Genomic DNA, 72,089 nt, shown 5'->3' on the forward strand with positions numbered 1-72,089 from the left:
CTCAGCCATAAAAAAGAATGAAATCTTGCCATTTGTGACAACATGGATAACCCCAGAAAGTATTATGTTAAGTGAAATAAGTCAGATAGAGAAAGACAAATACTGTATGTTATCACTTATATGTGGAATCTAAAAACCAAAACAAATGAACAAACAAAACAAAACAGAAACAGACTTATAGATACAGAGAACAAACTGGTGGTTGCCAGAGTTGAGGGGTGGGGGTAGTGGGTGAAATAGGTGAGGAGGATTAAGAGATACAAACTTCCAGCTTTAAAATCAAAAAGTCATGGGGATGTAATGTACAGCATATGGAATATAGTCAATAATATTGTAATAACTCTGTAGGGTTTCAGAATGTAACTAGATTTATCATGGTGATCATTTCATAATGTGTAAAAATATTGAATCACTATATTGTACACCTGAAACTAATATTATAGTGTATGTCAATCATAATTCAATAAAACTTTCAAATAAAGGATATAACCCCTTATCTCAGATAAGATTCCTTTCTCAGTAATCCTGAACCAATATGCTAATTATTAACCAAACTATGTTCTCTTTTCCCCTACTTTCAGCATTAATGAGAGTGCTTATTAATTTATGATTTAAAAATTGTATTGCATTATTACAAACCTTTGGATCTCTTTGAAATTTAAAAAAAATTTAAAACTACAGCTTTCCAGTTTTGCCAAAAGCTTATCTGTGTCTATCAGAGACCAGACTACTTCCAAAAAATATCAAAGGTATGAAGTTGTTTTCTAGCAGCCCTAAAATTTTTCTCTACCATGGTAAAAATGAAATGAAGAGAGAAAAGGTTATAAATAAATGTGTTTGCTGTTGTCACATTCTTCCATTCAAATGAGTGGAATTTTCTGTTTCTCAGTACTGATTCATTGCCCTTTGAAACAGTATTTTAAATATATTTATACATTTTAAATCAACCTATTGCTTAACAACATAACACAATATTATGAATACATAAAACTTCAGACTATGCTTTGAAAATTTTTGATATTAAAAACCATGTTTTTCGTAGTTTACTTAAAATATCACATTGACACACAACTAAAAAGTTTGAAACCTTGTTAGAACTAAATAGTTTCAATACAGCCTCTAGACAACAGCATGTACAAGGAACTTCATGTCCCTAATAAGGTGTAGCTACATCTTAAGATCCACGTATCTATCCTATTATTATAAATCAAATAAAGCACATTTATTTATCTGTTCACTGTTTTCCAATATGGTGGGAGATACTTTCAGAGTAGAGATAAGCAATATTTCCAATATTTAGCTGTGTCTATGTTTTCATTTGGGAGCAGAAGATGAGAGGGAATTGACCGTGAAAGCAAATATTGTTTCATTAGATTATACAAGATTGCTGAAAGTCACATAAGTGAATGTACTACATTTTAAAGCACCAAATATCTTTTGAACTTTGACCACTGATATTTCCTTTTTGAACAGCGTGCTCTCACAATGTAAAATATGAGTTAATCTTAATCAAAAAGCACTAGCTGAGTACAGAAAAGTTCTATGACACCACAAAGGGAAGTTCTAATAGGTACAGAGGATCAATTTGCAATGGATCTTGTCTTTGATGAAAATAAGATTAACAAAATACAGCAACACGCAACAGAACTGATATGTTCAGCTATTGTAGGGATCTAAACCATCACTGATGCTTTAGTTCCACTATTTATCCCACAGTCCAAAGGAGATATGTTTCCATTTTGGTGTGAGTGAGGCATGGTGACCATGAGGCTATAGCAACTTTGAAATTTTCCCAGAGGATTCTCTGAGTCCTCCAAATCTAGTGTTTGTTTACACTGATTCTGAAGTGCTACAACCTGTTTTTAGGAGTCTAAAACTACAACATCCAGGAAAAGGCCAAGCATTAACAAGAATCTAAAGATTCTATGGAACTTCTCTACTCCAGGCCAAGGATGGTATACAGAAGCCTTTCCACTAAGCAAATATTTGCTAATCACCTGTGATGTGCCAGGCACTGTTCTAGCACTGTAAACAAAAGAAGGAAACAAATCAGACAAGATCCCAGCTCTTGTGAAATTTATATTCTGATTCTACACTTATGTTCTAAAATTTTAAAAAAGAAATAGGAAGAATCACAGCAAATGTTATTGTTTTGTTGTTTTCTGGGAAGATAGTCTTCCTAAAAAAACAATTTACAGATAGGGAGAGATATGATATGATCAACAAAAATTTTAAAAAGGCAGTTTCAAAGATATGAGACAATTTTAACAAGACTCTTTTTGGAAAAATAAGTAAAGGGAGCAAGTGGAAAGGAGGCTTGTTTCATAGGAGAAAGATGAAATAATGTGGAGTACAGTACAAGAAATAAGAAAAGTCTGTGTCACTTTTCTAAAGCTAATTCTTGTTATGAAATTAAACCTAAACATATACATAGATCTGGCTGATTAAACCCTAAACACATCACTGGATAAGTTCATTTAAATAATTATTGAGCACCTTTTCTCTTCCAGGCACTATGCTAGGGATATGACAATAAATAAAACATATTTATTTTATGAAACAGAATGAACTGTGTTAAGCATAATGATGGAGGGTACAGGGGCCTATGAGAGTACATATTAGAGATTTCATCTAGTCTGAAGGGTAAAGAAAACCTCTTTGAGAAAGTAACATTTTATGTGAAACTTGAAGGATGAGTTAGGAAGGGGAGGAGGCTGAGGAAAGATTGTTTCAAGCTGATGGAATAGCATATGTGAAGACCTAAACTAAGAGAAAGGACATGGCACATTCCAGAACAGAAAGAAGAACAAAGTGGCTGGAGGGTGGAAAGCCAGATTGTTCGGAGACTCTAAAAATAAGGTAATGATTTTGGATGTTATCCACTGAAAAGAATTAGTCATGTGAATGTTATCACATTTACATTTTTTAAAAGATCATTCTGTCTAGTGTGAAGAATGGATTGGAAAAGAAAATGATGTGATAGAGGCTCTGAGAAGATCCATTTTTAACATCCATATTCAAGGCCATCATTATCTGAATTTTCCAATATTGGGGAAGAGGAGAGCAGAGGGGTTTTTAATGGAGTTCAGAATTATGGGAGTTACATCAAGGGTTGCTTTAGAAATCTTCTCCCCTGCTGATTGGAATGTACTCAGAACTCCTTCTCTGATATTAGATTTTAGGGCCCTTGCTCCTGGAGCCCAACTCTTGATCACAACGTACATTAATCTTCTGAAATTAGAAACTGGGGGAGGGAGTATAAGTCAATGTCAAAATTTATTAATTTATTCAATAAATTATGAGTGTCTATTCCAACACAGGCACTGTTCTAGGTATGAGATATTGCTGCGAATAAAACAGCAAGGCCCCACTTTTATTGGGCTTATGTTATACTGAGTGGAGACAGACAATACAAACAAGACAATTCCAGATAGAGATAAATGCTATGAAGAAATATTTAATATGAAGAAATAAGTAATAGAAAGTGACTATCAGTGATGAGTGGGATTGAATAAATATGCCATTAGATTGGGTAATCAGGGAAGTCCTCCCTATAGCAACAACATCTGAGTTGTGACCTGAATGAAAATAAGCACATTATCCAAAATCAGAGGGCATAGTGTTCTAGGCAGGGAGAATGAAAAGTGAAGAGGCCTCTGAGAGAGAATGAATTTGGTGTGTCTGAGGGAGAAATGTCAACTTGGCTGGGCCTTAGCAAGCAAAGAGGAAAATAGTAGGAGATGAGGTTGGAGAGGTGTGCAGGGACGAGATCATCTAAGGCTTTGTAGGTCATTGTAAGTAGTGAGGTCTTGTTTTATGTAAGGTGGGAAGCCAAAACAAGGCAATACTAATCATGAACAATCCTAAGATTACAGTTTACATCCACCTAATAGATCATCATCCACCCTCACCTGAAAGGAAGCATAAAGCTGCATATCCACATCTACTCAACAGGTCTCAATGAAAAACAAAGAGACCAACTATAGCCAGTGGTGAGGTCAATTTGCAATAGTGAAGAGTGCATACTCAGGTCTGGACTGAACTTACACTGACTTCATATAAATCAAAGAGCCATCAGAAGGCAGCTGCACATACCTTCACCTACAAATTTGGATTCATGGCTTGAAGACTTAACAGGCTCTGCTTCAAGGAATCCTTGAGAATAATCATTAGTAGTGTCAGCAGGGGCATTTGATTGTCTATCAAATGGTGTAATTTCAAAATGGTAAGGAATCAGCTTTAAATCATTCCCAGAATTTTGGGCACAGAGTTTTGACTACCCAACATTCTGTGTATAAAAAGAAAAGATAGCCTATGTGTTTCCATAGCAAAGGCAAATATTATCAAAAAATAATCCTTTCTTAAAAGCTTGGTTTGCTTCTGAAGCAATAAGAAAAGAACTCTTCCCTTTTGGAGAAAATTATTTTGTGGCAGTGAGCATATGTATTAAATCATTTTCTTTCTTGAGAGTAATAATAGAGCAAGTAAGCCAGAGCAGGAACAAACAAAAAGCAGAAATTCCTGCCATTGGAATTGCCATGGCTCTATTTTATATTCCTCAGAAAGTTCACTTCTGTTTAGTCATTTAAATTCTCCTTTTCTTACTTGTCTGTGACTGTCAAACCTTTGCATTGTGACAGTCTAAATTAGTGTTTTGATAGTTCTCCCTTAAAAGAAGGCAACAGAGAAGAAGAGAATTGCCAAATATATATCAGAAGCTATATAAATTGGGGATACTGTGCCTCAATAAATCCAGAATAAGTTCCATCTTATTACCTGGTTATATGTTAATAAGTGATTTCTAAACAACTCATTTGGTAGGCTTTGGAACTGCTTAAACAAGAAAGTTTTAATTTTGCTAATAATATATGCACATATTGAGTGTTCAACAAATGTTTGAGGATGTAAGCACAAATATGACTAATCAAGTAATTAAACAATGGGAGATTAAGGCAAATGAGGTTCAACAATGTTAACTAACTTGTCCAAATTTTCCCAATCATGATTGTAATCTTCAGAGCTATAATTTGAGCCCAAGTCTAATTCCAGAACACGTGCTACCTCTACCATATAACTGGCTATTAAATAAGTAAATGACAACATAAACAAAAAAAGTCTAGAAAAGATGTCTACCATTAGAAACAAAGCATTTTCTTAGATAGGTAAAATTCAGGTGCTCTATTTGACAAACTTAGCCATTTGATTTATCACAAGTTAAGCATGAAAACTACAAGTACTATCTTAAGTTATAAAAGTTCTTGTTCATAAATAGAATTCTGTCAAAAATTTATTTATATGCTTTTCATTTTTATATCAAGTTAAGAAGAGCAATATAAAGAGTGCCAAACAAATACACTAAGAGATCAGGAAATACTTTAAAAATCTGCCTTCAGCCACTATCTCAAAACATGGGGAAAATAGTATCTTTAATTTTACATTGCAAATTATGCAGACATTTCTACAAATATATATTCATAAAGCTTTGTCATACTCTTCACTTTTTGCACATACTACTTTTAATTCGTGCACATCTTCATATATAATGTATTTAATTAGATTTGCAGCCGAAGTTTTGCAAGTTTAATTGGCTCTGTGTGTCTTTGAATGCATGTTTTTATGTTCTTTCAGGAATTCGAGGCATTTGGGGCTGATAAGGGAAAAGATATGACCACAAGAGATAGTAACATGAAACAGTCTTACTGGGTGGTGTTTGGACAGTTTCCTGAGAGGAGATGTTCCTCGCAGCAGGAGTTTGTCTAAATGCTAAGGTGAAGGGGTCTCTACTCAGAAGGAGAGGAGGACAAAAGAACTTCCTTGGGAAGAAGGGGATCAGAGAAGGGCTTAGTTGTCTAGGTGATGTCACTCAGCAGCATGGCAGGGAGTCTCTGGTCAGAGAACCCCAAAGGGCCATAGCATCTTGGGGTCTTATAACCACAGGGCTCTATCTTATCAGTGGCCAGCAGATGGGGGGTGAGGTTTCACAGAGTATACAAATCAGGCAGGTCCTAAATGGCTAAAAAATTCTTTGGGGGGCTACTGTAAAAATAATTAGATATATACAAATTTGAATTTGGCACCAGCGGGCTTTTGAGCTAATGGGGTTCAGCCTGCAGTGAAGAAATGAACAACCTTTCAGTCAATGCACAAAGGCCATCTTTGGTTCAACCTTTAAAAAAAATGCAGTAACAATCAGAACCAATAAACAAACATTTGAAAATCTTTGTACATACAACATAATTTATACTTATGAGTTTTTATGATTTCAATATCCCTACATATACACATATACATATGTGAATATGTAGAGAGTAGAGACAAATATAATCATGTTCCCAAGGCCTTCATACTAAATAAAAAGCAAGTGAACAATTTAAACTAAAGGATATCTTTAATGTAGTAGACATTTTTGGTAATTTGAAAAGAAAAATAATCTTTTTGATCAGGAGATAAGCAGCCATGCGAATATGCAGTTTTGAACACAATGGTTTTGACATAAACCAGATATCTTCCTTTATATATATATATGCATATATATTCAAAGATACATGTACATATGTATATGTGTGTATGTGTGTCTGTGTATATGGTAACCATCCCGAAATATAAAACAAAATCTCAAATAGAAATAATATCAAGATTGTAATTGCAAATCATAAATATTTCTCCATCACCTAGTCAGATAATGCAAATTTCATTGGGCATATTTTTCTAAGTAGAGCACAATATTTTTTCTTAAAGAAGATACATTTTGTGGCTTCCCTGGTGGTCCAGTGGTTAAGACTCCATGCTTCCACTGCATGGGGAACTCCACTGTAGGGGGAACGGCTTCAATCCTTGACCGGGGGAACTAAGATCCCCTATGCCCTGAGGCGCAGCCAAAAAAAAAAAAAAAAAAAAAAAAACCAGAAGATACTTTTCCACGGAGCAATTTTGAGAGAAATGGAAGAAACAGAGAAGAAGGGAAAAGGGAAGAAGGATGAAGTACCCATCTGGATTGGTTGAAACCTTTTTTATCAGTGAAAAACGTTTTATCTACATACACATGGTCAGGTACATCTCAGTTTTCAGCACTTGTTCTTCACACTAGTGTTGAGTGAAGACAATTTGTTTGCAACTGCTCTCCCATTCTTTAATGTTCACCCTTAACTTTAGGTATTGCTTCTCACGTTCCAGACAACCAGTATTCTTGTATCCCACCACAAAGCATCCTACCTGGGATGCCCAGTATTTCAAATATTATCTCCTGTTACCCATCTCTATCAAAACGTGTCTTTCATAAGTACCATGCCCTTGGGAACCTAAGTGACTAGAGCTTCCCTGGTGAACACATCCAGCTTAAAGTGCTAATGGCATAATGTTTATCCCTCTTTAATAACATTGTGTATTCTTCAAATACTTAAGTCAAAAAGATAGGCAATTAAAAGACACTTAAGGGAGAGGAAATATTGGAGGTCAGGGGAAATTTCAAAGGTTTTTCAAAATACGCCATTTGATCCACAACCTATTTCAACTATGCCTAAATAGATGGCATTTAATCAGTTAACTAGAGGAGTAAAGTCAAGGAGTCTCTGATGTAATTTCCTCTCAATGAGATATCACCTCACACCTGTCAGAATAGCTATCACCAAAAAGTCTACAAATAACAAATGTTGGCAAGGATGTGGAGAAAAGGAAACCCTTGTACACTGTTTGTGGGAATGTAAATTTGTGAAGCCATTGTGGAAAACAGTATGGAGGTTCCTCAAAAAACTAAAAATGAAACTGTCATATGATACAGCAATTCCACTGCTGGGTATATATCTGGATAAAATGAAAACACTAATTCAAAAAGATACATGCACACCAATGTTCATGGAAACACTACTTACAATAGCCAAGATATGGTAGCAACCCAAGTGTCCATCAACAGATAAAGAAGAAGTGATACATATGTAGTGGAATATTACTCAGTCATAAAAAAGAATGAAATTCTCCCATTTGCAGCAATGTGGATGGACCTAGAGAATATTATGCTTAGTGAAATATCAGACAAAGACAAATGCTATATGTTATCAATTATATGTGGAATCTAAAACAATAATACAAATGAATGTATAGAGCAAAACAGAAACAGACTCACAGATATAGAAAACAAACTAGTGGTTACCAGTAGGGAGAGAGAAGGGGGAGAGATACATTAACAGTATTGGATTAAGAGATACAAACTATGTATAAAATAGACAAGCAAGAAGGATATATTGTATAGTACAGGGAATCATAGCCATTAACTTGTAATAACTTTTAATGAAATATAAACTGTAAAAATACTGAATCACTGTGCTGTACACCTGGATCTAATATAATATTGTAAATCAACTATACTTCAATAAAAATTTTCAATGTATTAAAATATTTTTTAGAAACCATACAATCGAAGATGTTTACAGTATTTATTTATGATGCAATAGTGGAAATAACCTAAATGTCCAAATACAGAGTACTGGGAAAATAAATTACCAGTCTTACAGTGAGATACTATGTAGTATTTAGTACATTTAGCATGTGCTAAAATGGTATACAATTACATTTATTGATACAGAAATATGGTCATAAGAAATTATGTGAAAATGTAATTTATAAACCAATGCATAAATCATATTTCTATAAACAAACACACCTCTAAAAACATTGGAAGTGATTTTAATGACATCTCCAGATAGTGGGCTTATGAGCAATATTTTATTATCTTTATCATGGTTGTCTACATTTTCTAGCTTTTTATATGAAAAGAAGGATATGTGTTTCTTTTTATATTTTTAAATGAAAAGCTGATACATTGCTTCGAATAGGTAAACATGAGTAACTTGCAGACAAGATACTCATCACCATATCCTCAACATCTAGCATAACCCCTAGAACAGATACTTAATTAAGATTTTTAATCAAAGGGAATCATACAAGTTATTGGTTTTCAGATTAATCGATTCTGTAGTATTTTAGTGATTTTTGCAATGTATCCTACTCCTTTTACTCATTCCTTTGGAAAGTTTTAGGTTAGGCATTAAAATTTCATTCAGATACCATCATATGATTATAAAGTAGATTTGATATTATAAGATACAAATTTAATAAAATATAAGTTTGAGAGGCAACTTCATAATGCTCTAATAACTTAATTTCTTAAAAGGTTTCATGTAACAAAATTATTTCCTTATAATGGTATTATAATAATTCTTTCATCTTAAATGATTTCCATCTCTATTCCACCTCAGTCCTCATCTTAGACCTTATCATTGCATGGAATTTCTGTGTTCCTTCTAGTTCCATGATTGTTCCCTATTATCATATTTTAATAACTTGCTCAATGCCTAATTGGCCTTCTTAACTCCCTTGACTTTGCACTATACCTACAGTGCTGAACTCCAACCCTGAATTAATCCAACAAACCATTTTCTTAAATCGCCTTCTTGATTTATGCAAGTTGCTTCAAGAAAGACACAACAACATTCTGATTATGTAAACTAAATATCCATGATATTAAATTTCATCTGGGTCCCCATTTTCTTTCTTTTTATATATAAATATCTCCCTACTGAATCCACTGCAGCAAATATTCCAAAACTTTTCTGTTCTCCTCAATCCATGCAAACCTTTCCAATTATTGTCAAATCTCTTGAATGAGTAGTCTACACTCAAATTTGGCCATGACCTTTGTCAGACTTTATCACACCACTTCCCCATAACCCAACCCTAAGCTCTGAGTCCCAGGCTTACTAAACCTTCACTCATTCATTTAATAACCACTATAATGGACAATTTGGGGAAAAAAGTGATAAAGAGTCCGTATAGACCAATGAACAGGAAGATGAGTAAATCATTGCAATACAATATAGCAAGTGTTACAAGGTAGGTGTGAAAGAATAAAGACACAGTAGAAAGAAAGCCACTTGGATGACCTGAAGATGGCTTCATACATTAGCTAATATTTGAAGAAGGTCACAGAATTGGTCTGTATCTCATCTCTATAAACTTCAAAATCACTTTATTTCTGCGTCTATTATAACACTCATTACAGTCTTCTTTTTACTATTCACTCACCTATTCACTGATTCAACACTCTTTATTCTTTACTGTGTGCCAGATACTTTTCTAAGCACTAACCACGAACAAAACAGACAAAAACCTCCTACCTTCACGGACCTCTAATTCTAGTGTAAAGAGACAAAAATGTAAATTATGTGGGATATAAGAATGCCATAAATGTTACAACAAATAAATGTGGGTAGAGAGCTAAGGAGTACTAGGGTAGGGGAGCACTTTTCAGAGAAGTTACTTATATTTCTAAGATTCTTCTATTGGGTTTTCGCAAGAATTGTGGCTCGTTCAGTTTTGTATTATGGGTGTTTGATAATTGTCAGACTGAATTGGTTGTGAAAACTTTCCTTGAAATTTCTGTATATTTTTTTCTTTTGTACAAATCTGAGAAACAGTCTCCCTAACAAAAACTACACTGTTTACATGGCAATAGGGAAGATGATTGCTGAGATGTTCTAGATCTCTTTCAATTCATGTTCTGGCATAAAGGACCTTCGACTTCCCTTCCCTTACTTAAATTTCCCACCTTAAGTTTCAAATTTCAAGAACGACAACAACAACAATTGTGAGTGTTCATGGAGTGTTTTGTAAAAAGACATGTTCTATGTGTATAGCAACACAAAAGCATAATGAAAAAATAAATATAAGTAGTTTGTGTTTCACAACTAGATCAATTAACTTGAAAATGGTACTTAGAAGGAAAAGTGGCAGAATAACAAAACAGAGTTTCAAAAGTATGAGTTTTAACCTGTGAAAGATGCTGAACTATAATTATGAACTTAAAGTCTACAAAAAGAATTTAACGCTATTGACAATGTTCCTGCATTAGCATTTTTGACATCTACATTCAGTATGGAAAATCATTGATATGATTTTTGTCAAATGAGATTTTTATTAGCTTGTGCCTATCATAACTCAGTAAAGATGATGTTTGAGTCTGGGTAAATCTTTAACCGAGATCTCAGTTTCCACAATGTGTTCAGTTAGCCACCTAACTTTTTTGTTTAAATAGCAGTGAATTCACCTGTTTAATGTCTTCAAACTGAAATCAACTATTTGACTTTGCTTGTGATATGAAAAGTGAAGCCAACCCTAAATAATAACCCCAGTGATTAATTGATGTCAGAGTAATAATCTGCACTGCAATTTTCCCCTGCATTGTTGAAGCATTAAACCACTCAACAGGGAAAAAAAAAAAAAGACACTATGGAGAATTTCAAGGTGAGTTATATAAACTTCACCACTAATAACAGGATCTTGAAGAAGAGCAATATGTGTCATTTCTGGAAACATGAAGGTAAATATCATAGCATTTCCAACCACAATGATACACAAAAAAACCCTCATAATTTTAGAAAGATAGGATATATGCAATACTCCCTATTTCCTGCCCACTATAAATTTGGTTATAATTTGGTAAGTAGAAACTAATAAAGCTTTCAGATTCATCTCCCATATAATTTCCCATTTGTCAAATTTTGTAAAGCAAACTAACTGAAAAATGACGGAGAACTTCCAATATACAAGTTCTTTTTTTTTTTCTTTTCTAGTATTAATCATCTTGATTCCTTCTTTACATTTTCACAGGACATAAAATCATCCCACGATTGACATATACGCACTACTATCTATAAAACAGATAACTAATAAGGACCTATGGTATAGCACAGGGAACTCTTCTCGATACTCTGTAATGACATATATGGGAAAAGAATCTAAAAAAGAGTGGGTATGTGTATATGTATAACTGATTCACTTTGCTGTACATCAGAAACTAACACAACATTTTAAGTAAACTATACTCCAATAAAAATTATATATATATATATATATATATATATATATATATATATATATATATAAAGAACTGCAGAAGAAATCAAATGCTCCCCCTGCAATCCTTCTGGGAAAGGGAAAGTTATTTGTTCCTTTATTTGCTATTTTATCCAGACTACCCACAGGCCCTCATAAACCCACCCAGAAATTTCTCTTTGACAGTTGACAACAAACCAGCCTCTCACCTAGAGGTCAAAGAATAAGATTGAATAAAAAATTTTGTCTGGTAATTAGCATATACTATTAAACATTGATAAAGCTTTCCAGATGGGAGACAGTTTTGAAATTCATTTGAATGACCCAGAATAAGAACAGTCAAAGCACTCGGTCAGTCAGACTGAGCTATGCCTCAGGAGCTATGCATATTAAAATTGCTTTGATGGTCTCAAAGGAAAAGATTTGTGTAGGCAGTTTTCCTTGTTGGAACTCTGTATAGAGCACATGACAGCATTGCTTCCTCCTCTCCTTTTTTTCCCTTCCAGACATGGGATTAAATGTTTCCATCCAGTTCATATGTGCATTAGATAACTGCAAATATAATTAATCCAACTGCAAGCTCTTGAGCACACACTCAACTCTCTTACTTCAGAGGCCCCAGAAACATACCTCCCACTTGGTATTATCCACCTCGGAGGTATGCAAACAGTGTTTGTAACACTGAAAGCAAGCTTAATACAGTCAATGTCTTCCTCCCATTTAGTAGATGTTAGCCAGCAAGGTCATTTATTCTTAGAATGTGTTTACTGGAAAAATGCAGTTGTATTTGAATGATTGTTTGGGGAAAAATAAAGTCTTTGGGTGAGTCATAACTGAAGAAAAAAAGGTCATTTGAGAAGATTTCATCTGAAGAAGGAACTGATGAAGAATATGGAAATGAATTCTAATTAGACAGAAAGGCTCCAAGACTGCACCCTGTAGTGAAAGTAGTGTCTTCAGTAGACATTACTAACAATAGGAATCTAACTTTTATCACACTTTTCTTGGATTTTTCTCTTCATGTTGTAACACTTAAAATATCCATTAATGACCAAATAAATAAATCTATTTGCTGTGGCTATTCTGAGCCCCTTGGATGAGCAAGACATCTAGCCTGAAACTTTGAAAGGAGAACTAGAATAAGCTATGTGGTATATAATCTGGTAACAGATAATGATCTGATGATAAGTGCCACCTTTATAGGAAGCACAAAGAATATTAACAAATGAAGGCCACCACTACTATGCATGTTAAGTCACTTAGCATTTTCCCAACGAAGGCATAATGTTGTTCAGATTGATTTTGTATATCTGAGAGTTAATGTAGTTCAGACTTGATCAGGAATCTCATGACAAGGTCTAGCATGGAAGATCCAAGAGCTGCACTAGAATTATTTATGGAAAGTAAGTATTCCTTTGTTTAATAGCATGCCTTCATCACTCTGGGAAAGCGGGGCTTAAATAATTCCCTTATTTAATCAAAAGGAAAAGAAAGATTTTAATCTAACTCAATGTTGGCTCAACTGGTTGGGGAATTGAAGGTGGGGAGAAAACAAATTGTGGTCTCTGTTGTTTTATTTACTTAAGTCTTAGCAAAATGAACAAGGAGAATTATAAAGGGAAAACATCCAGGTACAATACGAATTATCTCTTGGACCAATGGAATGTTTATCTAATAATGAAGTATCCAATTTCCTAGGTAACAAATGTTTACTGTAATAAGATACCCAAATCCAGGAATAACATTCTGAGGGGAAAAAAATAAAATAAAGATAATCCTGGAAGAAGGAAAAATTAAGCAAGGAAATGTTTTTGCTTTAGTAATTCCTAGTTGTTTTAAACCAATTTATATACTCAATGTAAGGCAACTCATTGAGATATAATGATTTTTAAATTACCTCTTGATAAAATATGAACTAGGCTGCTAGTCCTGCAAAGGCCTCACAGAGAATGAGCCATGTAACTTCTCTTATATGTGGAACTAAATGCCTCCTACCAATCATTCTGGAAGGCTTTGAGGTGAAGGTGGAGAGGGAAGGGCTGTATTTGCTTAATGACATGTTTTGAACTTTAGGGCTGTGCTTGAAGAACTGAGCAAAGACAATTACCATAAAAAAAGTAAGGGGGTAGGCAGGACACAAGCATTCTGTAACTAGAGAAATGAAAAAACTATTTGCTTCTAATGTATTTTTTCTGACAATCAATGAATAAAATGAAACTATTATTAAACTAAATTACTCTTCATCAGGAAATGAATGGAACAATTTTCTCCTAATAAACATTAGGTTGGATAAGAAGCAGGAAGCTATATCAAAGGAAAATATCATCTGTACTTCTTGCTAGGCTTTTCATTGCTGAAACACTATTCCTTATTAATTCTTTACTATTTATTGTATTGCCTGGAAATTTTTCAACCTTACTATTGGAGTCCTAATCTGGGGAGTGGGATATATGTAATATAACAAATAGTACAGGGTTGGAAGCATTAGCAAACTTTGCACCAGTACTAAAAATTAAAATCAACCTTTCTTACTATAGGTCTACCTAAATCATATATTATTAACCATATGCATGTGGACCACAAATTATTTTCTAAGTTACACTGAAGATTTATTATTTTTTTCGTTTTTCTTTAAGATTTATTGATTGATTGATTGATTGCTATGTTGGGTCTTCGTTTCTGTGCTAGGGCTTTCTCTAGTTGCGGCAAGCGGGGGCCACTCTTCATCGCTGTGCGTGGGCCTCTCACTATCGTGGTCTCTCTTGTTGCGGAGCACAGGCTCCAGACGCGCAAGCTCAGTAGTTGTGGCTCACGGGCCTAGTTGCTCCACGGCATGTGGGATCTTCCCAGACCAGGGCTCGAACCCGTGTCCCCTGCATTAGCAGGCAGATTCTCAACCTCTGCGCCACCAGGGAAGCCCCAGATTTATTTATTTTATTCCAATTTTGCAGAATGATCTCGTAACTCAAAAAACAATTGAAATATGACTCTGGCTTTTTCCCAATTGCATGTGTTAGATAACCAAAAGAAATCATCAAAGCAGAAGGAAGAATAGAGAAACAAATCTAGGAATCACAAAAATTATTCCAACAGTACAGAGGTGGTAGTCCATAACAGACCCAGTTGCAGCACTGGATACTTTCAATAGTGTGGTAGTTTGACAATTGCAGGCATCTAAAATTATTAGGGGGAGAGGAAGAGATTTAAGATTTTTGGAGAAAGATCAGGTTAAATATTGTGACCTCCAAACATCTCTAGCTCATTTAACACCTACAACTTGATGACCCCTGATGATCAGTATTTCCAGACTCAAATTTTTCCTTGAGCTGCAGATACACAGATCTAACTAAACAGTGTGAAAATGAAAAAAGCAAAACCTTATTCAAAATGGAGTTGAGAAGTTCCCTGAAGGGGGAACTCTCAAACAGGGATCACTCAACGCATGCATCTTACTTACATACCTCACTCAGCAGGAAGAAGGAAGATTTTCTTCTTGCTCAACAAGAGCCCAGCCAATGAGAAAGCACCACAACCCCAAACTCTCACTCTCCTCCGATGAACTTTGTTCAGAACAACCCCTCTCAACTTCCTCCTTTCCTCTATAAAAGAATGCTCCTCCCCTTTGTTCTCCAACTTGCCTATCTATGGTTTGCCATAGTTTGTATGTTCAGAATTGTAATTCCTCTGCTATTCCTGAATAAACTCAATTTTTGCTGGCTAAATTACTTACCTTTTTTGTTTTAAAGGTTGACAGTAGTAAATATTTATACTTTTGTGTCCCAAAGGGAACAAAACTTCCCAATTTTTATCCTCCTGCTGTGTTCCCTATCATAAGTCAATAGCATCTCCTGCTCAAGCCAGAAGTTTGACATTATTTCCTCTAACTTATCATTTACCAAACCGAGGTAATACAGGTTTCTCCCCTGAAACAAACAGATCAGAAAAACTTCTGCTTCTAAGTCTATATTTTTTTCCATGAAACATTACCACTCTCTACCAGGTGGCAAAAGCAATAAACTTGACAATAATCAAATACTCCTTCTTCTTCCTACCTATGACCCCGTATTCAGAACACACACACACACACACACACACACACACACACACACAGAGTGACTAAAACCTAAGAATTTATCCTCCATAACTTTTCCCAATCTGTCCCCTTCTTATCTCTAGAGCCACTGCTCTAGACCAGACCCTCAATGTCCCTTTCCCTGATCAGTTTCCAAACTTCACCATTAATATCAGAAATATATTTTTGAGACAAAATATGTTATATTTTTCCCTCCAAAATGACATGAAAAGAAGTATTAAGAGGAGAACCATATTAGCTGGAAAGAAACTGTGAAGCACTTTTCAATTGTATTATACCACTTAGAGTGTGACTGGCAACATCAACCCCTTCCTCTCCTCATGCTTTTCTAAATCCTGTTTATTCTAACTCCAGAGTGTCTCTAACATTCACCATTTCCTTCCCATTCCTACTATTACTACCTTAATTCAGGTCCCCATTATTTTTCATAGCCTTTCTTCTTGTCAAAATAAAAATATGTTGTTTCTTTTTCTGCTTATTAAAAGTAACACAAATTCATTACACCAAAAAATTCATAAAAAGCAGAGTTTCCCTGTTAAAAACAATTAATATCATCTGTTTTCTCACTTTTCAGAAATAACCATTGTCAGTATCTTGGTGTAAATCCTTCCAGACTTTCTCTATATGAATTTTCCTCCCTCCCTCTTTCTTCCCTCCCTCTTTCCTTCCTCCATGCCTTCCTCCCTTCAACCTCTTAACTTTTTATGAGACTCATATTACACACCAGGCACTGTGTTAATTGCTAGGGATATACCTGTGCACAGACAAGTTTACTCTCACCAGACTTATCTTCTAGTGGAAGAAATAGGCAACAAAAATAATTACATACTGTGATTAGTGTCATGAGAGATATAAATAGCACATTGTAATGAGGAATGACAGGGATACATAATATAGATGGGATTGTCAGAAAAGGCCTCTCTGAGGAGGTGACATTTAAGCTAAGACATGAAGCGTCTTAAAGAGCCATTTGAAAACAACTCAGTATGAGAGTTGGCCCCCCAACAAAGGTCCATTTTCAAGGTCCATATTCAAGGAGCATGAGGTAAAGGAAAAAAACATGGGGGGGAGGGGCTTATGCATGTTGTTCTGTAAACTGGTTTTCTTCATTTAATAATATATGGTGAATACCAATAAATGTACATCAACATTATTTATATCACCAACTGATAGAGATGTAGATTTCCCCCTATTTTACTTACATCAAACAATCACAGACTTGTACCTGTAACTTTTTACCCCTACCTGAGAATTTTCCTAAGATAATATTCCTAGAAGTGGAATTTCTATTTCAAAATGTACACGCAATGTTAAGGATTCTGATATATACTGCCACTATTCCTTTCAAAATTTTGGTACCAATTACACTCCCAGATATAATTGATGAAAGTTGCCCATGTTCTCGTCAAGACTTTTGTATTATATTTTTTCTTCTGACACTTTGGAGGTAGGGTCTGATATCTTGTCTCAATTTTCATTCCCTTGATAATTATTTAGAGCAAATATTTTTAATATGCCAATTTTCCATATTTCTATTGGGATGTTTTATTTTTCTTATTGATTTAAGAACTCCTTACATATTAATATTATTAACTTGTTGTCATATATGTAAAAGTAGTTTCCTACTTCCTTCTTAAGTTTTTTTACTTTGACGTACTATTAATTTCTATACAGTCAAATCTGTCATTCTTTTTCATTTTGATTTTTGGTGTTTTTTGTTTTTATTTACATACTCAGAAAGGCTTTCCCATAGCAGATATTTTACAAACATTGACCTATATAATATTCCTATAGTATGATTTCATTTTTTGCCTTTAAATATTTTGTCCATTGGCAATATTTGGATAAGGTCTGATATAGAGATCTCTGGCAGATATAATAGTCATCATCAGACACTTCAACTACTCTCCCTCATTTCCCAGACCCTTTATTGTTAGGAAGGATCATATGACTAGTTCTGGTGGGTGGTAGAAAATAATTAAGAGATCAGCTCACTAAACTACAACTAACTCTTCCCCTTTTGCAGTATCTAAGGAAGTAATATACTCCAGAGAGTACAACTACAAGATATTAGTACCTCTGTCAACAGGAGTCCCTGAGTGACTATGTAGAACAGAGATGCCACTACCAATTACCAACTGACATGTAGTTTAAGCAAGAAATAACCCTTACTTTTGTGAAGCCACTGAAATTTAAGGGTTGATTTGTGACTGCAGCATAATATAGCTTAGTGGTTCTCAAACTTTAACTTGCTTCAGAATCGCTTTGATAATTTGTTAAAACACAGATTGCAGGACCCACCCTCAGAAATTCTGTTCTGAGTTTCTAGGGTAGGGCTTGAGAATTCGCATTGCTAACAAATTCCCAGGTAATACTGCTGCTGATGGTCCAGGAACCAAACCTTGGGAAACACTGCTCTACCTCATTAATATGAGTTGATTTTATTTTAGTTTTTCCAAATAGCAGTTAGCTCCAAAAATATTTCTCCATTTTGATACTGCTTTTTTAAATACTACCTTATCTTAAACTAACTTATGTATTTGGGCCAATTTCTATTATTCTATTGATTTTCTCACAATGACTTGCTTGCCTATTCAAACACTATTAGTGTACTTTTAATTATTATAACTGTATATTTTAGTCTGTGGTAGGATAAGTCTAGTATTACTTTTATTCCAAAATGCCCATCTATTATTAAAAGCTATTTTTTTTCCTTTTAGATAAACTTTAGAATTATTTTTTCCTAGATATAAATAAAAAGAAAATTTTATTGAAATTTTACTGAGCTTGTGTTAAATTTAAAGATTAATATTTAGAGAATTATATTTTAAGTCATCCAATACAGAAACATGAGATTTCCCTCTATTCAAATCTGCTTATATGTACCTTAGTAAAATGTGCTTATAATCTCTTGCCCAGACTATTGCAGTAATCTCCTGTAACTCTCCTATCAATTCCAATCTGATATGACAACCCTCCCAGATCAGTCTGCTAGGAGCAGAGCTCCCATCATGAAATTCTACTACTTGAACACTTGATACTATCTCATTGCTAAGCAAATAAGATAAAACTCTTTAGTCCATGCTCTAGTTTTTAGCTAAAATCTCATGGTTAAGGGAAATCTAATGCTATTGGCAATGTATCTAAAAGCAAAGAAGAATTTTTAAACTTTTGGAATTCAGAGCTAGGTGGAAGGGGGTATATATACTAAATTCTGAATTTAATATACCATTTATTAGACAAGATAAATACATTTGTACAGGCAAAAAGGACTACCCTTCTAAATTACTCAGAATATATTTATACTCCAAACACTTGGGGGTTTTTCTCTAGTCTGTTTCACCGTTTCATCCTGTGAGTAAAGAAGTCAACTGTTGAATTCAGCCAGCTTCAAAATAATTTAAAATAATTGAGGAGACTGAAGGGTTATGTAGAAGGTCAGTATTTTCTCCTTTTCTTTTAGACTCATTACTAGGTAAACACGATGGGGGGAACTAATACATTTCCTAATTATGTTGAATAATGGAGGGTACAAATCAGTAAGCGATTAAATCCCAGGTTACTGTGAGATGGCTTGTTTGTGAAAACTCTTTAAAACTTAATGCCTCTGTTATTTAGGGTAATACTAATTGCTTTAACAAAGAAACCCTGAAAGTTTCCAATGGCTTAACAAAATAAAAGTTTGTTTCTCATTAATGTAACATTAAAATGAAGTTGTTCTTGGTCAGCATATAGCTTTTTTGCACATGATGATTCAGAGACCTAGTTTCCTTTCAAGGGTCTTGGAATCCTTTGCATCCAGCTGGCGGGTAGAGGAAATAAGTGCAGCAAAAGCACACCAGCTTCATCAAGAAAAACTATCCCCAAAGTGACCTACATAATTTTTCCCCCTTGGATCAAATTTTTTAAAATTTTTATTGGAATATGGTTGATTTATACCACATGATATCGCTTATATGTGGAATCTCAAAAAAAAAAGTGGTACAAATGAACTTATTAACAAAACAAAAATAGAGTCACAGCTGTAGAAAACAAACTTATGGTTACCAGGAGGGAAAGGAGAGGAGGGATAAATTGGGAGATTGGGACTGACATATACACACTACTATGTATAAAATAGATAACTAATAAGGACCTAATGGATAGCACAGGGAACTCTCCTCAGTACTCTGTAATGACCTATATAGGAAAAGAATCTTAAAAAGAGTGGATATATGTACACGTATAACTGATTCACTTTGCTGTACAGCAGAAACTAACACAACATTTTAAATCAACCTACATCATTTTTTGCCCATATTTCATTAGTGAAAACTAGTCATATGGTCACAACAGAATGCAAAGCTTATGGTAGGGAGATGGACAGCTATATTTAGGTGGCAACTTCACACTATGAAAATATAGGAGCATGGATTCCTGGTGAAAAGTTAGCCATTTCTGTCACAGTGCCATGTTTACAAACCGATGAACTTTATTGGGGGGGGTAGTGTATTATGGTTAAGATCTTATATTGCAATATTCATTATCTGAAATTCATACTTTGACATTTGATCACCTTGTTTTGTGCACTAATTTTTCATGTGCAGATTTCTTGTCTCCCTGAACAGATTATAAATTCACCAAGGACAGATAATATGTAGCACAGAATGGGCACTAAATGTTACTAAGTTCAATTGAATGATGCTGAACTTCTGCGAACTCTGTAAGAGCTTCTCATAATCCTTCACATCACAGTTAAGCTCCGTAGCCTTTGCTGTTATTCTTCCAACCACCCAGTCACCTGCCTCTCCCCTCATACTGCCTAAATCAACTTAATCAACTCTCTGAAAATCATTGAAAATCTAAAGGATTTTCAAAGGCAGCAAGTTAAAATAAGCAAAATTTTTCATATATTGGGTTGGCCAAAAAGTTTGTTTTTCATAACATCTTATGGAAAAACACGAACGAACTTTTTGGCCAACTCAATACTTTGATTTGAGGCCAGATTATAAATTATGTTAAATTTATGTGGAATAAGAACATATAGATATAGATAATTCATGGCTGAAAATGAAGCTGGATGTCTTGGAAAATAAATGAACAAGAGGGAGTAAGAATATGGGATGGTCTTTATTGATTCCTAAGTGCCCATCTTAAAAGTAGATATAGTGACATCACTTGTGTATGCTTTAGCCACTCACATCTTAAGCCACCAAAAACCTGGATAACAGCTATATTGTTATTGATTCAGAGCCTCAATCCAGAAAAGTTATTTGTCATCTAATCTTAGACTATGATATGCCTCAGTTAGCCCAGGAAGTCTTTTAGTTTATGTCTGTTGCCCTGGCATAATTATTAATATCTCTTTCACTCTTAAAAAGTACCTCACTTTAAAGAATAAATTATATGGTCACTCTAACCAAATCTCTCAAGTTCTTTTCCCGTCCTGGGTCATACCGCCCTGGTGGATGCTGAAGTTTTTCTGAAGCTTTTCAACTTGCCTATTATTATTATAACACACTGTGCTCTAGTAGGTGGCTTTTTCTGGAGATACACAGTCTGCCATTGCCAAGGTAGCTAACAAAATGTGAGCAGTACTACTGTTGATGGCATCCTCATCACGTCAGGGCTACAGCTACAGCCATTGACTACACTGTCTCCACTTTCAGTGCAATGAACCCCATTGTTCACCATTAAGGTGAACAACTTTAAGGTGGACCTTAAAGTTGGACAAGGCAGTCTTTCCAAACAGTAAGTACAATTAGGCACCCCAAAGTAGTTTACTCTTATGAATTCTGTGCTCTTGAACAGTTAGGGCAAAGATTATTTGAATGAACTGCTTTTTGTCACATGCAAAAAGAAACTCTCTCTCCCACTCATAGGCCTTTCACAAATAATTCTGTGTTTTTGGATAGTACTCCTAGAAATTGGGGATGGAATTTTTCTTCTCATTTTGTCAAAATTGTAAATCCTAATGATCTGACTAACCTAACTTTTAGTTCTCAAAACTTGCTCCAGTATTTCCCTCAGAAAGCAGGAGGATAAACATTCAGATAAGACCTCTTGATTGGCTCTTTTGATATCTCATTGTCTATAAAATTGGAATGAACATTAGATCCCCATTTGGAAAATTAGATTCCCCAATGTCTTTTTGTAACTACTATATGATGTCATGATATTTTATAGAAATACTTCTTCTTGTTTTTGAATTAGATTACTTTTAGAATTGAGATATCCTCGTGTACTTCTCAAAGTCCTCTTGCCTTTGTTCTGTTGTTGTTTTGTTTAATTTTGTTATTTTTTTGTAATATGGTATTAAAATGGAAATATTTAAGTCTGAATTTGGGCTGAAGTCCTGAAATATCAGATACCATATTCCAACTGTGGAAGTCCACCAAGTAGAAGTTACAAAGGTGGCTGAATACTGGTTTCAAGATCCTGGTTGAATACTCCATTTTCTGCGTATAAAAGAAGTTGGATAGTTTGACAAAAGATTGGAAATTTAGGAGATTTTTGAAAAGAGTTGTTAATGTGTCCTGAGTACTAACTTCTCAAAGTGTAAGTAGAGAGAGATGTTTGCTCCTCATCACAAGTTGAAGCAAAGAGTCTTCAACAGAATCACATTAAGAGTTTGAAATATCTTCCCTGGAGCCTGATGGATAGTGAATTGATGTGTTGCTCATACCACCTAGACAATCTAAAGGGAAAGACTTATTGGTTAGTTGCTCTTAATGCAGGGCAAAGAGAAGTTGCTGTATTTGAAGAATGCCTGTACTCCCAGAGTTTGTTGGGGGAAAGGACATATGAATGTATTCTATAGAGTATGTGTAGTCCACACAGAAGAAAGAGCCAGCATGCAGTTACTTAGAATTTGGCCAAGAGAGGCCATGGGAGAGCAGCCCCCAATAAGGGGATGAATTGTCAGATTCCTATGTTTTGAAGAAGGAACCATAAATAAAAAGCCAGAGGAGATACATTCACAAGCATCAGGAGAACCGTGAGATATTTCCAGTGATGAAGTTGTCTCTGAAGAAGGTAATAAAGCATTCCGTGGAAAAAAGAATTAAGCTTAACCACCTAAAGGGAGTACCTGTTCCCTCTCATGGCAGTATAGTAAATTGACTCCTTTCCTGGCCTTTTCCTCCTCTCTTTCTGTCTTTCTTTTACCACGAAGAAGTCAAAAAGTTAACAAGATAGAGTAGGAGGAAGAAAATGCAAGGTAGAGAAAAGGTGTTCCCTTTCCTATTCAAGTTAGTGAGCCTGGCAGCAGGTCTGAGCTGGGAAAAGAATGACACTTTGAATAAAGTTTATAGTTTTATTATTACACTGCTGAAGATACATACATTAATTACTGAAATGAGACTCTTATTACTTAAAAGTAACCAGAAAAGTTACGAAAATTTCCTTAATTTTTATCCAGGGACAAGAGAATAGCTCACCTCAGAGAATAAATTTGAAGAGGTCATAGGAAATAAAAACAAAGCTGCTTTCTGATTATATCCCACAAGTCGTGTTTGATATGCATCAGTTACATAGTAATCATCTCCAAGTTGACTATTTTTCATCTTACTCATTCTTGAATGAAAATAAATCTACCTAATCTAAAAACTCTAACAGTTAGTGTATGCGGACATCTCTTGACTTTGTTCTCTATCCATTTGTCAGTTGAAAAACATGTTCTCAACTCTTTTACAGGAACTGTTAGATAGTAGCAGTTAAAAGTGACTTTGAAATAAGAAACACTGGTGTTCATACTCTGGCTCCACACCTTGCTGTGTGATTTGGGGAGTTATTTCTATTTCCTAATCTGTAAAACTAGGATTTTATTACATAACTTATAGGATCGTGAGGGTGAAGTGAGGTGACACATGTAGCAGGATGCATGAGATAAATATAGGATTATATACTGAACAAGGGTTGCTATGCTTAATTACTAGCCCAATTCCAAGTGTCTAATGGGCTTTTATTATTTTTTATTTGTTATGTTATATTGGACTGAGAGAAGATCTTCTATTGTTCTCCCAACCTCATACTCTAAGAATCTTATTATATAAATAAGCACACATTGTTAAAAGATGTCACACTCTGTCCATCCATGCTATATCAGTTAAGAAATGCTATCTTCTATAACAAACAAACTCTAAAATTTCAGTGGATTGTGCCCGTTTATTTCTGTTGAAACAATTATTCAATGAATATTCAGTGGATAAATTTCTATTTAAAGATTTAGAAACTCAGTTTCCTCTCATCTGATGGTACTGTCATCCCATAAGGCCTTAGAATCCTTCACCTTCAGCTGGAAGATAGAAAAATCAGAGTGGAGAGGAATGTCTATTTCTTAAACACTTTTGCCTGGAAATGACACACCACTTTTGTTCACCTTCTTTTGGCAAGGAGCAAGGCTATATCTATATATGAGTAAGACAAAGAATATAATTTTTGGATGGACAGATGCTTTCCAAATACAACACTACACTATGGAAAGAGCATGGGTTTTTTGAGATAGCTAGTTATCTGCCATGCTAGCCTATAGTGTTTTACTTCAGGGAACTACAAACCCCAGAACTAATATATCACTGTAAGTCCCTTCCTACATCATGACTGAATCATCATGGGAGTTGTAGTTTCTAACAGGATTTACAAAGTGAGATACTGTTAGAGACTGAACGAATATGGTGGGGTGAAGATTCAAAAAGCAGGACCTGTGCAGTATAAAGATTTGCACCCAGTTTTATGGTTAGTACGGAATTTCAAATTCTGAACCAAAGAATAGATGGAGGAAAGGCCAAAAATGGTCCCTATTTTCTTTCAGACTAGCAAATTTGTTCTATCCCTAGCAACTTAGCATATGTTGGCCACCAATTGTGTTTCTAGGTTCAATTCCAACAGCCTAATAGTGTACATTTTCTCAAACTTTTGGCAACTATTGGTGCCAGGTTTCAGTGTTGTTGTGAGTTTGTGTGTGTGAGTCTCAAAAGATTTTAGAAGGAAGTTGGGAGAAGCTATATCTGGTAAAATTAGATACCATTTAACACTAATAAACTGCCAGTATCTAGTCAGGTGCTTATTCTCACTGTCCTACAGATAAGCCAAACTCATTCCTACCCATGTATTTTACTTCACTTTTTAAATTGAAGTACAGTTGATTTACAGTATTACATTAATTTCAGTGATTCAGTATTATTATAGATTATACTCCATTAAAAGTTATTACAAAAAAAAGTCTATAATTCTCTGTGGTATACAATATATCATTGTTGCTTATCTATTTTACACATAGTAGTTTGTATCTCTTAGTCCCATATCCCTAATTTGCCCCACCTTTCTTCCCTCTCCCCAGTGGGAACCACTAGTTTGTTTTCTATATCTGTGACCATGTTTTTGTATTGCGTGTACATTCACTTGTATAATTTTTTAGATTCCACATATAAGTGATATCAGAGAGTATTTGTCTTTCTGTCTGACTTATTTCACTAAGCATAATATTCTCTAGATCCATCCACTTTCCTGCAAATGGCAGAATTTCATCCTTTTCTTATGGCTGAGCAATATTCCATTGCATATATATACCACATCTTCTTTATACATTCATCTGCTGATGGACACTTGGGTTACTTCCATATCTTGGGTATTATAAATAGTGCTGCTGTGAACATTGGATTGCATGTATCTTTTGGAATTAGTTTTTGTTTTTTTCAATTTTTGTGGATATATACCCTGGAGTGGGATTGCTGGATCATATGGTAGTTCTATTTTTACTTTTTGAGGAACCTCCATACTGCTTTCCATAGTGACTGTACCAATTTACATTCCCACAAACAATGTACAAGGGTTCCTTTTTCTCCACATCATCACCAACATTTGTTATTTGTAGACTTTTTGATGATAGCCATTCTGGTAGGGGTGAGGTGATATCTCACTGTGGCTTTGATTTGCATTTCTCTAATAATTATTGATGCTGAGTATCTTTTCATGTGCCAGTTAGCCATCTGTGTGTCTTTTTTGGAAAAAAGTCTATTCAGGTCTTCTGTCCATTTTTTGATTGGGTTGTTTGTTTGTTTTTTTTTTTTTTGATATTGAGTTGTGTGTGCTGTTTCTATATTTTGGATATTAACCACTTATCAGTTATATCATTTGCAAACTTTTCTCCCATTCTGTAGGTTGTATTTTCATTTTGTCAATGGTATCTTTTGCAAAAGCTTTTAAATTGAATTAGGTCCCATTTGTTTATTTTTCCTTTTATATCTTTTGCCTTAGGAGACAGATCCAAAATAATATGGCTACTCATTGTTGAAGAGTGTTCTGCCTGTGTCCTCTTCTAGGAATTTCATGGTTTCAGGTCTTACATTTAGGTATTTAAACCATTTTGAGTTTATTTTTGCATGTGGTGTGAGGAAATGTTCTACTCTCACTGTTTTACATGTAGCTGTCCAGTTTTCCCAGTACCATTTGTTGAAAAGACTGTCTTTGTTGCATTGTATATTCTTACCTCTTTTGTCATAGATTGACTATAGGTGCATGGGTTTACTTTTGGCTTCTCTATTCTGTTCCATGGATCTATGTGTCTGTTTGTGTGCCAATACCATGCTGTTTTGATTACTGTAGCTTTGTGGTATAGTCGGAAGTCTGGGAGGGTGATACCTCCAGCTTTGTTCTTTTTTCTCAAGATTGCTTTGGCAATTTGGGATCTTTTCTAGCTCCATATGAATTTTAAGATTATTTGTTCTAGTTCTGTGAAAAATGTCATGGGTATTTTGACAGGGATTGCATTAAATCTGTAGATTGCTTGGGTAGAAAACCCATTTTAACAGTATTAATTCTTCCAATCCACGAGCATGATATATCCTTCCATTTCTTTGTATCATCCTCCATTTCCTTCATTAATGTTTTATAGTTTTCAGAGTATATGTCTTTCACTTCCTTGCTTAAGTTTATTCCTAGTTATTTTATTCTTTTTGATACAATTTTAAATGGGATTTTTTTTTACATTTTTTTTCTAATAATCCATTCTTAGTGTATAGAAGTGCAACAGATTTTTGTATATTAATCTTATATCCTGTAACTTTGCTGAATTCGTTTATTAGTTCTAAGAGTTTGGGGTGGAGACTTTAGGGTTTTCTATATAATGTATCATGTCATTTGAAAACAGTGACAGTTTTACTTTTCCTTTCCAATTTGGATGCCTTTTATTTCTTTTTCTTGTCTGACTGCTGGGGTTACAACTTCAAATACTGTGTTAAATAGAAATGGTGAGAGTGGGCATCCTTCTCTTGTTCCTGAATTTAGAGAAAAGGCTTTCATCTTTTCACCATTGAATAAGTTGTTACCTGTCTTTTGGTAACAAATGGCCTTTATTATATTGAGATATGTTCCCACTATATCCACTTTAATTAGAGTTTTTATCATGAATGAGTGTTGAATTTTGTTGAGTTCTTTTTCTACATCTATTGAGATGAACATGTGATTTTTATCCTTCCTTTGTTAATGTGGTGTATCAAATTGATTGATTTCCAAATGTTGAACAATCCTTGTGTCCCTGAAATAAATCCAACTTGATCATGGTATTTGATCCTTTTAAAATATTGTTGGATTCGTTTTGCTAATATTTTATTGAAGATTTTTGCATCTATATTCATCAAAGATACTGGTCTGTAATTTTCTTTTTTTGTAGCGTCCTTGTCTGGTTTTGGTATCAGGGTAATGGTGGCCTCATAGAATGAACTTGGGAGTGTTCCATCCTCTTCAATTTTTCAGAATAGTTTGAAAAGGACAGGTATTATGTCTTCTTCATATATTTGGTAGAATTCCCCTGTGAAGCTATCCAGTCCTGGACTTCTGTTTTCTGGGAGTCTTTTTTTTTTTTATTACAAATTAAAATTCACTACTAGTGATTGTTCTGTTCAAATTGTCTGTTTATTCTTTTTTTTTTTTTTAAATTAATTAATTAATTAATTTTTTATTTTATGGCTGTGTTGGGTCTTCGTTTCTATGCGAGGGCTTTCTCTACTTGTGGCAAGCGGGGGCCACTCTTCATCACGGTGCGCGGGCCTCTCACTATCGCGGCCTCTCTTTGTTGCGGAGCACAGGCTCCAGATACGCAGGCTCAGTAATTGTGGCTCACGGGCCCAGTCGCTCCGTCGATCCTCCCAGACCAGGGCTCGAACCCGTGTCCCCTGCACTGGCAGGCAGACTCTCAACCACTGCGCCACCAGGGAAGCCCCTGTCTGTTTATTCTTGATACAGTCTGTTCAGGTTGTATGTTTGTAGAAATTTGTCCATTTTTTCTAGGTTGCCTTTTGTTGACATATAACTGTTCAAAGTATTGTCTTATTATTTTTTGTATCTCTGTGGTATTGGTTGTTATTTCTCCTGTTTTATTTCTTATTTCGTTTGGGTCATCTCACTTTCCTTCTTGGTGAGCCTGGCTAAAGGTTTATCAAATTTGTTTATCATTTCAAAAACCCAGCTCTTGGTTTCATTGATATTTTCTATTGTTTTTTGTTCTCTATTTTATTTATTTCCTCCCTGATCTTTATTATTTCCTCCTTCTGCTGACTTTGGACTTTGTTATCTCTTCTTTTGTTTATTCCTTTAGGTGGTAAGTTAGGGCCATATATTTGAGCTTTTTCTTTTTTCTTGAGGAAAGCCTGTATTGCTACGAACTTCCCTGTTAGAACTGTTTTTGCTGTAGCCCACAGATTTTGGAAAGTTGTGTTTCCATTTTCATTTGTCTCAAAGTAGTTTCTGATTTCCCCTTTGATTTCATCATTGACCCATTGGTTTTTTAGTAGCATGTTGTTTATTCTTTTCCCATTTTTATTTCTGAAGTAGATTTCTCATTTCATACCATCGTGGTCAGAAAAAAAAAAGCTTGATATAATTTCTAACATTTTAAATTTTTTGAGACTTGTTTTGTGGACTATCATGTGATCTATGCAAGGGAATGATCCATGTGCAATTGAAAAGAATGTGTATTCTGCTGGTTTTGAACGGAATGTTCTGTAGACATCTATTAAGTCCAATTGATCTATTGTGTCATTTAAGACTGCTTTTGCCTTATTGATTTTATGTCTGTATGAACTGTCCACTGATGTAAGTGGATTGTTAAAGTCCCCTACCGTTATTGTATTTTTGTCAATTTCTCCCTTTATTTCTGCTGATATTTGCTTTATATATTTAGGTTCTCCTATATTAGGTACATATATGTTAATGTTATGGAGTATAATATGCTTTTATTGTATTGATTCCTTTATCATTACATAATACCCTTCTGTGTCTTTTGTTATTGCCCTTGTTTTAAAGTCTATTTTGCCTGATATGAGTATTGCTAGCCCTGGCTTTCTTGTCATTTCTATTTGCATGAAATATTTTTTCCATCTATTCACTATCAGTTTGTGTGTGTCTTTAGCCCTGAAATGAGTTTCTTGTAGACAGCATACTGAAGGGTCTTGTTTTTTTTATCCAATCAGCCACCCTATGTCTTTTTTTTTTTTTTTTGTGGGAATATTTATTCACATAATTTTGCTTAATACATTTCTTTCTAAACAAGACTGAATTTAAGTCTCTAACATTTTCAATTACAGTAATAACACATTAATAAATTATAAATTAACAAAATCTTCATGTTTGCTTTAAAAAATCATTTATCAAATGCTAAACCCCAGATTATCTGGAAAATTAAAGATGCAAATTGCTATAAATCTGGCATCCCAATTAAATTCTGATTTTTAAAAGTATATAAAAATGTCCCTCAAATTATTCCAAGTTCCACTCAAGAAAATTTTATTTTACCCTTTTCATAAGTTATTAAGTTTACAACCTGCTAAACATTTTACCCAAATGTAGGGAAACTGCCTGGAGATACAAAGCACAATAAAATAATTACATGAAAAGAACAAACAAAAATACCGGTTAAAACAAAGTTACTGTAGCTGGAAGCACTTAAAATTGGTAATTAGTATTTTTTTAAAGTTGCATAGCTGCAAGATGATTCATTGCTGATTAACTGTTGAGCAGTTTTATTTAAAAAGGAAACAACATATTTAATAAACTGCAATTCTGTAGATAATCCAAATTTAATTAATTAAAATGTAATTATGTAACTTGATTTTTTTTTACTCTTTGGACTGCATTCTGATAATGTTAAACCTTTAAAGTATTAACATACTTCAGCTTTCCTATGTAGAAGTCTATTTTCCACTCTTGGGGAAAAAAAAAGAAAATCAAAGAACTTGAGATCATGGTCTACATTCAGAGAATGTTTTACTGCTTGATTACATTTCTTGGTTTCACATTCAAGACTTTAATTTTTAAGAAGTAAATTACGTGGTCTTCAATTTAAGAATAGATGAATGCAGGAACATCATGTTGGGGAAAATAAAGGGAACCCAAACTAAAACCCAAAACAAATTAAAAACAACTAGTTGCGCAGCTCTAGAGAACTTAATAAAAAATAAATCAACTTTTAAATCAGTTAACTTTGGTGTCTGAATATAAAATGTTCATCAGTATTACCTATGTAGATGACTATTAAGGGATGTGCAGCATTTTCAAAATCCCTGTGCGTCCTTTATATGCATGTTTGGTACACTGAGTTCTGTGACAATTGTCCTCTCCTCAGCAGGATTTTTTTCCCTGTATGATTGTCCATCTCTGCATTACTGAGTCTCACAGAACTTAGATTTCTGGCTGAGTGTGCCTGCATTTTTGTTTTTGCTTTTCCAGAGATAAATCTTCATATCCTCTCAGTTTTTCAAGCATCTTGAAAAGACAAGGAAACCTATAAAACAGGAAGCTGATGCTTAATCTGAAGGGTGCTCAGGGCAAGATCTATTTACTTCAAACCATTCATCTATGCAGCCTTTATGATATATGCATAGACAAGGCAGTCGTGCTATAGTATCTCCCTGCTGCAATTCTTCAAGGCATATTGCACATTCCCCAGCATCTTTACTCAGCACATCCTCATTATAGGTTATTCTTGGCTTTGTTAAACACATCACAAGATGCAAATCCATTTCATCTGAGGGTACAAATTTTGAGCATACAGGACACTTAAATCCTCCAAACATGTGCGGCGAGAGGTGAGCTGGTAAGGAGCCGATCACCAGGCATGGCCCTCCGGGACCCCCACCCGCCGGCCGGTCCCTGCCGCCACCGCCGCCGCTGTCCTCGGGACTGCTGTGAACCGAGTCCTGGGAGCCGTACGGGCCGCTGCTGCTGGTGGGGATGCTGAAGGTAGACTGCGCCGCGCGGGCCCCCGACGCCACGGTCCCCACGGCCCCGCCGAGGGAGCGGCTGCGCGGGGCCGCCGAGGCCGCCGCGGTGCCACCGGAGGCGCTGGGCTGGTGCGTGCCGGGCACCTGAGCCAGAAACCTCCCGGCGGCAGTGGCTCGCGCCCCGCCGCCCACGGTCCCGTTGGCCTCTCCGCTGCTGCTGGAAGGTAAATCCAAGCCCGAGTACGCGCGGGTGCGGCCGTTAACAGCGGCCGGGCCGCTCTGCTTGGCGCCCATGTCCGCCCTGTCCCGGGCCGGGCCCACGCGTAGCGCCCGGAGCGCCGGGAGGGGGGGAGCGAGTGCGTGAGCGAGAGGGCAGGGTCGAGGCGCCGAGGCCAGCGCACACAGAAGCCCGCACGTCCAGGGCCTCAGCCCGGTGCCCCGAGGGGCAGTCTGCGCCCGGCACGCTCTTCTCGGCCCACCCTATGTCTTTTGATCGGAGCATTTAGTCCATTTACATTTAAAGTAATAATTGATTGGTATGTACTTATTGCCATTTTATTACTTGTTTTCCTTTTTTTTTTTTTTTTTTTTTTTTAGTTCTTCTCTGTTTTTCTTTTTGTTTCTTCCCTTGTGGTTTGGTGATTTTCTTTAGTAGTATACTTGTGTTCTTTCATTTTTGGTTTTTGTGTATCTATTATAGGTTTTTGATTTGTGGTTACCATGGGTTCATATATGTTATATATGATAATATATCTACTTATTTTAAACTGGTAGACATTTAAGTTCAAACACATTCTAAGAGATCTACATTTTTTACTCCCCTCCCCCACATTTGTGTTTTTGATGTCATATTTTACATCTTCATGTTTAACCCTTAACTATTTATTATAATTATGGTTGTTTTTACAATTTTTGTCTTTTAATCTATGTACTGGCCTTTTTAATTGTCGATCCTCAATTCTTACTATATATTTGTCTTTCCTAGTGGGATATTCCTTTTCCTATAGATTCTTCTTTATTTTTCCATTTAGAGAAGACCCTTCAATATTTCATTTAGGGTAGATTTAGTATTGATGAGTTCTTTTAGTTTTTGCTTATCTGAGAAGATTTTATCTCTCCTTCTATTCTAAATATTGCTGGGTAGAGAATCCTAGGTTGCAAGTTTTTTGCTTTCAGCACTTTGAATACATCATGCCACTCCCTTCTGGCCTGTAAAGTTTCTGCAGAGAAGTTGGCTGACAACCTTATGGGGATTCCCTTTTATATGACTCTTTTTCTCTTGCTGCCTTTAGAATTCTCTCTTTATCTTTAATATATGCCATTTTAATTATGAAATGTCTTTGTATAGGTCTGTTTGGATTCATCTTATTTGGGACCCTCTGTGCTTCCTCTACCTGGACATCTGTTTCCTTCTACAGGTTTGGGAAGTTTTCAGCCATAATTTCCTCAAATACATTTTCAATGCCCCTCTGTCTCTTCTCCTTCTGGAACCCCTATAATGTAAATGTTTTGAATGCTTAATGTTATATTAGAGATCTCTTAGGTTGTTTTCATTTTTTAAATTTATTCTTCTTTCTGCTGTTCTGATTGGGTGATTTCCACTACTGTATCTTCCAGATAACTTATGTGTTCTTCTGTATCACTTAGTCTGCTCTTCATTCCTTCTAGTGTGTTTTTTTTTATTTCAGATATTGAATTCTTCATTTCTGATTGGGTATTTTTTTCTAGTTCCTTGTTTAAATATTCAGTGATTAGAACAATTATTTTCCCTAATTCACTTAACACTTTTATTACCAATGTTTTGAATTCTTTATCCGGTTAAACCTCTGTTTCATTATTTATTTTTTTCAAGGGTTTTCTCTTGATCTTTCAATTAAGAGTAGTTCCTCTGCCTTTTCATTTTGTTTAATTTTCTCTGCCTCTATGAATTTAGGTGAAACAGTTACCTGTTATGGTCTTGAAGGTGTGTCCTTATGTGGGAGTGTTCCTATACAGATTGTGTGTGCCCAATGTCTTTGGTGGGAAGTCTGGGTTTGACATGGTCCCCAGTCACATCTTTTCTCAGGGTATGCTGGCAGCTATAACCTTGGTATGGGGTGGGCCTGGAGATGGAATTGCTAGAGCTGGTGCCAGGTGTGAGGTGGGATTTCCTTTCTGCTCAATGGCCATCACCAACCTGTCAGGAGCAGAGTCTATCTCAAGTTGCTGAAGCAGAATTCCTGAGGTCAGGCTCTAGCTGTCTCTATGCCCTTTAAGTTTGTGACTTTCCCTCTCCCTGCACCAGGACCTTTGTTCCAGAGAAGGAGAGTGCTGAAGCAAGAGGGGCCCAAGCATAGACAGAGGTCTTATGCACTGCCTGTGTAGGCATCTGTGGTTCTGCTCAATTGCAGCCTCAGGTGGTGAGCCCCTTTTATCTCTCACAGCTGATCACTGCTCACTGCCCCCACCACCCAGTCTTGTGGAACTGCTCCACAGGGCAAGCAGGGACCCATGTGTACTCTCCACTTATGTTGGGGAGGGGGCTAGCTGTGGTATAGCAGCTGCCATCAAAGTTCTGGGGGCTTCTGGAGTGCTGCCTGAGAAAGCTCCAACAAAGACCACTGTTGCCCACCCAGGCTGCACCCTGGGACCGAGTCCCTCTGCATCCCATGGTTGAGTCCTTTCCCTGGTCCTTGCTGCCCCAGATTCAGTGCCGCACCGTGGCATGGAGTGGATCCAGAGTGTTCACTCGGCTCGGGCTGGGGAGGTGGTGAGGTAGTGGCAGGAAACCCAGCAAAAGCTAGGACAGATCTTTCTCCACTCTGCCTTGGGGGGCTAGTCAGCACTCAGGTGCTCCTCATGAGCAGAATAGTGGCTTCTCCAGCTTTTCTATCTGACTCAGTGGTCCTCCAATCAGCCAATGGAGCTTGTCTCCTCTGCTTATGACCCCAAGACTGGGACACCCAGTCTGTGGTTCAACCCACTCACTCTCCAGGGCAAGTGTCAGCTCATGTAATCTCCCTTTTCCTCTGAGTCCCCTCCCAGGGCACAGGTCCCTACCTGATTGCTTTTCTTCCCTTCCTACCCAAGCACGTGTGTATCTTTCTTACAGCCTTGGTTGTACAGGGGTCCTTTGCTAGTTTCCAACTAGTTTTCAGTGAGGATTTTCCACATATAGATGCATGTTTGATGTGTTTGTGGGTGAAGGTGAGCTCCATGTCCTCTTACTTCATCATCTTGATCTCTGTCCCATAATTTTACTTCTATTGTCTTCCCATGACTTAAAATGCCATGCTATAACCTTTCCAGCCATCCAAATATTATTCATTCTTCAAGCCCAACCTAGCCATCATTTCTTCCATAAAATTATTTCCTGTAACTCAACTCTAATTATTAATATAACCTTCTTTTGAACTACACAGTAATTATGGTCCTCAGAGTTTAGCACTGTTAAATGTGATGTTTGATGTATAATATCTTAAGTTTTCTTTGTTCATTCTGTGTTTTACTGTTGTTTACCTAACAAGTTTATAAACTGTTTTAAGGTAAGAACTATATACATTCTGTATACTTCATGGCTTCAAAAAGAGTATTTAATTGTGAAGAAAAAGAATGATAGGCTTTGCCTTCAAGGAACAATTTGTAAACATATAGATTTATGTCTCTATGTAAAATTTATAATTCAGATGTGCCATGGAATTTTCTGCTTACTTAGAGAAGACTTGGGGAAACCTGTTTTTAATTTCTTTTAATTCCTTATTGTGATAAAATACATATAACATTTACCATTTAACCATTTTTAAGTGCACAGCTTTGCTGCATTAAGTACATTCACATTGTTGTGCAACCATCGTCACCACCCATCTCCAGAACTGTTTCATCATCCCAAACTGAAACTCCATACTCTTTAAATAATAACTCCATTTCCCCTTCTCCCTAGCCCCTGGAAACCACCATTATACTTGCTATATCTATGAGTTTGACTACTCTGGGAACCTCATATAAGTGGAATCATACAAAATGTGTCCTCTTGTATCTAGCTTATTTCACTGAGCCTAATGTTAATCCATGTTGTAGCATGTGGCAGAATTTCATTTCTTTTTTAAGGCTGAATAGTAGTCCATTGTATATATACACCACATTTTGTTTATCTACTCATCTGTCAACCAACATTTGAGTTGTTTGTAACTTTTGGCTATTGTGAATAATGTTGCTATGAATATTGATGTATAAATAGCTGTTCAAGTCCCTGATTTCAATTCTTTTTGTATATACTCAGAAGCAAAATTGCTGAATCTTATGGTAATTTTATGTTTAATTTCTTGAGGAACCACCATACTATTTTCCACAGAGCCTGCACCATTTTACATTTCAATGGGAAACATGTTTTTAAGTCCTGTTTATAAGTAAAAGAAGTCTAGAGTTTAGTAAAGGTTCTCAGGCTGTCTCAGGCACATAGAATAGATGGAAAAGGATCAAAGACAAGGCAAGTCATAATGAAAATTTTATTTTCTTACTTTTTTCTCACCAATCTCAGTACATACAGAATATTTTTCACTCCAGTGACCACCCAGCCTTCTATAAAGTCTACTAGGCAGAAGTCATTCAACTTCCTGGAATGGCAGAATCAACAAGCAATATGTGATTATGGATGAGTGCAACAGCACTTACAGCCAGAACAAGTGCTTGGGAGGTTGTGTTGGGGCCTCATTCTCTCTCCCTTAGGATGCAATGCGCGCACACACACACACACACACACACACAATGTTACCCAATACCATCATACCGTCCCTCCTTTGCTGACCCTAGACCTTCTCCAAAGAAGTAGCCCACCCAGTCTTGTCCATGTTATTGTTCAGGTTTGCAGTCAGGTGGCTGGAGTTATCTTAACTCCTCAATTAAATTTCTTGAATACTGAGACTCTTTTCTTTTTTAATTTGTATTTCACCCCACAGCAACAAGCCATGTACTTTATCATATAGTAGATGTTCCAACATTGTATTAATTAATAAAATAAGAAGAAAGTTAATGTCTTATAATACGTTACTCTACCCATATAACATTTGCATTTGAAATACTTCTTCAACACTCAACTCAAAAGAATTGCTAAAGAAAAAAATCATATCAGATATCTTGACAATGAGGACTATTTAGGCAGAGGAGTTTTTAATATCTATAAATCATGTCTGGCATGCAGTTACCTTTACACTGGGTGAGTATTGCTCAGAGTAAGAAATGATAAGGGAGTGAAGACAGGACAGTGAAGCATCATGCTTTTGGCTGAACTAAGAACCAGGTTGAGTTAGACAGTAAGACCCAAGAGTGGATGAAGGAGACCCTCAAAACACAAAATGATTTACTTAGGATTTTTTTCTCATGTTTGGCAAAATGTCTGTAAGAAACAAGAAACAAATTCAGGTTAGTAATATTTCAAATAGCTAGTGGGAAGTAGCCGCATAGCACAGGGAGATCAGCTCAGTGCTTTGTGACCACCTAAAGGGGTGAGATAGGGAGGGTGGAAGGGAGACACAAAAGGGAGGGGATATGGGGATGTAAGTATACGTATAGCTGATTCACTTTGCTATACAGCAGCAACTAACACAACAATGTAAAGAAATTATACTCCAATAAAGATGTTAAAAAAGATATTTAAAAAAAATTAAAATTAAAAAAAAAAAGCAGGTTAGTGATAGAAGAAAACAAACTATGTAGGAAAACATCACCATTTCTTCTGTAATCTCTCACTAGATCAATTTCCATTTTGGCAAGCACAATGCTGTGTTTAACAGTAAATAATGCACCTGAGGTGAATCATTTAACTAAAGACAGCATGGTCATTGACACTTGCTCACTTCTCAGTAGATTACTAAGAGAAAATAAATTTACAAGATTGAAATTTTATCTATTTTACAATAAAATGAACATGCCATGGGTCTGATGCCAAAAGGCATTCTTGGATTAGACTTTCAATTCCCTGTATTTAACCAACTGGAATTTTTCCCCATGGTTATGGATTTTAAACTTTTTTAAAGAATTATTTCCCTGAGAAATACGTACTTCTTCATAAAGATGCAATATAGTTTAGTAATTCTCAAGACAAATAGGAACTTTTTAGTACAATGTGCTTAATAAAGACCCAGGTTTACATTAAATAATTTACATTAAGGATGATAGAATGGAGACATACATAAAAACTGAAGAGACTGAAATACACAATTTTTAATTCAAGTGAAGATAATGACATATGACAAAATTCCTAGAAGTGATACCACAGTTCTTCCCTCCTTTTTTTCCAATTTCACAATCAATAGGCCACAAAAACAGAAGAGGCCCAGAAAAAAAGTTAAGTTTATGAAAAATAAACAGTAGTTTTAACTTTGGTGATAAATGAAAGTTTAGCTTTCAAGGGACAGAGCAGCTAAAAAAATAATAATAACCCAGACTTATAAAGAACATATGTCTTGAATTCTTCAGGACTTTTCTCATTTAAAGTAATCTAAGGAAGAAATTTCACCCAATGAAAGAAAACAGGCTTTGTAAGCAAATATATCTGGGTTTAAATTCTGGCTCTACTGCCTATTAGCCATATGTACTTGGAAAAGTTATAAACCCCTAAAACCTTCAATTTTATTATCTGTAAAATGGGTATAATAATACTTTTCACACAGCCTGCTGTGGGGATTATATGAAGTATTATTAGGAAAGCACCTGTCATATAGTAGGCATCCAATAAATAATCACTATTATAATTTTTCCAAGCTATATCCTTCCTTTTTTGAGTCAGAAATATGGTAACTAACAAAGGAAAAACTCCAATTTATTCTTATTTTACAAAAGTATATTGTATAACTTAGAGTAAACTATAGATGGGAGAAGTGCTCACTGAATTTACAATTATAACTCAATATTGAACTGTTATGGACAGTATTAGTTGATTATTTACAAAGTCTGTTACTGGTATTGTTAAAGACACTGGTACATTTTCAGTTTAGAATGACAGTGAGCAAGACAAGAATCACGAATGTTGGTTCAATAATATTAAGATAATTTATAAAACTTAAGAGAAAGCTTTTTAAAAAACTCAGAAATTTTGATATTGATAAGAAACAATGTCAAGTGTTGGAAAAAATGATTCAGTGTTATAAGTCTTCTTAGATCAAACATGATTTCTCTTGAAAATGTAAAATTTTCAGTTGATTAAGTATCAAACCCTGAGAGAAAGTTTAGTGGGTTTTCTTCCTATTCTGTTTTTAGGAAAAGACAAGAAAACCCTATCTCACCAAATGCGTATGTGATAATCTTCATGAGTTTTTAATTTTTCAGATAGAATGGGAATTATTTTGATATTGGTGTTGTTAAAATTCTGTATTGCCTTTCTAAAACTCCAAAACTTGTAGTTAATTGACATAACTCCTATGGAGACTCCTATACAAACACTCTCAGAAAAATAAGGTGGTGGTCTATTGAGACTACTGCTGATTTTGAACATTTTTACATTTATTCCCTTGCTTTCAAAGAACCTAATGATGTACACTCAAAGAATGGTTTTAAAAATAGGCACAATAATACACATGGAATCAATAAAGCTGTGGGAAGCCCCAAGCATTTATTTTTTCATAAGTAAATTGAAGTATTCATACTAAGGATATTGGTATTCCTCAACGAAGTCTCCTTCCTGTAGCACATATATATCCAGAGAAAAAAGTGATTGTTGAAAATGTGATCACTGAGACATTTGCCTTAAAAAATCAAAATAATTGTCCAAAATATTGTAATGGCAAAGAATTAAAACTCTCATAAGCTGATTTCAAGGGCACTTACATTTTATTGTAGAGAATATCCACCTACATTTGCATGATCCCATTCCACTGCCAGATTAATCCAACTTTGAGAAAACTTTGTGATACAATCAACAAACTGGGAACCAGTGCAGAAATTCAGAATGTCAACGATGAACTGGGAAGTTTCCCCTGAAATGGGACAAACATATAACTTCTGTCATGGACAATTTAAAAATGACTCAAAAGATGGAAAACCCTTCAGTGGTATGTAAGAATCAGAAATTAAAATTGATGGGTATTCCTTTGATCCAACCTCTCATTGTACTACTAGATCTCGTAAGGCTTTAGAGAACTAAAGTAGACAATATGACAATGCTTATCTGATCTACCAACTGAAGCTGTAATGGCAGTACAATACAATAGAAAAGGCATGGGTTTGAATTGAATAGGCATGGATTCAAATACCATATTTGCTGCTTTGTGATCACGGATATATCACTTAACCTCTCTGAGTCTATTTCACATCAGTAAAATAGAATAAGACTGAACTCACAGGAGTGCTGTGAGAATCAAGCAAGAATGCAGTTAAACTGCCTGACTACATACCAGACACATATTATTAAGTAATGGAACAGGGAGGAAACTCTAGGTCTGCCTGACTCCAAAATTCCCCTTTTTCACCACCTTATTATTTACATCAAACTGAATTAAGTTTATATTCTTATGAATGATATTTTTTAGGTTTTATTAACTTTTCATATTTTTTAAAGTGGTTTTTAGATATGTTGTGGAAAAAGGCAAGGAAATCACCACTGAGCATCTACCAGGTAGGATTCTAGAACCTTAATATTAATGCTTATGTTGAATTTCCTCAAAGCTTTAAGATAAGTAGGTGTTAACCCATTTTAATAGCCTAGAAAACTGAGACTCAAACCAACTTGCCTAAATTCTCACAACGGGTAGGTTGTAGGCCTAGGCTCCACCTTCAATCTGCTTCTAAAGCCTTATGCCCCTGTTCAGTACTGCCCATATTTCTTTGTCCATCCATAATAAAATATAGAAAGGTAATGTTTGCCTTAAATAAATAAAAACTTTTGTGTATTTTATAAATAAGACATAAGCATAAAAATTGCAAAATGCATCTCAACAGTATCTGAGGAATTGAGCCAGGTTGAAAGTACAGCAGGTGATAAGACCTGAGTATAGATCTAGTCTTTGGATCACCTTGATATATGACACTTGTTTTCTTTAAGTATAGTTTTCCCATCTTCCTTCTTCTTTTCCTCCTCTGTAAGATTATAATCCATATCATGCCATGACAGTTCTGTGCTCTTTGTAACCTGAACTTTCATATGAGAGAGCAATAACCTATCTCATAAAACCACTGTTACTTGAGTTTTATGCTCCTCATAACTGAACATAACCCTAACTGATAGATATTGTGAATATTTAGTTATGGTAACCACATTAGTTTCTAGGGCTGCCATAAAAACTACCACAGATTGTGTGGCTTAAACAACAAAATTTTACTTTCTCACAGCTCTGGAGTCTGGAAGTATAAGATCAAGTTGTGAGAAAGTTTGGTTTCTTCTGAGGCCTATCTCCTTAGCTTGCAGATGGTGGCCTTCTTGCTTTGTCCTCACATGGTATTTTCTTTGTGCATCCACATCTGCGATGTCTCTCTGTGTTCAAATTTCCTCTTCCTATAAGGACACCAGTCAGATTGGATTAGGGTTCACTCTAATGGCATCATTTTAATGTAGTCACATTTTTGAAGGTCCTACCTCCAAACACAGTCACATTCTGAAGTACTGGGGCCTAGAACTTCACCATATGAAGTGCAAGAAGACATCATTCAATCCATAACACTAACTAATTTGTTGGCAAGATGATGAGCTCTACAAAGACAAGAGCTACATCTTCTTCATTTTTTATTGGCAAGTGGTTAGCCCACTGGCAGGCTGAGGAGAAGCAATCACTGAATGACAATTGCTTTTGAAGACTAAATCCATTTTCCTGAATGTTTAGACTGAAATGACTTGCCAGTTTAGTTAAATGGCCACGATGATAAGTACAAAGACATAGCCTTAAAATTTCATTCCTAAAACAATAGATTTGGATATTTCAGAACATCTAAACCAGGAAAAAATAAGAGAAGGCAACACTGAAAAAAGCCAAACCATAGGAAGATATTAATAATTAAACATTTCCAGAGACTCAACGTTTAGATTGTATTTACTAGAGAGAATATGATGGAAATGTTCAATATAAAGTATTGTTATCATGATGAAATTAGTTGAGTACATCTCAGTTGGGTTTCTTATGAAAGCATCCAACTCTGCCTCAACCATTCCACATAAAATTACATAACCTATACCAGAAATCGTTTGAATTGCAGCCACAGTGAGCACTGTGCCAGGGTTAGCTACCACCAGACCACAAGAGCTTATTGTTATATTTTCAAATGTTTTTCAAGCTGGTAATTAAACCATTGGTAGATTTAAACCAGCTGTGGTGGGTATATTTCTACCATGAAAATCTGGAAGTGCTACAAAGCAGGGCTTTGGGGAGCAACAGTTTTTTTTTGTTTGTTTTGTTTTTGTTTTTTTTAAAAGATTGATTGATTGATTGATTGCTATGTTGGGTCTTCGTTTCTGTGCTAGGGCTTTCCCTAGTTGCGGCAAGCGGGGGCCACTCTTCATCGCGGTGTGCAGACCTCTCACTATCGTGGCCTCTCTTGTTGTGGAGCACAGGCTCCAGACGCGCAGGCTCAGTAGTTGTGGCTCACGGGCCTAGTTGCTCCGCGGCATGTGGGATCTTCCCAGACCAGGCCTCGAACCCGTGTCCCCTGCATTAGCAGGCAGACTCTCAACCACTGCACCACCAGGGAAGCCCGGAGCAGCAGTTTTTAAAGATTTACCAGCACACCATACCGGCCATAATCCAGATGAGCTCATTAAAAGCAAAGCCTCCCCACATAGCTAACAGTTGTAAAGCATAATCATTGAAGGAGAGATATAAATGGCAATGGTAAGAAGAGGGGTGATTCAAAAGAACGTGGTTTCTCTAAACCTTACCCTCTCTCCCCTCCCACAGTGTATAGAGCTAGCTGTCCTAGCTCAGCAGAGGGTGCTTAAGTTGATTTTCATTGAATCTCATTATACTATTTTGAAATTCTTCCCCCTCAAATCTCTATCACCAGATGTTCTATCTGAGAAAATGACCCTGTTACTCTGAAAATTTGCCTGGTCTATTCTCTTTGACTGTAAGTGTGGAAAAGTATACAATTTGTTATGACTACTATTGACCTTTATAGTATTATCTGTCCAACTTTTATTGTTGAACGAGACGAAGTATATTCTTTTTAATTTTCTCATTAAACAGTTCTATAGTATATTTATACTTTCAAAGTGTCCCCAAGCCACTATTTTGATTATATTTTACAACAATTTTGGGAGAGGGGTGGCATTATGGTGCTATTTCAGAGGATCAATCTCCAGAAAGTCCAGAAGTTTTCTCCAACTTATGCACTAATATTGGAGCTTATAGTGGATCATAGAATCTCTAAATTGGCCTTTTTAAAATTTTTTTATTTTATATTGGAGTATAGTTGATTAACAGTTTTGTGTTAGTTTCAGGTGTACAGTAAAGTGATTCAGTTATACATATACATGTATCTATTCTTGTTCAAATTCTTTTCCCATTTAGATTATTACAGAATAAAGAGCAGAGTTCCCTGCTGCTATACAGTAGGTCCTTGTTAGTTATCTATTTTAAATATAGCAGTGTGTACATGTCAATCCGAAACTCCCAATCAGCCCCTCCCCCCACCCATCCCCCCTGGTAACCATTAGTTCCTTCTCTAAGTGTGTGAGTCTGTTTCTGTTTTGTAAATAAGTTCATTTTATCATTTTTTTAAGATTCTGCTTATAAGTGATATCATATGATACTTGTGTTTCTCTGTCTGACTTACTTCACTTAGTATGATAATCTCCAGGTCCATCCATGTTGCTGCAAATGACATTATTTCATTCCTTTTAATGGCTGAATAATATTCCATTATATATATGTACCACATACCCATTCATCTGTCGGTGAACATTTAGGTTGCTTCTATGTCTTGGCTTTTGTAAACAGCACTGTAATGAACATTGGGGTGCATGTATCTTTTCAAACCATGTTTTTCTCTGGATATATGCCCAGGAGTTGGATTGCTGGATCATCTGTTAGCTCTATTTTTAGTTTTTTAAGGAACCTCCATACTGTTCTCCATAGTGGCTGTACCAATTTACATTCCCACCAACAGTGTAAGAGGGTTAAATTGGTCTTTGTAGACTACTAGTGTCCATTTTATACTTTCTGTGTGTCTCTCTGATGCAAGCGCCTATAAAACAAGTTTTTATCCTAATTCCTACAAGCATGCACACATACACACACACTCACACTCACACAGACTTTTAGAGAATTGAGGTTTATCATTAGCCACAACGGCAGCACTTTCAATGTATTAATAACCTACTATGTATTGAGGCACTATTCAAGGTAATGCCACAAGGTAATTTTCCCAGTGATTCAATTAGGTAGATAAAATCATGACCATTTTTCAGAGGAGGAAACTGAGACCCACAAAGTTAAATAATTTACCAAAGTAAGTGGCATTGCCTAATGGGAAAATAATAAAGAAATTAATTTTTCCATTCTCTGAAATTAAATCTTATGGTTAACATAAAATGTAGTTGTCCATGGAGCTGCATATACATGATCTCATTTAATACTCACTATAATACACAAGACTATTACTACACCCTTTTGAAAGTGGTGGAAACAAGATCCAAGAAATTAAGCCATTTGCTTAAGGTTACACAATTAGTATGTAGCAGAGCTAGGATTCAAACGAAGATCATCAGATTTTCAAACCGGGGTCCTTACCACTTTAACTCATAGAGACCAGGTAAATAACCAGCTTTTTATCTGCTTCATTTCTCTCTACTACCCAGACTGCTTAATGACTATATTTCTTTTTGTCCCCTCTCTTTTTTGCTTCACTCTTTCTTGCTCTTCACCAGCATTAGGTATTGCTTTTGCACTATTTCCATTAGCAGTATTGATTTGCTGGTCACATATGGTACTTGGCTCCTCTGAATATTACATGTTGATAAAACATATTGAAAAATGGGCTACATATGTTTTGGGGACTCAGTGGAACAGTGATAGTATATTATTAGAGTTGGCACTCTGGAGAAAGAGATTCAGTCATTGTTTAGACAACAATAAGAAATGAATGTAGGGCTTCCCTGGTGGCGCAGTGGTTGAGAATCTGCCTGCCAATGCAGGGGACACGGGTTCGAGCCCTGGTCTGGGAAGATCCAACATGCCACGGAGCAACTGGGCCCGTGAGCCACAATTACTGAGCCTGCGCGTCTGGAGCCTGTGCTCCACAACAAGAGAGGCCACGACAGTGAGAGGCCCGCGCACCGCGATGAAGAGTGGCCCCCACTTGCCACAACAAGAGAAAGCCCTCGCACAGAAACGAAGACCCAACACAGCCAAAAATAAATAAATAAATAAATAAAAATTAAAAAAAAAAAAAAGAAATGAATGGAGCATCATCTTAACTAGCAAGTTCAGTATTAAAATCACTGCACAGAGGAGATAGCTTTAACTCACTTACGTCATATCCAAAAATCTAATAATCAATAAAAATGTACTGAATACCTACTATGGTACTAAGTACCAGGTTTATTATAAAGAATTATAAGAATCTCCATTCAGTCTGTTGAAATTTATTAGGCTTCAACTATGTGCCAGGCAATGTTTCACGTACTAGGAATACAAAAGTGAACATGTCTGGCACAGGCCCTGCCTCATGAAGCTTACATTCTGGTGAAGGTGAGGGAAAGAACAAATCAAGTAAATAGAAAATAAAGTTATTGAAAATTATAAGTACCATGAAATAAACAAACAAGGATCCCATATAAAGAATGGCAGGAAGGAATGAGACTCACTCTACATTGGATGATTAATGAAGAACTCTCCAAAGCTTATTAAAGCACATATTTTATACTTAAGTGGTTTATATATTAATTGTCGGCAGAGCATACAATAGGAACAAGAATGATATTTCCTTCAGAAGCTTAATGTATTGAAACCTGGAAACTATGTATAACAGACCACAAAAACAACTGAATTTATCAAGAAGTAATACATAATAATAATATTTAATAAGAATGTATATGAAATCCATGTATGTATGTGTATATTTACACACATATATATATATTACTTCTTGAATAAAGAATAGTTAAATTAGAATGATCATTAATTAAGTCATGATATTATATGTTTTGGAAACATCACAATATTATAAATTTGGGGAAAACAATAATGTAATTATAATGCAGTAGGCTTTTTTGTGGTGGTCATCTGGAAACTGTGATATTTCAATTAATTTCAGCAAAGTCCAAGTTAACTCACTTTTCTTCAATATTACCCAGGAGATACTCTTCAAATATAAGAAAATAGAAAGTTGATTCTTATCAATCCAACCAAATTTCAGTTGATTTCTTTTAAATACTAGAAGTTTATTTTGTCTCTACAACCATTTACCAAAAATATTGGAAAAGACCAAAATTATTCCTAGTCTTTTTTTTTTTTTAACATCTTTATTGGAGTATAATTGCTTTACAATGGTGTGTTACTTTCTGCATTATAACAAAGTGAATCAGTTATACATATACATATGTTCCCATATCTCTTCCCTCTTGCATCTCCCTCCCTCCCACCCTCCCTATCCCACCCCTCTAGGTGGTCACAAAGCACCGAGCTGATCTCCCTGTGCTATGCAGCTGCTTCCCACTAGCTGTCCCTTTTACATTTGGTAGTGTATATATGTCCCACTCTCTCACTTTGTTACAGCTTACCCTTCCCTCTCCACATATCCACCCCAAAGTTAGCAGAAGGAAAGAAATCATAAAGATCAGATCAGAAATAAATGAAAAATAAATGAAGGAAAAGATAGCAAAGATCAATAAAACTAAAAGCTGGTTCTTTGAGAAGATAAACAAAATTGATAAGCCATTAGCCAGACTCATCAAGAAAAAAAGGAAGAAGACTCAAATCAATAGAATTAGAAATGAAAAAGGAGAAGTAACAACTGACACTGCAGAAATACAAACGATCATGAGAGATTACTACAAGCAACTCTATGCCAATAAAATGGACAACCTGGAAGAAATGGACAGATTCTTAGAAATGCACAACCTGCCGAGACTGAACCAGGAAGAAATAGAAAATATGAACAGACCAATCACAAGCACTGAAATTGAAACTGTGATTAAAAATCTTCCAACAAACAAAAGCCCAGGACCAGATGGCTTCACAGGCGAATTCTATCAAACATTTAGAGAAGAGCTAACACCTATCCTTCTCAAACTCTTCCAAAATATAGCAGAGGGAGGAACACTCGCAAACTCATTCTACGAGGCCACCATCACCCTGATACCAAAACCAGACAAAGATGTCACAAAGAAAGAAAGAAAATCAGGCCAATATCACTGATGAACATAGATGCAAAAATCCTCAACAAAATACTAGCAAACAGAATCCAACAGCACATTTAAAGGATCATACACCATGATCCAGTGGGGTTTATCCCAGGAATGCAAGGATTCTTCAATATACGCAAATCAATCAATGTGATACACCATATTAACAAATTGAAGGAGAAAACCCATATGATCATCTCAGTAGATGCAGAGAAAGCTTTCAACAAAATTCAACACCCATTTATGATAAAAGCCCTGCAGAAAGTAGGCCTAGAGGGAACTTTCCTCAACATAATAAAAGCCATATATGACAAACCCACAGCCAACATCGTCCACAATGGTGAAAAATTGAAACCATTTCCACTAGTATCAGGAACAAGACAAGGTTGCCCACTCTCACCACTATTATTCAACATAGTTTTGGAAGTGTTAGCCACAGCAATCAGAGAAGACAAAGAAATAAAAGGAATCCAAATCGGAAAAGAAGAAGTAAAGCTGTCACTGTTTGCAGATGACATGATACTGTACATAGAGAATCCTAAAGATGCTACCAGAAAACTACAAGAGCTAATCAATGAATTTGGTAAAGTAGCAGGATACAAAATTAATACACAGAAATCTCTTGCATTCCTATACACTAATGATGAAAAATCTGAAAGTGAAATTAAGAAAACACTCCCACTTACCATTGCAACAAAAAGAATAAAATATCTAGGAATAAACCTACCTAAGGAGACAAAAGATCTGTATGCAGAAAATTATAAGACAGTGATGAAAGAAATTAAAGATGATACAAAATAGATGGAGAGATATACCATGTTCTTGGATTGGAAGAAACAACATTGTGAAAATGACTCTACTACCCAAAGCAATCTACAGATTCAATGCAATCCTTATCAAACTACCACCGGCATTTTTCACAGAACTATTCCTAGTCTTAAAAACACTGTTTTCTCAAATTCGAAGATGATCATTTTCTAGTTGTTTGCTTTTTAGAAGTGAAAATTGAACTATGAATTGCTCAGAATCCTCTTTTATTTTCTCACAGTGAAATGTAGCTGTGGCATTTGCTATTAGAAATATCTTACTGGAATTGGGCTCAGGAGATAGTTTAACTAGGAAGCAGCAGTTAGAAAGACTTTTGTCACTCTCCATTTTTCATCTATTCTGGTTGGTTTTTAGAGATGTTTCAGTGAGCTGACTATGAAGCAGTACCTTCTTGGGTTGGGAGGCTAGGTCTGTCTTACTCTAATGTCTCAAGGTTCTGTGCCATACACATAAAAACAGGAACAGAGTGATAATTGAACAACTAATAAGAACCATGATCAAACAATGTTTTAAAATAAGTACATAATTAAAACCATTGACCCACAAAAAAAGTGCAACTGAACTCAGAAAATATGCATATTCATTCCAGACAGTAACAAAACAATGCCATAAACAACTCCACAAAAATAATAATAAACGTACCAAATAAAAGAAAAATAGATACCCTCTAGGTATCTTAAGACCATAAATGCAGTCTGAGGTCATTTTGTAATATGACAGGAAGAGTTCAGATCCTTTTGGACATTTCTTACCCAAGGAATTTTCTACTGGTCTACTGGTTACTAATATATTTCTGTTGTGATGTCATTCGCTACTGAACTATTCTACCTGGATTATACTCTTTTGATGATTATGGGACCAGACTGGTGGTTCATAGCCAAGGGGGAATATTCATAAGGAAACAGTACCCAGCACTCCTTCTACGACCAATCAGGTGATGTGATTTATTTATGAGGGTAAAGTATGGCAAAGAAAACTCAAGAAGCAGTTGCCAGAGGTCCTCAAGCTTTTGGCTAATGACATAGAATCAAGCACACTTGCCCAATCTGCTCTGTGGAAAGTGAACTCGGTCAATTTTGTAATTTCATGAGATCTCCATGCACCCATTAGGCAATTTCAAAATATCAACTCCTGTGTTCAAATATCCCCAGTAAGGGAAGAAAATATAAGGGTGAGCATCAGGAACTCCCTGACTTAGCTGAAGTTTGACATGTTTCCTGGAAATGAAGAGACTCAGTAGTCAACCTAAAGAGACTACTTAAACCTCGTGTTCCTCTTTGCTGGTACTTTAGCTAAAATCAGAATGGTGTGTGATAGGGCATGCACAGATATTTTCTGAAGGGAGTCTACCCAAAACTAGGTAAAGACTATATTGCCAGACAAGTGTGACTAGTGAAGCAAGCTTTTACTTATTTTTTTTGCATGGATAGCTCCTGCTTTTGAATGGATGACAGAGTGGACATCTCCTATTTACATGGTCTGTGGGCAGTACTTTAACTTAAAGCTGTGTACGTCTTAACTATTGAAAACTGCTTTTCCCACTGAGCAAAGCCCTTCAAGCTTGGTGGTCAACATTTTAAATAATATTAATAACGTCAACATGAACAATAGCTATCTTTATTGAGTACTTACAATGTATCTCTCATTGTGCTGAATGCTCTACATACATTATTTCTTGAGTTAATCTATCTGAAGCTCTAAACCAGTGCTATTCAAAATGTAGTCTTTGAAGCAGTGCCAGTAAGTGAACTGTTTGTTATCAGTCCACAGTGAAATAAGCATAGAAACTGAGTTTAGAAACTTCTATAACAACATTGACATTGTCATAATATCGAAGAAAGTGCTTATCTCCTTGAACAGGAGGGTACTGATAAACTCAGTTGTTGTTGAACTCACGTGAAGAGTTGCATTTGATGCAACCTATGTTGTAGTCATACTCAGTAGGACCACATTGCAACGTGTGAAAATTTAAGATCAGTTTATAAACTAAAACCCAAGCATGTATAAAATATGAAATCCATTTCCTTCATCAAAGATAATTTAATTATAATTTTACAGGTTAAAATTTTGGAACTGGCTATCAATGAACACTTGAAGATAAATTCTGAAGTAACAGCATCATTCATTTCATTTTGAGTAAAAGGTAAAAATGAATAACTTGAACTTTCTGAAATTGCTTTAAAATCTCTTTTATTCTTGTCAACATACTTATGTGAGATGTATTTCTCTATTCTAAGTGTTATTAAAACAAAGCATAGATGGAACCAAGATGGCGGAGTAGAAGGATGTGCTCTCACTCCCTCTTGCGAGAACACCAGAATCACAACTAGCTGCTGGACAATCATCGACATGAAGACACTGGAACTCACCAAAAAAAGATACCCCACATCCAAAGACAAAGGAGAAGCCACAATGAGACGGTAGGAGGGACGCAATCAGAGTAAAATCAAATCCAATAACTGCTGGGTGGGTGACTCACAGACTGGCGAACACTTATACCACAGAAGTCCACCCACTGGAGTGAAGGTTCTGAGTCCCACGTCAGGCTTTCCAACCTGGGGGTCCGGTAACGGGAGGAGGAATTCATAGAGAATCAGACTTTGAAGCCTAGTGGGAATTGATTGCAGGACTTCGACAGGACTGGGGGAAACAGAGACCCCACTCTTGGAGGGTGCACACAAAATAGTGTGCACATCGGGACCCAGGAGAAGGAGCAGTGACCCCGGGGGAGACTGAACCAGACCTACCTGCTAGTGTTGGAAGGTCTCCTGCAGAGGCGGGGGGTGGCTCTGTTTCACCATGGGGAAAAGGACACTGGCAGCAGAAGTTCTGGGAAGTACTCCTTGGCGTGAGCCTTCCCAGAGTCTGTCATTAGCTCCACCAAAGAGCCCAGGTAGGATCCAGTGTTGGGTAGCCTCAGGCCAAACAACCAACAGGGAGGGAGCCCAGCCCCACCTATCAACAGTCAAGTGGATTAAAGTTTTACTGAGCTCTGACCACCACAGCAACAGCCAGCTCTACCCACCACCAGAGCCTCCCATCAAGTCTCTTAGATAGCCTTAACCACCAGGGGGCAGACAACAGAAGCAAGAAAAACTGTAATCCTGCAGCCTGTGGAACAAAAACCACATTCACAGAAAGATAGACAAGATGAAAAGGCAGAGGGCTATTACCAGATGAAGGAACAAGAAAAAACCCCAGAAAAACAACTAAATGAAGTGGAGATAGGCAACCTTCCAGAAAAAGAATTCAGAATAATGATAGTGAAGATGATCCAGGACCTCGGAATAAGAATGGAGGCAAAGATTGAGAAGATGCAAGAAATGATTAACAAAGACCTAGAAGAACTAAAGAACAAACAAACAGAGATGACCAATACAATAACTGAAATGAAAACTACACTAGAAGGAATCAACAGCAGAATAACTGAGGCAGAAGAACGGATAAGTGACCTGGAAGACAGAATGGTGGAATTCACTGCTGCGGAACAGACTAAAGAAAAAAGAATGAAAAGAAATGAAGACAGCCTAAGAGACCTCTGGGACAACATTAAACGCAACAACATTCGCATTATAGGGGTCCCAGAAGGAGAAGAGAGAGAGAAAGGACCAGAGAAAATATTTGAAGAGATTATAGTCGAAAGCTTCCCTAACATGGGAAAGGAAATAGCCACCCAAGTCCAGGAAGCGCAGAGAGTCCCATAGAGGATAAACCCAAGGAGAAACACGCCGAGACACATAGTAATCAAAGTGGCAAAAATTAAAGACAAAGAAAAATTATTGAAAGCAGCAAGGGAAAAACGACAAATAACATACAAGGGAACTCCCATAAGGTTAACAGCTGATTTCTCAACAGAAACTCTGCAAGCCAGAAGGGAGTGGCATGATATACTGAAAGTGATGAAAGGGAAGAACCTACAACCAAGATTACTCTACCCGGCAAGGATCTCATTTAGATTTGATGGAGAAATCAAAAGCTTTACAGACAAGCAAAAGCTAAGAGAATTCAGCACCACCAAACCAGCTCTACAACAAATGCTAAAGGAACTTCTCTAAGTGGGAAACACAAGAGAAGAAAAGGACCTACAAAAACAAACCCAAAACAATTAAGAAAATGGTCATAGGAACATACATATCGATAATTACCTTAAACGTGAATGGATTAAATGCCCCAACCAAAAGACATAGACTGGCTGAATGGATACAAAAACAAGACCCATATATATGCTGTCTACAAGAGACCCACTTCAGACCTAGGGACACATACAGACTGAAAGTGAGGGGATGGAAAAAGATATTCCATGCAAATGGAAATCAAAAGAAAGCTGGAGTAGCTATACTCATATCCGATAAAATAGACTTTAAAATAAAGAATGTTACAAGAGACAAGGAAGGACACTACATAATGATCCAGGGATCAATCCAAGAAGAAGATATAACAATTATAAATATATATGCACCCAACATAGGAGCACCTCAATACATAAGGCAACTGCTAACAGCTCTAAAAGAGGAAATCGACAGTAACACAATAATAGTGGGGGACTTTAACACCTCATTTACACCAATGGACAGATCATCCAAAATGAAAATAAATAAGGAAACAGAAGCTTTAAATGACACAATAGACCAGATAGATTTAATTGACATTTATAGGACATTCCATCCAAAAACAGCAGATTACACTTTCTTCTCAAGTGCGCACGGAACATTCTGCAGGATAGATCACATCTTGGGTCACAAATCAAGCCTCAGTAAATTTAAGAAAATTGAAATCATATCAAGCATCTTTTCTGACCACAATGCTATGAGATTAGAAATGGATTACAGGGAAAAAAACGTAAAAAACACAAACACATGGAGTCTAAACAATACATTACTAAATAACCAAGAGATCACTGAAGAAATCAAAGAGGAAATCAGAAAATACCTAGAGACAAATGACAATGAAAACAAGACGATCCAAAACCTATGGGATGCAGCAAAAGCAGTTCTAAGAGGGAAGTTTATAGCTATACAAGCATACCGCATAAAAAAAGGAACATCTCAAATAAACAATCTAACGTTACAACTAAAGGAACTAGAGAAAAAAGAACAAACAAAACCCAAAGTTAGCTGAAGGAAAGAAATCATAAAGATCACAGCAGAAATAAATGAAATAGAAACAAAGAAAACAATAGCAAAGATCAATAAAACTAAAAGCTGGTTCTTTGTGAAGACAAACAAAATTGATAAGCCATTAGCCAGACTCATCAAGAAAAAGAGGGAGAGGACTCAAATCAGTAAAATTAGAAATGAAAAAAGAGAAGTTACAACAGACAGTGCAGAAATAGAAAGCATCCTAAGAGACTACTACAAGCAACTCTATGGCAATAAAATGGATAACCTGGAAGAAATGGAAAAATTCTTAGAAAAGTATAACCTTCCAAGACTGAACCAGGAAGAAACAGAAAATATGAACAGACCAATCACAGGTAATGAAATTGAAACTGCGATTAAAAATCTTCCAAAATACAAAAGTCCAGGACCAGATGGCTTCACAGGTGAATTCTATCAAACATTTAGGGAAGAGCTAACACCCATCCTTCTCAAACTCTTCCAAAAAATTACAGAGGAAGGAACACTCCCAAACTCATTCTATGAGGCCACCATCACCCTGATACCAATACCAGAAAAAGATACTACAAAAAAAGAAAATTACAGACCAATATCACTGATGAATATAGATGCAAAAATCCTCAACAAAATACTAGCAAACAGAATCCAACAACACATTAAAAGGATCATACACCACGATCAAGTGGGATTTATCCCAGTGATGCAAGGATTCGTCAATATATGCAAATCAATCAATGTGATGCACCATATTAACAAACTGAAGAATAAAAACCATATGATCATCTCAATAGATGCAGAAAAAGCTTTTGACAAAATTCAACACCCATTTATGATAAAAACTCCAGAAAGTGGGCATAGAGGGAACCTACTTCAACATAATAAAGGCCATATATGACAAACCCACAGCAAACATCATTCTCAACGGTGAAAAACTGAAAACATTTCCTCTAAGATCAGGAACAAGACAAGGTTGCCCACTCTCACCACTATTATTCAACATAGTTTTGGAAGTCCTAGCCATGGCAATCAGAGAAGACAAAGAAATAAAAGGAATACAAATCGGAAAAGAAGAAGTAAAATTGTCACTGTTTGCAGATGACATGATACTATACATAGAGAATCCTAAGAATGCCACCAGAAAACTACTAGAGCTAATCAATGAATTTGGTAAAGTTGCAGGATACAAAATTAATGCACAGAAATCTCTTGCATTCCTATACACTAATGATGAAAAATCTGAAAGAGAAATTATGGAAACACTCCCATTTACCATTGCAACAAAAAGAATAAAATACCTAGGAATAAACCTACCTAGGGAGACAAAAGACCTGTATGCAGAAAACTATAAGACACTGATGAAAGAAATTAAAGATGATACCAACAGATGGAGAGATATACCATGTTCTTGTATTGGAAGAATCAATATTGTGAAAATGAGTATACTACCCAAAGCAATCTACAGATTCAATGCAATCCCTATCAAATTACCAATGGCATTTTTTACGGAACTAGAACAAATCATCTTAAAATTTGTATGGAGACACGAAAGACCCCGAATAGCCAAAGCAGTCTTGAGGGAAAAAAACGGAGCTGGAGGAATCAGACTCCCTGACTTCAGACTATACTACAAAGCTACAGTAATCAAGACAATATGGTATTGGCATAAAAACAGAAACATAGATCAATGGAACAAGATAGAAAGTCCAGAGATAAACCCACGCACCTATGGTCAACTAATCTATGACAAAGGAGACAAAGATACACAATGGACAAAAGACAGTCTCTTCAATAAGTGGTGCTGGGAAAATTGGACAGCTACATGAAAAAGAATGAAATTACAACACTCCCTAACACCATACACAAAAATAAACTCAAAATGGATTCGAGACCTAAATGTAAGACCAGACATTATAGAACTCTTAGAGGAAAACATAGGAAGAACACTCTTTGACATAAATCACAGCAAGATCTTTTTTGATCCACCCCCTAGAGTAATGGAAATAAAAACAAAAATAAACAAATGGGACCTAATGAAACTTAAAAGCTTTTGCACAGCAAAGGAAACCATTAACAAGACGAAAAGACAACCCTCAGAATGGGAGAAAATATTTGCAAACGAATCAATGGACAAATGATTAATCTCCAAAATATATAAACAGCTCATTCAGCTCAATATTAAAAAGACAAACAATCCAATCCAAAAATGGTCAGAAGACCTAAATAGACATTTCTCCAAAGAAGACATACAGATGGCCAAGAAGCACATGAAAAGCTGCTCATCATCACTAATTATTAGAGAAATGCAAATCAAAACTACAATGAGGTATCACCTCACTCTTGTTAGAATGGGCATCATCAGAAAATCTACAAACAACAAATGCTGGAGAGGGTGTGGAGAAAAGGGAACCCTCTTGCACTGTTGGTGGGAATGTAAATTGATACAGCCACTATGGAGAACAGTATGGAGGTTCCTTAAAAAACTAAAAATAGAATTACCATATGACCCAGCAATCCCACTACTGGGCGTATACCCAGAGAAAACCATAATTCAAAAAGACACATGCACCCCAATGCTCATTGCAGCACTATTTACAATAGCCAGGTCATGGAAGCAACCTAAATGCCCATCGACAGACGAGTGGATAAAGAAGTTGTGGTACATATATACAATGAAATATTACTCAGCCATAAAAAGGAATGAAATTGAGTCATTTGTTGAGATGTGGATGGATCTAGAGACTGTCATACAGAGTGAAATAAGTCAGAAAGAGAAAAACAAATATCGTATATTAACACATGTATGTGGAACCTAGAAAAATGGTACAGATGAGCCGGTTTGCAGGGCAGAAGTTGAGACACAGATGTAGAGAACAGACATATGGACGCCAAGGGAGGGGAAAATGCGGTGGGGTGGGGATGGTGGTGTGCTGATTTGGGCGATTGGGATTGACATGTATACACTGATGTGTATAAAAGTGATGACTAATAAGAACATGCAGTATAAAAAAACAAACAAACAAAACAACTAATACTAAAGTTTCATTTGGTTATTTGTATGGAAATATGTTAATATAAATGTTTCAGACATTACATGAAATTTCTAAAAATCTTATATGTTCTGGTATAATGTTATAAGTAATAATTCTAGTTATTACTTTAAAATGTGTATCTCAGAAATAACTAAATTTCCTTGTCAATTGCATTATTATGAACTTTCACCAAATCTTTAACTGTGGTCATTTTTAAGTCTTTTGTCATTTACAGACAGTTCTGGGTGTACTCTGATGCTTTTGCAAATATGTTCCTATAAAAGGCTTTCATCTTCAAGAAATTCATGGAAAAGACTCTGACAACTACAGGTTTCTGGTAACTGACTGTACTGCTGAACTGAATGAATAAGCATTTTCAGAACTCTAATGAAAAACTGATGAACTCATAAAAGTGCTAACAAAAGATCAAGATGAAAAAAAAGTTAATTACATGGGACTGAGTGAACTGATGAGGATGATTATAATTTTTGTGACTTTCTGTTTGAATTAAAAAAAAAAAATCCCACAAGGACTCAGAGGCAAAGAATATACAAATCAATTTTCACTGCAAAGTAAAGGAGCTGTTACAGTGGAGGATTACTGGACTGAATGTCTATATTATGACATAGTATGAGTGAGTTTCGTGTTTGGTAATCGCAATCATTGTTGCTTTTGTTGTGGTCATCCATTTACAGTGCTTGGTGTCAGTCTATTTATCTCTTGTAAAAATAAAATACAGTGTGTGTGTGTGAAAAAAAAAAAGAAGATGGATATGGTCATCAGAGGAATTAATGAACTGGATGATTGGATGATGAGGTAAGGGAACAATCCCAAAATAAATGATTTAGAAACTTCTAAAAAAAAAAAAAAACAAGGCATAGAAAGAGTTATATGTACAATCATTCCTTGCAAGTAGCACTGTCATTGATCCAGTCTAGATTATGTAAATTAATTATCAAGAAGCAGACTCATTTGTCACATTAAAAACTTTTGGTGTTGATATACATGGTGTCTTTCAAAGTGTGCATATAGACATCTGATATGGGGACTCCCTATTTCATTCATGTAACCATTAATTGTCTATACTTATACTTTCAATGAATAACATACAGTTTTTATAATTAATTTTTTCTTATTATGTCTGTTATTGTTATATTTACTAAAATGTACTTTCATGTTTGTTGAATCTAATAAAAATGTGGGTTTATATTTTTGTATTGAATTCATTTTTGTTGTATTTTCTAAAAGTATTAGTCACTGATGAATTAAATTAATTTTTTTAAATATCCGATCCTTCATCACAGAGAGTTTGTCAAGTACTGTACTCCACTGAATTCAATGCATATTAGGAAATTCTCAGTAGTAGGAAAAATGGTGATGATGGTCATGATGTCATCTCCTATTTAACTGTAATGTAGGCCCAGTGAGAATGTAATCATCATTATCCTCATATTTCAGATAGGAAAACTTAGATTCAGGGAAGTTAAATAACTGGTTCACTGTGACATAACTATTAAGTGATAAAGCCAAGAATCTGTCTGATTTTCAAAGCCCATTTTCTCAGCCATTATCACTATATTGCCTTCCCTTTACACACAGATAGTAATGCCAAACTTACCGAAAATTTGCAATTATGAAAGTACAGGCCAAAGAAATTTTTTCCTCCTAAACCACTGGAGAGTAAGTTGCCAACATGATGCCCCATCAACCCTGAATATTTAATTGTGTGTTTTCTACCATAAAAGGCATTCTCCTGCATAATCACAACACAACCATCAAAATCAGAAAATTTGCATTGCTACATCACTACCATCTATTTTTCAGACCACCAGTCAAGTCTCCACAATTGTCCCAATAATGTTTTTTATAACAAGGATCCAACTCACAATAGTTTGTTGCCTTTGATTGCCATACCACTTTAATTTCCTTCACTGGAACAGTTCCTCAAACTTTCCTTTGCACTCACCACCTTTATAACTTTCAAGATTATAGGCCAGTTATTTTGTTGGCTATACCTCAGTTTAGGTTTGTCTGATGTGGTCTCATGAAAAATTCAGGTTATACATCTTTGACAGGATTATCACAGAAGTAAAGCTGCATTCTTCTCATTGCACCTTATCAGGTGGTGCACAATTTCAATCTGTCTCATTACAGATGGTGTTCACATTGATCATTCAATTAGTGTGGTGCCTGTGGGGCTTCTCCATTGTAGTTACTCTTTTTTATTTTTGTAATTAATAATTATTTTGTGAGAGACACTTTGAATATATGTAAATAGCAGGGTCTTCATCACACTTTCAATTTATTTATTTCATCAATATTTATTAGTATAGATTCATGGTCCCTTAATTTATTCAATGGATTATAATCCATTATTATCATTATTTATTCTTACGCTGAAATTGTTCCTGACTTAACCAGTGGGAATACTACTGAATCTACCTCCAGTATCCTTTTGACATGTCCCCACCATATCCCATCATTATTTGAGAATTTCCTGGCTTTCCGATGAACAAGGTGTTCCAGCTTTATGTTATACTTTCTTTGCCCCAGTCTTGGAATCAGCCATTTCCCCAAAAAGTTCTGGCTCCTTTTAAGGAAGAATTATATTAAAAGAAGTGATGTTCTGGGCAATGGTTGCACTCATTAATATCAGATTGTCACGGCTCCCAGACCCTTCAGTGGACAGAACATAAACACATGCACACACACATATGCAAGTGCAAAAACATACACAAACACACACATCTACATTTCATATCTCTCTGTGTATATTAAAACCATGAATTCATACTGAGAACTCCAATTCCAATCCAATTACACAGTGTTCATCTTAGCTTTCTCCTTTTCCATATTTGTAACTCCCTTCTCCAAGAGGAAGAACCTGGTTCTCATTATCCTTAATATAATTACTTATTTGGTCATTACCCCTGTATGTGACCAATCCCCCTTAACAATTGCTACACCTTCCCACATTCAGTTGCTCTCATCAACCCAAATGAATTCCAATCTCACCCCATTTGGACTCTGTGCTGGGCTGCCACTGCTGTTTCATATGTGGACAATTTCCTCATTCCAACCATGCTTGGACACCACGCGCTAAGCCAACAATGATGTGTGGACTTCAAATTTACCTCAGTCAGCCGATGCCATCCCACCGTGTTGTCCCTCTGAGTGGATGCTCTTCTCAGCCCGACTTACCTCTGACACTACATTCTACCCACTCCTCCCTGGGGATGCCCTCTTCACCCTGCTCAGGTTCTAACATACCACACATCCCTCCTATGCAGATGTCTTACCCTTCTAGGCTCCCAGGTCTTTCTCTTCAACAATATTGCTGCACCCCACCTAGTGGATTCAGGATTGAATTTTTCAAGAAGAATGAAAGGAAAAAGAAAGAAATGGAAGGGAAATGCAATGTATGGGTAGAGAAAGGGAAAGGAAAAGGAAAAAGAAGGCTGGGATATTTTAATTTTAAAATGATTAAATTTATTTTGATCCAGCATAAGCATATGTGCTTCCATTATCACTTTTTTGCACTTTACAGCCATAATGCTTCATTATGGGAAATTTTCTGAAGAGAGTTTCTTTGAAAACTCCTCTATTCCCTCAACCCTCTAAACACCACACCCCACCCAAAATGCCCCACATGAACATATCTTCATTTTCATTAGAATCATTAATATAAACGTCAAGATTTCCATGTAGATCACCAAAAGTCTGGCAACAGCAGCAATGTGCTGAATGGTCAATTGCTTGTCTCTAAGCCCCTCTTTGGAAAATGGAATGATAAAGTGGTTAAGTTATAAAACTAGGCAGACACGGGAGTGGGAAGGGTAAGCTGGGACGAAGTGAGAGAGTGGCATGGACATATATACACTACCAAATGTATAATAGATAGCTAGTGGGAAGCAGCCACATAACACAGGGAGATCAGCTCCGTTCTTTGTGACCACCTAGAGGGGTGGGATAGGGAGGGAGGGAGGGAGACGCAAGAGGGAGGAGATATGGGGATATAGGTATACATATAGCTGATTCACTTTGTTATACAGTAGAAACTAACACACCATTATAAAGCAATTATACTCCAATAAAGATGTCAAAAAAATAATAAAATAAAAGTAAGCAGAGTACATGTGTCAGAATGCATTCTTCTCTGCAGTTCAAGGTGTTGAAATAGTTTTGATAAGAAATAAATTTCTTTCCCATTGACTTCAAATCCATCGGTGGCAATCACTGCATAGCGGTACACATTGATACACCAGGTCTAGAAACAATTTGATCTTAATTGTCTCTAGTAAGTAGAAATAACCAACTATAGGGGTAGTTACAGCTCAATCATCAGCTGCATTAAGAATAGGATATATTTCAAACATATTCATCTTCACTCTGACCTATAAAATCTAATATTTTATAGAATTTCCACCATTTATTTCTTCTGCCACAGATTTTCTCATAACTAGTTTGCCTGTATCCAAAGCCAGCCTGTCTTTCCAATCCCGAACTCCTCACGTCAATTGGTACAAACTATGAACAGAAGAACCTCCATTTCTGGAGTGAGCCGCCATTGTGTATTGAGGTTGTGGAACCTGGACTCAGTTCTGGTTCTGTCACTTATTAGCTGTCTGAACTGAAAACCATAACCTCTCTGTCTTCTTGTAAAGGGGTGAAAGAGAGACAAGATTTATGACTCTCCAAGGTTTACCTCAGCTTTCCAGTTTTAAGACCTTTGAAATTATAATAGAGTCGCCATGATGAAGAAAGATCACTGGCTCAGAAATCACCGTTTTAAGATCTGATCTTCTGATCATGTCCCCTGACCCTTAATACATTCACCTCCTTTACTCTTCATATCCAATTCACCCCTAAGACTTGGCAGTTTTACTACCTAAATATCTTTCAAAGATGTACACTAACTTTCCTCTAGCCTAGTCCAAACCACCATTATTTTTTGTCTAAACAAATACAACTGCTTCCTCATTATTGTACATTAATCTACCTTCATCCCATATCTTCAATATACAGCCAGGGTAATCATTTCGAAATGCAAATGTAATCATGTTGTCTCAACACATTTGTACTTATAACTCTCCATTGGTTTTCTATTGCCATTAGGATACAAACTAATTCATTAATGTAACCAGTCTATAAACCCTTTATGGGCCAGCCTGGAACAATATACTTCTTCATTCTAAGCCTTCTTATTCTACTTATTCTACTACCTCTTATTCTAAGACCACCTTCTCTCCATCAGTACACCCAGTGTTCCCTTGCAATGCACTGTACTTTAGGCACACTGATCTTATTTGGATTTTTCATACTCACCATTCTTTCTCCCATCTTAATATCTTTGCAGATACTATTGTCTCCATGGACTGTCTGTCTCTTCTCTCATATCCAATTAATGTTGACTCAAAGTATGAATTCATCTTAAGCACTACTTGCTAAGGGAAACCCTCCCTAACCACCTAGAGTAATTCAAATCTCCATATTATGGAATCTTATTGACCATATGCCTCTCCTTTATAACACTTTTCTCATTTGTAATTTTACATCTATTTCCTAGGGCGTTTGATAAATGTATGTCTTCCACACTAGTCAAAAAGAATAGTTCACTACTGCATCCCCACACCTAACATAGTGCCTGCCACATAATGAGTTCTTGAGTCAAGTAGCCTGGATTATAGTCCTAGGTAGTATCTATTTTGCTATGTGATCGTTGATTTTTCAAGGAGTATAACCTCTTTATTCTTCAAACTTCTCATCTTTAAAAGTAATACTATCTATATCAGAGGGTTGTTTCTGACAGCTAAGTAAGATATAGTCATAGAGAAGGTGCAATGATTTATTTTTGAAATTTCAATATATAGCTCATATCTGTGAAGTGAATGAATAAAATTCATGAAACTAGTACACTGTATATGTTGTGGTTACAGTAACACCTCCAAAAATGTGTAGATGGTAGATACTAATGACTTCCTATCTTTGGTTAAATACCCTGTTTCCTAAGAGTTTGTGGCTATACTTTCTAATGGAAAGAAAAATTAGCCTTGTCAATGACCTTAAAACCCTTTTTTATAGCCCATACAACTCTTCCCACAGCCTTCTTCCCTCTTGTGTCTGTGAAATAATTGTCACATTTTAGTAGGAACTTTCAGGGTTGATGAATTAGCCCTGATAATTGATAACTTCAGAGATGGGTCCATAACCAGAGATGGCATTTGATTGGCTCATACTGTTATAGGAGAAAGTAAGAGGCACCTGGACCATATTGTTAGAGTGAGAGGAAGAGAGAAGAGATTTTAAGTTTAAAACTTGCTACATTTTCCTTTTACAAGAGATTTAGCTTTTACCACAAAAAGATATTGACTGTAACTAAGATTTATACCATGAAGCTATTGTGTCAGGAAGAAAGGAGAAGTAAGGCAGTAGCTATATATGTCTTGCTGACCATGAGATTCTTGGTGTCTAACACAATGCCTAGCACACAGTGGGCCCTCAGTAACTATTTGTCGTAGGAATGAATGACATGAATAATGAAAAAATAAATGAATAAATGGAACAACACTGGAAAATGAAACAAGAAGCACTGAAAAAATACTTTACTAGTCATCAGAGACCACTTATTCCAACTCAGATGGTTAGTTCTTTTTTTCAGACTCCACTTAATCTTTTACAATGTGCTCAAGGCATAAACGTACTTTAATATCAGTTACCTCCAGATTTTCCTGTGCATGAGGTCAAAAGTTCTCTTTCACTAATAGATGTAGCTAAGGCCAATGAATGTCAATAAAAATTAGTGCCAAATTTTAGTTAGCCTTCAAATTCCATTTCAAAGTGTATTTGCACTTGCTTCTTGTTTGGCCCCAAGGGTGTCATCCACCCATCTGTGAGCCACTCCTATTTAACATTTCCTCGCCGTTTTGGTGACCTAGCACCTGACAACTGAGGTAGAATATAAATCTGGAAGATTCTCATAGGACCTTTAACTTGTTTTGATGAGTCCAGAAGAGAAGGAATTGAGAAATACACCCATGATCAGTGTAGTTGGAGAGAAGGTCAGAAATTTCATTTTATCCTCATGGGGCTGATTGCAATTGAAACCATTATTGTTCAGTGTTTTTTTCCATTAAACAAAAAACGAAGATCCAAAGTATTTTTACATGTGCTGCTATATATTACAGTATGTACAGCCATCAGATATAATATATATTTTCAAGTAATTTGTACATATATCACATATATGATATATATACATATGTTTATTTACATGATGTACATAAACATATGTATCGTTTCAATGTACGATTTGGGCCACTCTTTTACTTGGAAAGAAATGGAAAGATAATATTAACTAAACAATAATCATAGTTAATGTGCTTGTTTGATGTTTTGTTTTGCTTTTGTTTGGTTTAAAACTCTTGACTAGCTTCCCTTAGAAAAAAACCTGGTTAAATATGCAGTTTGGTTCTTCACACAGAGAGATGAAGTTCTGAAAATCTAACTCCCGTGTGCTTTGAAATTAAAATAATGAAAAGGGGGGAAAGGTTTGTCTAACAGGAGGACAGCCAAACACAACTATACAGTCTGAGCTTCAAACAGTTCCTGCTTCAAGAGTCACAGAGCCGTTGAGAGTAAAGAAAGAAAGAGAATCCATGTTCCTTTTTCATATAGCACCATGAAGTGCAACATTCAGCTCTGTTTTTAATGCCAAGTAGTCACACTATAAAAAGGAACATTATTTTAGAGTGCTTGAAGTGACTTATAAAAAGCCTTTCGAAAGATTAAGATGCTGGTGGTGCTATGCAAATGTCTCACTTGAAATTTTAAAAATAAATGTTTACTTTGCTTTCCATTTAGAGAAAAAATACAATGCCTCCCCCATACCCAGAGTGCTATCTATTTAACCATTTGCTGAATGGTTAAAATGGTTTACCTATCCACCTTTTATCCTAGACTGTATGTATGACATAGATATAACTTTACAATGGAATCATTCTGCTCTTCATTTCATTATTGGTAGTATTCTTAAATTTTTGTCCTCCTCTTATTGCCTCCTTCACTCCATCAACCAAAAACCTAAGGATCTATGTCGCCTTTACTATACATATTATATATCTAGGAACTGATCTATCCTAATATGTTATAATCTTACACTCTATATTTTATGTTTCTGGCAATATGGTGGACTATATGTGCAGAGAAATGCTTCCTGGTACAGAACACTGTACTTACCTAGCATGTTACAAACATAATCTATAAGTTTCTGGCAATAGAGTAGACTAGATGAGCAGAAAATACCTCTTCATACAGAATAACTTAAAGTGCTACATAAAATATCTTTAAATATCCCTTTTAAAACGCTTGTGATAAAATAAGAGAATCAATGGAGGAGATAGACGTGACAAGACAATGTAATAACAGAGGTGGTCTCTGGCAATCATGTTTGCATTATGTGCCATTGCTCTCCCTGCACTGGGTTACTGCTGTTTGGCAAGGAGCAGACACACGAGCCAAGCTGAGCGGATCAATTTTTTTCTTCTGGAAATTTAAATCTAGGATTCAGAAATTGCAAGTCAATCTTTTCATATGGCTCTAAATTTGAGAGTTGTAGGGCAACCATATTTTGCCACATGGGCATAGAAGCAAGGAAAGTTAGTCTTCAGTATAAGTGAAAAATGAAGCAGAGAAAGAGAATCAAGCAATAGACAGTACTCCCTGGGTTTATGGCAGCTTTCTATATCCTGATTCTAGTCCCTTTTTGAGGTCCAGATGTGCTTCTACCTGCATTAGCCTGCTATGGCTACTATAACAAAGTACCACAGTGGCTTTAAAAACAGAAATGTATTTTATTAGAGTTCTGGAGGCTAGAAGTCTGAGATCAAAGTGTCAACAGGTTGGTTTCTTTTGAGGCTCTATCCCTGGCTTGTATATAGTCGTTTTCTCCCTGTGTATTCAGATGATCTCCCCTCTCTGTGTTCAAATTTCATCCTCTTATAAGGAAACCAGTCATATTGTATTAGGGCCAATATTTATTACCTCATTTAACCTCAATTAACTCTTTAAAATCTCTATCTCCAAATGCAGTCACATTCTGATGTACTGAGTATTGTAATTTAAACATATGAATTTTGTGGGGGACATGATTCAGCCCATCCCACTGCCCTTGGATTCTATGAGACAAATTTATATCTTTGCATAACCTATATAAAGCTTACACACCATGTGGACCAATTTCTATTCAGTGTTGCACATAAAGAATTGAAAAATCAACACACAAGAAATAATTCAAAATTATTAAAATACTTACTGAGGTGTCAGGAAATGCCAAGAAGAAGTTCCAAAGTTTACACACTACAAAATTCCTTTAATATCTTCTTCATCCACTTATCTCTTCAAAATCCCAGTCATTATAACATCCCAATATCTTTCACTTCTCTCTTGAAATACAGATGTATGTGTCTGTGTGTGTTTTCTCTTTCTGTTATCACAGTGAAAGAATGCTGACTCTTATGCAATGTAAGGAAAATCTTTGTTCCACTCTATTACCTTCCTAACAAGCATTGTTTCTCTTCTTCCCTGTATTTCCTCTATCTGACCTTAAGCTTACCAGTATTACTCAAATTCTGAAGAAAAGATTTTATATAAACCTTTCTTTTCAAGGGTTGGAATGGTTTGGCAGCTATGGCCACAGCCACCATCCTCCAGAGGACCAAACCAAGATTTCTCTCACTGTTCTATCAGGCTAGTCCAATAATATCTGTGCACATGTTATTTGCATATAGTTAGGGCTGCCCTAACTGTAAATAATATGTAGAGCCACCAGATAACTTCAGGATATTAGGTGACACTTGCTAATAATATCTTCTACCTCTACCTCACCCTACCAAAAAAAAAAAAATCTCCTCTATTGACCCTGGTACAATTTCAACTATCTCTCTCTATTGGCCTTAGTAACTGAAGGGCCCAGATCAAATGTGAATGTAAGCTCTGGAAAGGAAAACAAATTAGTTTACCTAGTAAAGATAATGGCCTTAAGTGAGTATGACAGTGGACAGCTAAGTTTTAATGGGTGTAAAGGGTTGGAGCAGGCAAGAAAGTTTTGGGGTTTGGGGGGCTACCCAAGGATGGTCAAGGTAACTAAAGAATGGAATAAGTGTAGTGAGTGCATGGGAAAGGTATAGGGGGAAACCAAGAATAAAAATGTGTTAAACACAAACTTTACTCACATATCTGCAATTTTTATTTAAACACCATGGCTGAAGGAAATCGTCATTATAAAAGTATCAGTCTTGGGCATGGAGGAAAGACATGTGTTCTGCCCTTTAGCTCAAATTCCAAAAGACTAGTTCATAAATAAAACTTTCAAACGTTCAATGTGACTAAAACCACTTGACCCTCTTTATTTTATCTACTCCATGTCTTTCACATATCATCTACTAATCATCCTAATAGTCAAATAAGAGATCCCTGAAGCTATAGCCCTTAGCCTGTATTTGGCACATTATGCTTAGAAATAATACAAACTTGTATTTCCTTGTGTGTTCAAAATACACCCATTTAAAAAACTCATTTGCCTCCTACTGCACTACAATTCAATTTTTGAGTGTATGTCTCAAGATGGCTGTTTGCCTGGCTATTGGTTGACTCCCCTGACATTTCCCTCTGACTTTGTACATTGCTTTTTAGAACTCTAAGTTTTGTTTGCTCCCCTCCAAAGAGATTTCTTAAATGTGTATATATGATAAACATTGCACTATGCTGGACTGGAAAAACAGAGTCTTGAGGCATTTTTAGAGATCTGTTGCAACTAATTAGCATGATTTATTTATTTCCTGTATATTTTCATTCTCTGTGACATCTTTCATCCAAGGAGCTCAGAGTTTTTCAAATATAAACTAACCCTCACAGCACCCCTGGAAGTGTAAACAGCAAACAAGGGATAGAAGGAAAATCCATCTATACGGTATTCAAAACAAATTCCCCTGTCCAATACAGTAGAGAAAGACCAGTCTTGGAACTATTCCACTTAAAGAAACAACCCTTGAAAATACAACCTGGGAACAATATCCCCCACCAGAATTGGAAACAAGTGTGAGCACTCAGAAGTTATAAATAAATTACTTTGTATTTCTCTTTCATAGAAAATCTCTAGAGAGAGAACTATAGCAGATCACTTCTCAGAGGTGACAAGATTTTAAATGCTCAGATGTGATTGTCAGTGGCAACTTTTCCCTGGACAGGGGAAGATAGAGAAAATGACATTAAAGAGGAATAGGGTTATGGCAATGGATCAATTTCTACAATTGGTAAGTCTCTGCCATAAGGTATATGGCGATAGTGTCAGGAGTGTGGGTATCTGTGTGGGTCAGTGCAGAGCAGCCAAGACTGAAGGAGGTAGGTTTAGGACAAATCAAAAGGATGGGACCTAATTTATCTATTTATAGTAATCACTAAACCAGCTCTTGCTTCCTCTTAAGGATTCAGGCCTAGGGAGAGTGGAGGACAGTGATATAGAAGCCTAGACTACCTCTTTCCAAGCATACTCGAGTTTCTCCTTTTTATCCTATCTTTGAGGAAAGAGAGGAGAGAGAGAGGGGGAAAAAAAAGAGCTGCCTGGTTTACAATAGGGATATTAAAATTATAAGTAATGTAAATACCGTGCTTATAACTAACACTTACTGAGTGACTATAATGTACCAAGCACTGTGAAAAACTTTTACATATATAATCTCATTTAATTCTCACAGTAACTTTACAAGGTAGGTACTATTAATATTCTCACATAACAATGGGGGAAATGCAGATTCTGAAAGCTTAAATAACTTGTCAAGATTACGAAGCTAGTAAGCTGCAGAGCCAAGATGCTAACCTAGGCCTATCTGATTCCAAAACCTTTACTTTCAATCCCTGTACCACTGTGTCTTCCTGTATTAGAGACTAAAAGGGGCTTTGGACATTCTATTATATAACTGTAAATGCATTCCAGTCTGACTGCAGACTTGGGAGTGGATAGCACTGGAGTTGTATGGGAAGTTCTGAGAGGAAGCTGAAAACCAAACAAAACACAGCAGAAGATTAACTAAATAAGCCTTTTCTTTGCCTCCTTGGCCAATTTTGCCAAAGAAAAAAGCGGTTAATGGTAGAAATAAACTAAGCTAGGTGACACTGGACAGTGTCACTGACCTGTGGATATGGTAAATGAGAGTCCCCAAGCAGCCCCAGAAAACATCTGATTACATATAAAATAATTAACCCGGAGGAATTTCTTTCCTTTGATACCTTTCTTTCTGTATCAAAAATTACATACTTCCGTAGCATAACCATGATCTATAAAACTGCTTAAAAAGTGGAAACCTGTTTATTGTGCCTCTCCAATCCCCGTCTATAGTACCTCGCCACCTTTTGGAATCCATAAACAAATGTACAGTCTCTTCTGCTGCCTCTGGTCCTGCACTACCATGTCCCACCTGTTTGCTTTTTCTGTCAATAATACCGTCTCTAAATTCTTCCTGACTTCCTCTTTCTATTGAACCTTATTTACATTTTGTTCCATTTCCTTAGAGACCAGAAATTAAAATGATAAACTAATTTTGTGATAAAGTGTTGATAATTTAAGGGCTTAATGCTTTGAGATCACATTAGCATTTGAACCTCAATAAGTTATCACTGCTAAGATGACAAGTCCCAGGTAGAGCTAGTGAAGTAGATACTCTGGGTAAAGATCATTGACAGCAAGACATTTGAATCACATCATCTAAGAAACTGGAAGCTTTCATGATATGTAAAGCCAGTCTGGTGCTACAGGGAGGCGAAGAGGCTAGTTCACTGTAACAGCTGTCTCATCAGCCCTGGCTGGGACATGGAAGACACTAACCCCAAGGAAACATTGATTATGAAAAATGAGCCATCCAGGTTGGAGAAAGTCTGGCTACAACAGCTCCATTTACATGAGCGATATCTGTCTAAAATCCTTTTTCGTTATTGGAAAAGAAGAGGCTGAATAGACCAGTTGTCTTCCCTTGTTTTGTATCGACTCTAGCTCCTTTGGCAGCAAAAAGTAAAAACAAATGAAAATGAATGAAGGTTAAAAAGACAATGGAGATTTAAACCATAAAAAATTATTCTATATGGATTTTATCCCCTGTATACTAATAATGCAAGCCAGCCCATTTTACTGTTATTTGAGATAAAAGAAAAAATTATAGATAAACATACCTAATCTCTCTTGTTTTCTCTGCAATAAATAAAAATCAATAATTAAATATGTACTTACCTTCCCCTTTTGTGAGAATCTGAACATGATTGGAACTATGGACCTCACCAATTTAGACATGTCAAGTGGAAAAAAACAACTCTGCTAGAAAATTCGGGGGCCACAACAAAGTGATTCTTTAAAATAAAGAACTTTTTGGCACTTCTGTTTCTGTTTTTTCTTACCATCCATTTACTCAACTCATTCCAAATTCTGCTGTCACTTTACACCCCTGCTTAAAATCTTTCAGTGGCTTTGCATGGACCACGGGTTAAATCCAAATTCCTTAAGACGATGTCCTAGTCCATGTGGGTTGCTACTACAAAATGCCATAGACTGGAAGACTTATAAACATAACAGAAATTTATTTCTGACAGTTCTGGAGGCTAGGAAGTCCTATATTAAGGACCTGCAAATTTGGTGTCTGGGGAGGGCCTGCTTCCTTGTTCATAGATGGCTGTCTTTTTGCTATGTCCTCACATGGTGGAAGGAACAAGTGAAGACTCTGGAATCTATTTTATTTTATTATTATTTTTTTAATAAATTTATTTATTTATTCATTCATTCATTCATTCATTCATTCATTTATTTATTTATTTTTGGCTGCATTGGGTCTTCGTTGCTGTACGCGGGCTTTCTCTAGTTGCGGCGAGCAGGGGCTACGCTTTGTTGCAGTGCGCGGGCTTCTCATTGTGATGCTTCTCTTGTTGCAGAGCTCGGGCTCCAGGCGCATGGGCTCAGTAGTTGTGGCTCGTAGGCTCTAGAGCACAGGCTCAGTAGTTGTGGCACACGGGCTTAGTTGCTCTGCGGCATGTGGGATCTTCCCAGACAAGGGCTCGAACCCGTGTCCCCTGCATTGGCAGGTGGATTCTTAACCACTGCACCACCAGGGAAATCCGGGAATCTATTTTATAAGGGCAATGATCCAATTTATATGGGCTCCACACTCATGCCCTAATCACTTCCCAAAAGCCCCACGTCCAGATACAATCACATTAAAATTAACTTTTAACATACAGATTTGGGAATGACACAAATATTGTCGATAGCATAAAATTTGCATAGCCTTGTATGATCTTGTAACTAAGTACTTCTCTGCTCTCTGAACACAACTCACTTGGCACTCAACTATCCAGCTCTACTGGATTTCTTTCAGTTCTCCAAATGGCTATAGTCCTTCTTATCCTGACTTCTCAGATGCCTCTGATTATTTCTAGTAAATAGTTTAAGCCCACCTCATCTCTGCCCTGGATTTGTTCAATGGACCCCCAATTAATCCTTGCCTCTATTTTTCCCATTCCAATTCATTCTCCAGACTGCAGCCATAGTCACTCCCATCCTAACTCGCTTACTGTTACGTCTCTTAAGGCATTCTCCAAAACAACACAAATTTCATTATGTCATATTCTTGACTAAGTTTCTTCAGGAGCTAACCATTTTTTTCAGGGTAAAAATTCAAACTCCTTAGCATTAAATAGGTCATCCATGACAAAAGATCCTACCTGCCATTCCAGCTACATAACTCTCCACCTCTTCATCTGCAATCCATGTTTGAACAAAATAGAAGTGCCTACAGATCCCTCTAAATGCTTCAGGTTCTTCCAAAATGCCTCATTCATAGGAAAACTAGATGTCCACTACTGACCTATGATTTCAGAAGTCCAGAAAGACTCTACCTCAAAATATCTTACACCATGCCCCCCTCATGCATTTTATATAGGTAGCTGAATCTCCACTACTGGAGATTCATTCCTCTCGTTTGGTAATGCATATGCAACTTATATGGTCAATTCAGCTATTATCAGTTATTATGTCTTAGTGTACCTTCATTTATCTGACTGTTTTCCTTTAAAACTAGTTTTAACTAATATATTGACAAAGTGGGGGTTTTAATTAGTATTAATAAGTAATCAATTACATTTTTGTAGAATAAAATAGTATATAATGAACTTTGTATTATCTTATTTAATTCTTGGTTCTATGTGGTAGATATTTCATAAATGGAAGAGCTGAAGCTTTAATAGATTATGTGGAAAGGTAATCATGAGGGAGAGCAGTACAGAAAGAAGAGATGAGAGGTCACCAAAGGATCTCCACTTCAAAGTTTTGTTTAGAACCACTGAGGTTCTTCTTTGTTGACTTCATTGACCCTCTCTCCATTACATTAAACATTTGGATACTGGAAACTTCTTTATGATTGAAATCTTGTAAATGCAATACCTAGCAATTGATTTTTTATTCCTCTGGATATTCTAGTATTCTGAAGATGGTAATAAAGCAAAATTTTCCTTCGGAAAAGCAAAACTATTTACCTGGAATCCAAATGGTTGAAGGGAGACGTCAGGAGTATAATCATACCTACGACATCAAACCTATTATTATGCATTTATTGTGTGCTCAAGTGATAAAAAATTGAGACAAGTGACAAGTCACTAGATTCACCTGCCAAGACTTAGTTCCAAGAATAAAGTGTAAAATGCTTCAATTATTCCCCCTAAATGTAGATCTTTCCCAATTCAACAAATGAAATGTTATTCAGTGAAGGCATAACCACTGCTGAGCTGCATTGAACACAAAGAGGATATGAAATAGATTAATAAAAAGATGGTGGAGAGAAATATAAAGAAAAGGACTCCCAGAGAATGTGCCTTTTATTAAACATTTTGCTTAAAAGTATTATACAAATAAATTATGAATATAAACTTTTTTCAAAGTTTGGTGAAGATAAACAAGGCCAAATTTTCATTAATGCATTCCCAGATTAACCTTTATATATAACTCACCACAAATAAAATTTTAAAACTCAGAGATTTAAAAACTGAGTAGTTGTGCTGTCCTATAAAATATATTAATGTAATATTTAAAATCTAACTGAAACAAAGCACAGAAACAAGACCCATAAATATAAACAATTAGATTGAACACACATAGAAAACAAAAATCTGTAAGAATCTGTTCTGAAAGGATAACATCTATCCCGGCAGAAGTTGATAGTTATGAAGGATTTAAACAAAGGAACACTAAAGGCTTTCAATTCAGTTCACAGATACCTAGTACCAACCTTCCCACTTTTAATTTATTCATTAAAAAAATTTAAGTTCTTATTACTATTACTCCAGTACAGTTCTACATCATAGGTCACAAAGGTGAGTAAAATATAGTCTCTATTTGCAAGAAGCTCACAATTGAATAAGACACATGAAAGTTACACCAATAATTATGTCACAAAGTGGAAAGAGAAATAATACAGTCTATTATAGAGAGAACAGAAGAGAGGCAGCTTTATGGGAGGACTCAAGAAAGACTGAGTCTACTAATAAGAGTTGCAAAGAAAACATACTTGGAAATGTTCCAAACTCATTGCAGTGCTAGGTTCAAAT

The 72,089-nt window shown here is 36.0% G+C and overlaps 1 pseudogene; it reads right to left on the reverse strand.

The window, feature by feature from the left end:
• Positions 1-30,524: 30,524 nt before the first annotated feature.
• LOC137756908 (E3 ubiquitin-protein ligase ZNRF2 pseudogene) lies at positions 30,525-31,470 on the reverse strand (annotated as a pseudogene).
• Positions 31,471-72,089: the final 40,619 nt, after the last annotated feature.

Source organism: Eschrichtius robustus, chromosome X (assembly GCF_028021215.1).
Source record: "Eschrichtius robustus isolate mEscRob2 chromosome X, mEscRob2.pri, whole genome shotgun sequence".
In the NCBI taxonomy this organism is placed as follows: domain Eukaryota; kingdom Metazoa; phylum Chordata; class Mammalia; order Artiodactyla; family Eschrichtiidae; genus Eschrichtius; species Eschrichtius robustus.